Raw genomic sequence first — 62,368 nt, 5'->3', positions numbered from 1 at the left:
GAGTACCTGAGAATTAATTAGAAACATTGTTTGACTTCTTTGGACTAACTTTACCTGTAACTGTTTGGATTCATTTGTATGCATTTTGAACGAGTAGATTACTGAGATAATTGGCACCAACTAAACAGACTTTGGATATAAGGAAGGACTTTATCGAACAAAGCGACCATTCATTGTGTAGCTGGGACCCTTGGGATTACAAACAGATGAAGATCTTCAAATGTAAGGGATGTATTTAGTCGCTATTTGTGATTTTGTGACGCCTGTGCTGGTTGAAAAAGTATTTTGATGTCCTCAGATAATCGCATGGGATGCTTTCGCCGTAACGCCTTTTTGAAATATGACACTGCGGTTGGATTAACAATAAGGTAAGCTTTTAAATGATGTATGACACTTGTATTTTCATTAATGTTTAATATTATGATTTTTGTATTTTGAATTTCGCGCTCTGCAATTTCACAGGATGTTGTCGTAGGTGTCGCGCTAGCAGTTCATGCGCCCAAACCGGTTTAAGGAGCCTTTTGGACCTAGATTTGGCACTCCGGTACCACTTGCCGTGTGGTAGCAGAGAGAACAGTCTTTGACTTGGGTAACTGGTCTCTGACCATGTTTTGGGCCTTCATTTGACACTGCCTAGTATGTAGGTCCTAGAGGTCAGAAAGCTTGTCCCCAGTGATGTACTGGGAAGTCCGCACTACCCTCTCTCGCACCTTATCGTCAGATGCCGAACAGGTGCCATACCAGGAGTAATGCAACCGGTCAGGATGCTCTCGATGGAGTAGCTGTAAAACTTTGAGGATCTGGGGACCCATGCCAAATCTTTTCAGTCTCCTGAGGGGGAAAAATAATTGTCGTCCCCTCTTCACAACTGTCTTGGTGTGTTTGGACAATGATGGTGTGGACAGAAAGGAACTTGAAACTCTCAACCCGCTCCACTACAGCTCCATCAATGTTAATGGGGGCCTGTTCGGGCCTCCTTTTCCTATAGACCACGATGAGCTCCTTTGTGCCCAGTCAAAACTGTTCGCTGCTCTGGCTCCCCAATGGTGGAACAAACTCCCTCACGACGCCAGGACAGCGGAGTCAATCACCACCTTCCGGAGACACCTGAAACCCCACCTCTTTAAGGAATACCTAGGATAGGATAAAGTAATCCTTCTCACCCCCCTTAAAAGATTTAGATGCACTATTGTAAAGTGGCTGTTCCACTGGATGTCATAAGGTGAATGCACCAATTTGTAAGTCGCTCTGGATAAGAGCGTCTGCTAAATGACTTAAATGTAATGTAATGTCTTGCTCACATTGAGGAAGCGGTTGTTGTCCTGGCATCACACTGCCAGGTCTCTGACCTTCTCCCTATAGGCTGTCAGGCCTACCACTGTTGTGTTGTCAGAAAACCTAATGCTGGTGTTGGAGTCGTGCTTGGCCACTTAGTCGTGGGTGAACATGGAGTACAGGACTAAGCACACAACCATAAGGGGCCCCAGTGTTGAGGATCAGTGTGGCAGATGTGTTGTTACCTACCCTTACCACCTGGGGGCTGCCCGTCAGGAAGTCCAGGATCCAGTTGCAGAGGAAGGTGTTTAGTCCCAGGGTCCTTAGCTTAGTGATGAGCTTTGTGGGCACTATGGTGTTGAATGTTGAGCTGTAGTCAATGAACATAATTCCCACACAGGTGTTCCTTTTGTCCAGGTGGGAAAGGGCAGCGTGGAGTGCTATTGATATTGCGTCATCAGTGGATCTGTTGGGGCGATATGCAAATTGGAGTGGGTCTAGTGTTTCCGGGGTGATGGTGTTGATGTGAGTCATGACCAGCCTTTCAAAGCACTTAATGGCTAGCGACGTGAATGCTATGGCGCGGTGGGCATAGGGACTATGGTGGTCTGTTTGAAACATATATTTTAGGTATTACAGACTCAATCAGGGAGAGGTTGAACATGTCAGTGAAGACACTTCCCAGTTGGTCAGCGCATGCTCTGAGTACATGTCCTGGTCATCCATCTGGCCCCACGGCCTTCTGAATGTTGACCTGTTTAAAGGTCTTGCTCACATCGACTACGGATAGCGTGATAACACAGTCCTCCAGAACAGTTGTTGCTCTCATGCATGCTTCAGTGTTGCTTGCCTCGAGGCGAGCATAAAATGCATTTAGCTCGTCTGTTAGGCTCGCATCATTCGGCACCTCGCAGCTGGGTTTCCCTTTGTAGTCCATAATAGTTTGCAATCCCTGCCACATCCGACGAGCATCAGAGCCGGTGTAGTAGGATTCAATCTTTGTCTTGTATTGATGCCTTGCCTGTTTGATTGTTCATCATATTCCAGTCTGTGCTAGCAAAACAGTCCTGTAACATAGCATCCGCGTCATCTGACAATTTCCGTATTGAGCGAGTCACTGGTACTTCCTGCTTTATTTTTTCTTGTAAGAAGGAATCAGGAGGGTAGAATTATGGCCAAATTTTCCAAATAGAGGGCAAGGGAGAGCTTTGTATGCATCTCTGTGTATGGAGGAAAGGTGGTCTAGAGTTTTCTTTCCTCTGTTCCTCTGGTTGCACATGTGACATGCTGGTTGAAATTAGGTAAAACTGATTTAAGTTTGCCTGCATTAAAGTCCCCGGCCACTAGGAGCGCCGCTTCTGGATGAGCATTTTCTTGTTTGCTTCTGGCCTTATACAGCTCGTTGGGTGTGGTCTTAGTGCCAGCATCGGTTTGTAAATAGACAGCTATGAATAATATAGATGAAAACTCTTTTGGTAGATAGTGTGGTCTACAGCATATCATGAGGTACTCTACCTCAGGCGAGATATACCTTGAGACTTTTTAATATTATACATGGCGCACCAGCTTTTAATGACACGTAGACACACACCCGCACCCCCGTCTTACCAGACATAGCTGTCCTGTCCTGCTGATGCACAGAAAACCTAGCCAGCTCTATATTATCCGTGTCGTCGTTCAGCCACGGCTCGGTGAAACATAAGACATTACAGTTTTTGGTGGGATTGAGTTTTGGCCTGCCTGCTGACATCACCAGGCGATAAATTAGTTGATTCGCCAATAAGAAAGAGAATTCCAAACCTCGCTGCTAATAATAGCTAGTTTTCAGTTTTCCCCTCCCCACTCAGACCACTACCAGACAGTTCTAGCTAAATTCTTGCTTGAGAAATTGCTCTTTGCTAAGATATTTTGGTTTATTTTTGACCATCTTAATTGAAAACAATCACAGTAAGGTACTTAATTGTTACCCAGAAATGATTTGATATTGAGGTAAAAATGGCTGCATTGGGCATTTAACCTGTATCATTTATTCTCTAGGGAGAATAATACCTTTTATGTTTGTTCAGATTTCTATTTTATCATTATTTAAGAATATCTTATCAAATATCGAAATTATGAACGCCACTGAAAAAAAACTAAGGACAAGGTGTGTGTGACATGTGTGTGTGACCTATATCACCTATAGGTGGCAGCCTTACCATAAAATAAGTAGAACAAAGGTCAAACTAGAGGTCATACATAAGTGGTCTTGCTGGTACTCTCATGTCTTGGTTTGAGTGAGAAATTGCCACATAATATAAAGACCCACAACCTTTTGGATGGCTTCCAACCGCCACTGGTCAACTGTTAAAACACATTTGAACTGACTCTCCATGTTGTCAGTGTGTAATTACAATGTAATAAATGAAAAAAAAATGTATTTGTCATATACTTCGCAAACAACAGGTGTACACTAACAGTGAAATGCTTACATAAATGCAGAGATAAAGAAAATAGAGAAATAATAGGAACGTAAAACGCGTAATAGATACATAATGAGTAACAATAACTTGGCTTTATACAAGGAGTACCAGTACTGAGTCGATGTACAGGGGTACGAGGTAATAACATGGCTGTATACAAGGGGCACCAGAACTGAGTCGATGTACAGGGGTACGGGGTAATAACTTGGCTATATACAAGGTGTTACAGTACTGAGTCGATGTACAGGGGTACAAGGTAATAACTTGGCTATATATATACAAGGTGTTACAGTACTGAGTCGATATACAGGGGTACGAGGTAATAACTTGGCTATATACAAGGGGAACCAGAACTGAGTCGATGTACAGGGGTACGAGGTAATAACTTGGCTGTATACAAGGGGCACCAGTACTGAGTCGATGTACAGGGGTACGAGGTAATAACTTGGCTGTATACAAGGTGTTACAGTACTGAGTCGATGTACAGGGGTACGAGGTAATAACTTGACTGTATACAAGGTGTTACAGTACTGAGTCGATGTACAGGGGTACGAAGTAATAACTTGGCTATATACAAGGTGTTACAGTACTGAGTCGATGTACAGGGGTACAAGGTAATAACTTGGCTATATACAAGGTGTTACAGTACTGAGTCGATGTGCAGGGGTACGAAGTAATAACTTGACTGTATACAAGGTGTTACAGTACTGAGTCGATGTACAGGGGTACGAGGTAATAACTTGGCTATATACAAGGTGTTACACTACTGAGTCGATGTACAGGGGTACGAGGTAATAACTTGACTATATACAAGGGGCACCAGAACTGAGTCGATGTACAGGGGTACGAGGTAATAACTTGGCTGTATACAAGGGGCACCAGAACTGAGTCGATGTACAGGGGTACGAGGTAATAACTTGGCTGTATACAAGGGGCACCAGTACTGAGTCGATGTACAGGGGAACGAGGTAATAACTTGGCTGTATACAAGGTGTTACAGTACTGAGTCGATGTACAGGGGTACGAGGTAATAACTTGGCTGTATACAAGGTGTTACAGTACTGAGTCGATGTACAGGGGTACGAGGTAATAACTTGGCTGTATACAAGGTGTTACAGTACTGAGTCGATGTACAGGGGTACGAGGTAATAACTTGGCTGTATACAAGGTGTTACAGTACTGAGTCGATGTACAGGGGTACGAGGTAATAACTTGGCTGTATACAAGGTGTTACAGTACTGAGTCGATGTGCAGGGGTACGAGGTAATAACTTGACTGTATACAAGGTGTTACAGTACTGAGTCGATGTACAGGGGTACGAGGTAATAACTTGGCTGTATACAAGGTGTGACAGTACTGAATCGATGTGCAGGGGTACGAGGTAATAACTTGACTGTATACAAGGTGTTACAGTACTGAGTCGATGTACAGGGGTACGAGGTAATAACTTGGCTGTATACAAGATGTAACAGTACTGAGTCGATGTACAGGGGTACGAGGTAATAACTTGGCTGTATACAAGGTGTTACAGTACTGAGTTGATGTACAGGGGTACGAGGTAATAATTTGGCTATATACAAGGTGTTACAGTACTGAGTCGATGTGCAGGGGTACGAGGTAATAACTTGGCTGTATACAAGGTGTTACAATACTGAGTCGATGTGCAGAGGTACGAGGTAATTGAGGTAGATGAGTATATACATATAACTAGGAATAAAGTGACAGATAGTAAACGGTAGCAGCAGTGTTGGTGATGAGTCAAAGTGCAAAAAGGGTCAATGCATATAGTCCGGGTAGCTATTTGGTTAACTATTTAATGAACTATTTAGCAGTCTTATGGCTTGGGAGTAAAAACTGTTCAGTACCTCTTCCCGTGCAGTAGCACAGAGAACAGTCTATGACTTGGGAGTAAAAACTGTTCCGGGTCCTATTGGTTCCAGACTTGGTGCACCAGTACCTCTTCCCGTGCAGTAGCACAGAGAACAGTCTATGACTTGGGTGGCTGGAGTCTTTAGACATTTTTAGGGTCTTCCTCTGACACAACCTAATAGGGCTACCATGTTGACCTGATACTATTGAAAATAATCATATTATCTCTGCTGGTAAACAACATATTAATAATAACATATTACGAATGATGCGCTTGAACCTTATCTGGCTCATTTGAGCTTCCTAATTAGTTAGGGAACCAATAGGATACATTGTCTGGTCTTTTGAGATTCATATAAACTGTCCAGTCTCTACGATGCACTGCAAAATACACTTGTGAGTCTTGTCATTTTTAGAAGTAGAAGGTCTACAAAATATAATCTTTGGAAAATGTAATGTTATTTATTCAATATTATGCTCAGCATACCATTTTAAACAAATGCACAGTGCTTTCTGGAGTACAATACAATTAAAATTAAACTGAATTGTATATTTTTTCATAGGCCCTTTTCATTGTATCCTAAATTGAAGTAATGCAGAAGATAAATTCTACATCGTTCTAATAGCCTGCATGCTGTTTGACCTAACAAGTGTCAGATTCCGCTTGTCACCTCTAAAGCATTCCTAAAGACTTGTACAGCCTTTTGTGTGAGGCGCTGGAAGTTAACATAAGTACTACTTGAGAGGTCAGGCTGGGAAATGAGGTGCAGGCAGTACAGCTTTTCTCAATGGAGGTGGTGGCTGGGATCATAGTCACATCGGTTGGTGTCTGCTGCTGAGATGTAGGTGAGGATCAGGAGGTGTTTGTTGCTATGGTTCACGAGCAGGGCCCCTCGACAGGCTCGTTTGATGTGGTCGGCCTCTGTTGGCGGCTGGCTCTTTGCGCTGGTGACAGTCATTGCCGGGTGAGTGACTGTCAATGCCTGAGCCAACAAAAGGGGAGAAGACAGCCATTCATGGCCCTGATAATAGCCAGGCCAGGACAAGACTGCCATTCTCACACACTTTGATCATAAGGATTCTTTGCACACCTCTGTAGGGGCGCCCTTTTTGTTTTACAGATGGACGCTGTTTTGAAAGTTCACCTGGCCAAGAAAACTTGACGGAGGTGCTTTGTGAAAGACTTGTGTTGGTAAATGCTTTGAGCATATATGTGTGTGCCTCTCACATGGAATATGTGACATTCCCCCTGTGGAAAGAAGCGAGTGTTTTTCGAGACAGCTGCATGCTTACGGCTGTCCAACTGCATGACTTCCTAGAGGAGTCGTTCTTGGACATGTCAGATATTAGTCATGATGTTGAAATGGTCAAGAAAACATATTTAGGAAATTATTGTGTGTGTACTGGACAGTATATGTACAGTATATGCATAGCCACATACAGTAGGAATGATGTTTTTGTCGGTCACATTACATCAGTATTTCTACGTAACCTCTGGTCCTGCATAATTATTTGCCAATACTTCCACAAATAATGTTTTAATGACAGAACTTTATTTAATTCGCTGTTTGCCACACAGATTGAGTGTAACGCTCGTCGTTGGAATGAGGTGAGGACCAAAGCGCAGGGTGGTGAGTGTTCATCATATATTTATTAAACCGAGAACACTAAACAATATTACAAAGGAGAAACAAAACAAAACAGTTCTGAAAGGTGACATACACATAACAGAAAATAATCACCCACGAAACACAAGTGGGAAAAGGCTACCTAAGTATGATTCTCAATCAGAGACAACTAACGACACCTGCCTCTGATTGAGAACCATACCAGACCAAACGCAAAACACAACATAGAAAAAGGAACATAGACAACCCACCCAACTCATGTCCTGACCATACTAAAACAAATACATAACAAAAGAAATAAGGTCAGAACGTGACATTGAGCAAATACTTAAAGTATGAGTGTCAACAGGGAATTAACACAAACATATTGACCATTATGACTGACTCATACCACTCTCACAGGGTTTCTCACACAGGGAGGCAAGGTACATTAAGACGGCTTGAATGATGGAGTCATCTAAGAATATATTGTAATGATTTTTCATGCTGGTATTTACAAGTGCTACTTAATGGAATAATGGCTCTGACTACAGAGCCACATGTACTGTAGCAGTTTTCCTTTGTGATGCTTAGTTATTTCCATCACTGTATTTAATGCTAGACTCAAAAATTCCTTTTGGTTCTTGTCCAAGCCCTCTGAGGGGTTGTAAATGCTGAGCCAGCAGAGATCTTTACAGTAACCACGTCTACATACTGCTATCTCTGTCTCTCACTTTATCAGTGTTCTGATTATCTGCTTTGGAATCACTGACGTGCAAAATCATGGCTACTTAACACCTGGCATGTCTCTTTTTTTTCCCTAAAAAAGCCACAGTTTGTGGTATCGCTCGGGATCTGCTCCCGCCATCTGGATCTCTCAGAACAGTAAAGTCCATCAGATAGGTGCCCCACTTATCACCAGGTCACCGACAATAGGCAATAGTCATGAAACAGGATATGCAAATGAACCGTGCTCTGACTAGGCCAGGGTACAGTGATGGTGGTGGTCTGGTCAGTTCCTGAATGAGTCCCGGATGTTTACACAGTCACCCACGGTGTGCAGCACAGAGAGATCAAGAACACCTGCATTGGTCCAAACTGGCAGGAAGTCGACAAGTGACGAAAGACTAATTGCATAAACATAGAAGTTGTAATAATACATTGGCATGGCATTGTATTTTATCAGTATATCCCTTTTGTGAATTTCGTACATTTCCCTAAATCTGGTAGACCTACCAAAAGATGCTAACGAGAGCAATGTGAAGAGACTTATATACTACAAATGTAAATCTGTATTTTAATATTTGGATAAATAACAAGAGCAGAATGATCATATGCTTAAAAAGCAAGCGGTCAGGGGTGATCAACTGAAAGGAGATCAGAGAGAGAGGTAGAGAGAGAGGGAGAGAGAGAGGGAGAGAGAGAAAGAGTACAGAAACAGGGAGTGAGTCAGTGGAGTTAGCAAGAGAGAGAAAACAATTAATAATAGGATCTATTACTGAGGGATTGTCAGTGCTAAGAGGGAGGTCGAGTTTCAGGCCTTTTTGAAGACTTTGAGGGTACAAACAGGACTCATTACAGAGATATTATCTCCATTCATACACTTACAGAGCCGCTTGGATCCCTGCTGGGAAAGATTAGGTTCCTTTGCTTGCGAACATCCTCCTCTGGTGCCCGGGCTGAAGAGCTTTCTCTGCTCAGGGCGCACCCTGGCCAGGAGACGCAACGTGGGAGCTGACTGAAAGCCTTCTGCAGGGGAGAGGAGAGAGGGGAGGGCTCAAACTACCAAAAAGCCAGCCCTTTCTCATTTGGAGAGAGAGCTGCGTCACACCAGAGGGCCCCCCACCTGTTACTGATCTCTGAGTTTAGCGTTTGCCTTGTATTTTAGGATAGGGAATTAATGTGGTTTGTTCTTAATGATCATCACATTGACTAAAGTCTTGAATGGACTTGGATTGTGTCATGTAGGCATACTGTATTTAATGCTATACTGCATGTGTCATTCTAGTATGTCTTGCACTGGTAACTGAAAATAAAGCACTGTGATAAATATACAGGGTTCTGGTTAAATATGATAAAATAATTGAACAATACAAAAATTATTTCAAGCACCATATCCTCCTGGAAATATCCAGACAGCTCAATTTAGGGTGATTCATATTCTACCTATTCAATAATGTATCCAACTTCAATAGCTAAGCTATAGCTATCAATAGCTAAACTGTAGGTCTATAGTAAAACCACAGACAGCAATACATGAGCGTGTGTCTCGCTTGGACCCAGGACACCACAAAGCAATCTACTGCCACATCTGACATTCAGATGCGGATATAAACTTTGTTCTTGATCTCCGGGGCAGACTAACTTTTAAGTAAGAAGTTATACAGTACATAGCATGATTGTATGATTTTAATTCTGGGTAATTTTCAGAGAGGAAGGGCAACTGGAGTTTCCTGGGGGTGTAGGCCGCATGAAAGAGTTCAATCTCCATGAAGGGAAAATAGGGATGACCAAGCAGCTGGCATACGAATGAAGTGGAAATACAAGAGTTATCATATAAATTAGCATAAAGATGCATTAGAATCAAATAGAATCCAAAGAAAACCCCTTACCCCAGTTATTTTAGCATTTGTTTTATATAAAGGTATGTCGGCCTACACTCCCACAGCATGATGCAAAGTCTACCAGCCACACCTGAAGGTAGATGTATAAGCTTCAATGATTACAATTAGATTTGCATGTCTGTATTTAGATACACACATTTTTGTGCAGGTATAAGCAAAGCCAGCTGTGATAGAAGGTCTTCTAGCACTTCGGAGGACATTGAAGAATATTGTTTTCCATTACAGTGCTGATGGAGAAGGCTGGAGCACCCTATAACAATTACACAGGCAAGTCTACGAACACTCAGCTGTCCTGCTAACTGTTTACATTTTTTTTGAAGATGGGGAAACAGTTTCATACAATGCTGACAAAAAACACATCCTCAATGTTTGCTGTGCTCTCCCAGCCCAGTCTCCTCCAGCCTGGCAACAGCACAGGCAGGCAACAACAAACAGTCACTCCAATTAACTCCACAGGGCGGAAATAAGGAGAGTTTGAAGGAAAGAAGGAATAAACCTACTGGGAGTAAAGAGACACTGCAGAGTGGTTTAATTGGGGGTGAAATGCCTCTTTTCCTGGGGCTCATGCAGATAAATAGAGAGAGAAGTTTTGAGGAGGAACTCCACAGTATCTAATGGCCAGAACAAGCAGGTAGACAGGAATGGCTGCCAGGGGTTAGGGGGGTTGGGAGCTGTGGGGGAGAGAGAGGGCAGCTGGCCTCTGTCTGACTGGACTTTTATGATGGGAGAGGGGGGATAGAGGGACAGCCAAGCTTCTGGGAGCAGTTAACAAGCGAAAGAGTGTGAAGTCACTGTTGTCCTCTCTGTGCACGCACCCCTCAAACACACTTCCACCCATGGACACCGTGCTCGCCTCGGGGCGGTACACATCATTGAAACCGGGACCCTTTTAAAAGGAAGTAAGTGCTGCACTAACTGGATAGACTCACTTTAGAACATGTGCTGTGGAGTGCTGCGGCTGCTCTCACAGCGGATTCTCCTAGCACCCTCGGCTGGTAGAATCAGATGATAGTGAATATTTCATTTGGTTATACTTTTGTGTAAAAAAAGGTCAACACATTACAGTTTTGTCGTCATTTCATTATTAATGATTGGCATGCAGTGAACTTGAGCCACCCTTCAAATACCACCAGGAATACACTGAAGGAGTGAGGACAGGACAGTATATGGACAGTTTTGACAAATATTGAATGGAATACATTAGGTATCAGCAGTGCCGGCCCCAGGTATATAAGCAGTTGCTAAGGGCCCCCGACCCTGTCCTCTTCTTCAGCTACACAGATTGAAGTGGATTTAACAGGTGACATCAGTAAGGGATCATAGCTTTCACCTGGATTCACCTGATCAGTCTGTCATGTAAAGTGTTCCTAATGTTGTGTACAGTCAGGGTACAGTCATTCTCAAAAGTTTTGAGAATGACACAAATATAAATTTTCACAAAGTTTGCTGCTTCAGTGTCTTTAGATATTTTAGTCAGATGTTACTATGGAACACTGAAGTATAATTACAAGCATTTCATAAGTGTCAAAGGCTTTTATTGACAATTACATGAAGTTGATGCATATTTGTAGTGTTGACCCTTCTTTTTCAAAACCTCTGCAATCCACCCTGGCATGCTGTCAATTAACTTCTGGGCCACATCCCAACTGATGGCAGCCCATACTTGCATAATCAATGCTTGGAGTTTGTCAGAATTTGTGGGGTTTTGTTTGTCCCTCCACCTCTTGAGGGTTGACCACAAGTTCTCAATGGGATTAAGGTCTGGGGAGTTTCCTGGCCATGGACCCAAAATATTGATGTTTTGTTCCCCGAGCCACTTGGTTTTCACTTTTGCCTTATGGCAAGGTGCTCCAACATGCTGGAAAAGGCATTGTTCGTCCTGGATGGTTGGGAGAAGTTGCTCTCGGAAGATGTGTTGGTACCATTCTTTATTCATGGCTGTGTTCTTAGGCAAAATTGTGAGTGAGCCCACTCCTTTGGCTGAGAAGCAAACCCACACATGAATGGTCTCAGGATGCTTTACTGTTGGCATGACACAGGACTGATGGTAGCGCTCACCTTGTCTTCTCCAGACAAATGTTTTTCCGGTGCTTCAAACAATCGGAAAGGGGATTCATCAGAGAAAATGACTTTACCCCAGTCCTCAGCAGTCCAATCCCTGTACCTTTTGCAGAATATAAGTATGTCCCTGATGTTTTTCCTGGAGAGAAGTGGATTCTTTGCTACCCTTCTTGACACCAGGCCATCCTCCAAAAGTATTTGCCTCACTGTATATGCAGATGCACTCACACCTGCCTGCTGACATTCCTGAGCAAGCTCTGTACTGGTGGTGCCCCGATCCCGCAGCTGAATCAACTTTAGGAGACGGTCCTGGCGCTTGCTGGACTTTCTTGGGCACCCTGAAGCCTTCTTCACAACAATTGAACCGCTCTCCTTGAAGGTCTTGATGATCCGATAAATGGTTGATTTAGGTGCAGTCTTACTGGCAGCAATATCCTTGCCTGTGAAGGCCTTTTTTGCAAAGCAAAAATGACGACACTCGTTTCCTTGCAGGTAACCATGGATGACAGAGGAAGAACAATGATCCCAAGCACCACCCTCCTTTTGAAGCTTTCAGTCTGTTATTCAAACTCAATCAGCATGACAGAGTGATCTCCAGCCTTGTCCTCGTCAACACTCACACCTGTGTTAACGAGAGAATCAATGACATGATGTCAGCTGGTCCTTTTATGACAGGGCTGAAATGCAGTGTACATTTTTTTGGGGGGATTCAGTTAATATGCATGGCAAACAGGGAGTTTGCAATTAATTGCAATTCATCTGATCACTCTTCATAACATTCTGGAGTATATGCAAATTGCCATCATACAAACTGAGGCAGCAGACTAAGCGAAAATTATTATTTGTGTCATTCTCAAAACTTTTGGCCACGACTGTATTTACAGGTATATTTATATGTTTTAGGAAGTCAACTTACTGTTGACAGTTAGACTAGTAGAATACACAAGGTGCAAGTTCGAAATGTGCTTGTGCATCAGCAGTTTTTCTCTCGTTATGTCAGTCACTGACAGTCAGTCAATTATCCATGTCAGCTAACTATTTTTAGATTGGTAAGTTAGTCTAGCCAGCTATCTAAACTTGTTGTAATCATGGCCGTATACCAACGTGCTCATAGGGCACGGGCCCAGGGACTCTGACCTCAAGGGGGCCCCCATTGATTTCGTTAGTCACTCCCACTCAGTTATCATTACCATGGCATAAGTCATGGCAAAATGTGTAGAATTGCAAGAAATAAGCTGGTAAACTGCAATTTGTATCTCTCTGTCCCATGGCAAAATAAGTAGAATTGCATGAAATGTGTTAAAAAATTGCAAGACAATATTTTCTCTACTTCCCAATGCAAAATGTGTAGAATTGCAGGAAATTAACTTTAAAACCAAAATTGTTTGCCTGCGAGGTGGAGGCTCCCCACAACCAAATCTTGCTTAGGGCCCCCAAAAGGCTAGTCACCCTAAGGTGACATATTCATTTCTTTGAACGCAAAGACTCAGTCCTGATTTACAGCCTAATTGTGACAACAGACAGACAGAGTGTGAAGTTGTTAAAATGGTGTTCACCATTACCACCCTGGTCTCACAAATCAGAGGTGAACATCAGAAACCACCTCAAGGAAATATTAACACAGGTGATCAGAAAGACTCCTCTGTCGTTGTTTCCGACAAACTAAAGCCCTCTTTAATCTGTCCCATGTGTCTAAAAATAGTCCAGTCAAAGGTGTCACATAAGGGCCCCTTCCATGTCAATTTACCTTCTCACTGCTGACCTAGGATAATTCCTCATCATCTTCAAGTGCCGGGACAACAAAGGAGTTTGACTTAACACTTTCCAGTTGACTCTTTCCATGGAGCAATAAAACCTACAGGTAGCCGGCTAATGGCTTTCTAGAAACCACTATTAGGAGACAAAGGCTACATTAAGAAATTATAAAAGAGAGATCGTGCAAAGCCTCTCTCGTTTATTTAAAATAGTTATCAATGATTGTGGCCCCACCCCTCTCCTTTCAACTCCCCAGATACAAGCCCTGCCCAGGATAAAATGCAGGACAAGCCCAAGCCTCCCATTCCACACAGGAGATGGGACGGACTGCACAGGAGAGAGTGGAGACATTCATTTACTGCTTCACTGCTTCATACAGGCAGACAGACCAGACACACTCTCACTCACTTACTCTCTCACTCACTGACTGCCTCTCTCACTGACTGCCTCTCTCACTCACTGACTGCCTCTCTCACTCACCGCCTGCCTCTCTCACTCACCGACTCCCTCTCTCACTCACCGATTGCCTCTCTCACTCACTGACTGCCTCTCTCACTCACTGACTGCCTCTCTCACTCACTGACTGCGTCTCTCACTGACTGCCTCTCTCACTCACTGACTGCCTCTCTCACAGACTGCCTCTCTCACTCACTCACTGACTGCCTCTCTCACTGACTGCCTCTCTCACTCACTGACTGCCTCTTTCACTGACTGCCTCTCTCACACACTGCCAGCCTCTCACACTCAGTAGCTGTTGTCTCTTTCTCTCTTCCTCATACACACACTGTCTCTCTCACTCTCCCTTCCCCTCACTCTCTCTCTCTCACTCTACCTTCCCCTCACTCTGCCTCTCTCACTCACATATACACAGACATACACACACACTCTCTCCCTCTGTCTCCCTCTCTGTTTCTCTCTCTCTCTCCTCTCTCTCTACACACACACACATTCTTTCTGTGACTCGCTCTCCCTATTGCACTTTTACACACACTTACACACAGTCACTCACTCTCCCTCACTCAAATCATTCTCAGCCAGACAAGCACTGTATTCCAGTCCAGCTGGAGAGAGGAGCATCGCAAGGTGCACACATCGCAGGACAGGACACTGATTGACTCTGCAGCTGGAAAGAAGGACACAAGCCAAAAGGAACAGAACAAGGAAAACAACAGAAAATAACAGATTACTTTTGGCAATGGAATTACAAAATAAATCATTTTAAGGGACAGAGTGAGTAAATAGAGGCTGAGAGAGAAATAGGAGTTTATCATCAGACAGACAAGTAAAGAGACAGAGTTATCTGTGACAGAGGGCTGGTTAGAAGCCCAGGTTCCTCTTTGCTCTGCTGACTTGTCCTCACTGACAGGGTCTGCTGCCTGCTTGATCACCACCCCTTTCCACCTTCAGAGAGAGAGAGAGACCACTCGACTGGACCACACAGCCTGGGTCTCCAGCCAGCCAGCATGCCTACTGCCTGTGCAAGGTGCACCTTGGGAGTCTGATCCACCATGTGCAGATGGATGCAACCCGTCGCCGGACTCGGTCCTGACCTCGCTGCCATTGGCACTGCCCACGCCGGGCTTCCGCCCCTGCCCAGCGCTGCCTCCCTCAGTCTGCTGTGCCTCACCCTGCTCCTGGTGGCTGGCACGGCTCTGGGGGGCTGCCCACCTGGGGTAGGGCATGAGCCCCTCCAAGTACTGGCGAGGGGCATTAACTGCTCATGGACACTGGAGCGGCACACACGCAGTTACAATCACCTAGAGGGCGACGTCCGACTACGGCGGCTCTACTCCGCCAACAAGTTATTTCTCCGTATCGACAAAACGGGCAAGGTGGACGGCACCAGACGGAAAAACTACGCTGAAAGTGAGTAAGCTGACACTATCTCCCCTCTCTATCTCTCCTATGTGATGGAGGAGTGGCGGGATGCCTATGACACTATATTATATTTTATGGTGGTGTGAACTCTCTTATCTTGCTACTTTTATAGTGGTTCATAGGGGTTTCACTGGTTTGTATCAGCCTGTCACTCCTATTTATGTTGTGTTTGGAGCGGGAGGCGTTGCTAGGTAAACTGGGAATACCCAGTGTGGAGTAACACACCTCATGGGAACCCCGGCACTGTGTTTACAGCAAGCTAGACTTGAAGAAAGACATTATGCATCAGTTGGTCATGCAAACTGGGCTTGGGAAAAAAGCTTCAATATCACAGGGGATTAACTTGTCAAAACTGTGTTGAAAGTCCTCTGGTTCAAGGGGCAGCAATTTTCTATTTCTCACAGTTTTCTCACCAATTTTGTTGAGCGCTCGTTAGTGGAATTGTCAAGATAATTTGGAGCCTCTGTGATATAAACTGTTAAGTACAGACCCAGAAACAACCGCCAACAAAGATCACGTGTGTGTGAAAACTTCAGACTAGACCAGAGGGCTGGCTTCACTTCCACGTACAACAAGTGCATTGGGCTCACCAGCACTGTATAATTTACTGTAGACACTCAGAGAATGTCTACATACCCATGCAAAGTGTAAAGTCTTCTTACACACACACCTATCAATCAATGATCTTCCAAAAAATGCCATGAACAGATCAGCTCTTTCAACAGCTGCTATTATCTCATCTCAGTATGTTAAGATCCCCCAGATTAGATTGCACTGTATCTGATGTTAGTAGTAAGGACACTTGAGAGGAGAGCAGTGCACTGGGCATAGGTGTCACTCACTCCACAATCTCCATCAATGGTGTCTTTCAGACTGTTGACCAGGACAGACGAGTTGTCTCTGGTCATGAACTGACCTCCCAGTGGCTACTGGACAGCCTTGAGAGGTTTATGCCTTTGGCGGTTATATTTATGTATTTAGTCGTTAATGCCTTTTTACACAAGTGGCTGAATCGGGGGTTTTCCATGCTACCGAGGTAACGGCAAGGACTGCCGAGTCAGTCTGCCACTGTGTACAGCTTTTTAACAGTCGGTGACATTTGTTAACCTGCCGGGGCTAATAGACTTCTCGTCTGGCAGACAGTTTTATACCTCACACACACGACATCAATTCACATTGACTTGAATTATCACAATTCAAAATTGTGCTGGTGTTTGTTTTCCCTCAAATGGGGATTCTAATTTTCATGAAGGTGGTTTAGATGTCAGACATAATCAGAAAACGTTACTCTCTCAGGTCGTGCTTATGTTTGACACTTTAAAATCAGATTGGAGCAGGAGCGGAAATCAGGAATTGGCATCACAATGCAAGTTCTTAAGAGGACTGCAGCTACATGAAGCTTTTTCATGCTGGAAAACAGCAAAAGTGATGCATCTGGATTGGGAGATGTGTGTCTTTCCGTGGTCTTGTCAGAAGTGCTTAGTCAGTTGTAAAGACTGGTTCCCCATGAAAATGCGCAGCCCCCAAATGCAATGCTCTCATACTCTTTAACCACCATCCTCTCATTTCCTGCCCTGGAAAGAATGGTTCTCTATGAACACTACGGCACAGTGAGGGTGTGTACCTGCCTGCACCCCTAAAGCTGCACCCTGCCAAACCAGTGGTCATTCGGCCTTGAAATGAGTGAAATGGACCTTATGGTCGTGATGTGGTCATACCTCACAATGAGACGATATGGCCTGGTCTATTCTGAGGTCCAGTTTGGGTTCTGTGTTACCACAGGTCATTGCACCTAGAGAATTCCTTGATATTGATATGGTCACTATGCTTTAGATTAGAGAGGGAGCTCTGCATTTTTAATGAGCTTCCATTGACACAGACACAAGACTGCAGCCTCAGTACGACTGTCTCTGTGAAAAGAGGGCACATATCTTTAAGTGGCTTGGCTGGTACAGTAGATGTTTGTGTTGAGTTTTAAGTGGCTTGACTTGCACAGGAGATGTTTGTGTTGAGTTTTAAGTGGCTTGGCTGGTACAGTAGATGATTGTGTTGAGTTTTAAGTGGCTTGGCTGGTACAGTAGATGTTTGTGTTGAGTTTTAAGTGGCTTGGCTGGTACAGTAGATGTTTGTGTTGAGTTTTAAGTGGCTTGGCTGGTACAGTAGATGTTTGTGTTGAGTTTTAAGTGGCTTGACTTGCACAGGAGATGTTTGTGTTGAGTTTTAAGTGGCTTGACTTGCATATTAGATGTTTGTGTTGAGTTTTAAGTGGCTTGACTTGCATAGTAGATGTTTGTGTTGAGTTTTAAGTGGCTTGGCTGGTACAGTAGATGTTTGTGTTGAGTTTTAAGTGGCTTGGCTGGCACAGTAGATGATTGTGTTGAGTTTTAAGTGGCTTGACTTGCATATTAGATGTTTGTGTTGAGTTTTAAGTGGCTTGGCTGGCACAGTAGATGATTGTGTTGAGTTTTAAGTGGCTTGGCTTGCACAGGAGATGTTTGTGTTGAGTTTTAAGTGGATTGACTTGCACAGTAGATGTTTGTGTTGAGTTTTAAGTGGCTTGGCTAGATGTTTGTGTTGAGTTTTACTTGCAGTAGATGTTTGTGTTGAGTTTTAAGTGGATTGACTTGCACAGTAGATGTTTGTGTTGAGTTTTAAGTGGATTGACTTGCACAGTAGATGTTTGTGTTGAGTTTTAAGTGGATTGACTTGCACAGTAGATGATTGTGTTGAGTTTTAAGTGGCACAGTAGATGTTTGTGTTGAGTTTTAAGTGGAAGCACAGTGGTTTGTGTTGAGTTTTATTAGATGTTTGTGTTGAGTTTTAAGTGGATTGACTTGCACAGTAGATGTTTGTGTTGAGTTTTAAGTGGATTGACTTGCACAGTAGATGTTTGTGTTGAGTTTTAAGTGGATTGACTTGCACAGTAGATGTTTGTGTTGAGTTTTAAGTGGATTGACTTGCACAGTAGATGTTTGTGTTGAGTTTTAAGTGGATTGGCTTGACAGTAGATGTTTGTGTTGAGTTTTAAGTGGATTGACTTGCACAGTAGATGTTTGTGTTGAGTTTTAAGTGGATTGACTTGCACAGTAGATGTTTGTGTTGAGTTTTAAGTGGATTGACTTGCACAGTAGATGTTTGTTTAGATGTTTGTGTTGAGTTTTAAGTGGAACTTGTGATGTTTGTGTTGAGTTTTAAGTGACTTGCACAGTAGATGTTTGTGTTGAGTTTTAAGTGGATTGACTTGCACAGTAGATGTTTGTGTTGAGTTTTAAGTGGATTGACTTGCACAGTAGATGTTTGTGTTGAGTTTTAAGTGGATTGACTTGCACAGTAGATGTTTGTGTTGAGTTTTAAGTGGATTGACTTGCACAGTAGATGTTTGTGTTGAGTTTTAAGTGGATTGACTGGCACAGTAGATGTTTGTGTTGAGTTTTAAGTGGATTGACTTGCACAGTAGATGTTTGTGTTGAGTTTTAAGTGGATTGACTTGCACAGTAGATGTTTGTGTTGAGTTTTAAGTGGATTGACTTGCACAGTAGATGTTTGTGTTGAGTTTTGTTTGTGTTGAGTTTTAGTGGATTGACTTGCACAGTAGATGTTTGTGTTGAGTTTTAAGTGGATTGACTTGCACAGTAGATGTTTGTGTTGAGTTTTAAGTGGATTGACTTTCACAGTGTTTGTGTTGAGTTTTATGTTGACTGTAGATGTTTGTGTTGAGTTTTAAGTGGCTTGGCTGGCACAGGAGATGTTTGTGTTGAGTTTTAAGTGGATTGACTTGCACAGTAGATGTTTGTGTTGAGTTTTAAGTGGATTGACTTGCACAGTAGATGTTTGTGTTGAGTTTTAAGTGGATTGACTTGCACAGTAGATGTTTGTGTTGAGTTTTAAGTGGATTGACTTGCACAGTAGATGTTTGTGTTGAGTTTTTGAGTGGAGTTTTAAGTGGATTGACTTGCATTTGTGTTGAGTTTTAAGTGGCACAGTAGATGTTTGTGTTGAGTTTTAAGTGGATTGGACTTGCACAGTAGATGTTTGTGTTGAGTTTTAAGTGGATTGACTTGCACAGTAGATGTTTGTGTTGAGTTTTAAGTGGATTGACTTGCACAGTAGATGTTTGTGTTGAGTTTTAATTGTGGATTGACTTGCACAGTAGATGTTTGTGTTGAGTTTTAAGTGGATTGACTTGCACAGTAGATGTTTGTGTTGAGTTTTAAGTGGATTGTAGATGTTTGTGTTGAGTTTTAAGTGGATTGACTTGCACAGTAGATGTTTGTGTTGAGTTTTAAGTGGATTGACTTGCACAGTAGATGTTTGTGTTGAGTTTTAAGTGGATTGACTTGCACAGTAGATGTTTGTGTTGAGTTTTAGTTTTAGTGGATTGACTTGCACAGTAGATGTTTGTGTTGAGTTTTAAGTGGATTGACTTGCACAGTAGATGTTTGTGTTGAGTTTTAAGTGGATTGACTTGCACAGTAGATGTTTGTGTTGAGTTTTAAGTGGCTTGGCTTGCACAGGAGATGTTTGTGTTGAGTTTTAAGTGGATTGACTTGCACAGTAGATGTTTGTGTTGAGTTTTAAGTGGATTGACTTGCACAGTAGATGTTTGTGTTGAGTTTTAAGTGGATTGACTTGCACAGTAGATGTTTGTGTTGAGTTTTAAGTGGATTGACTTGCACAGTAGATGTTTGTGTTGAGTTTTAAGTGGATTGACTTGCACAGTAGATGTTTGTGTTGAGTTTTAAGTGGATTGACTTGCACAGTAGATGTTTGTGTTGAGTTTTAAGTGGATTGACTTGCACAGTAGATGTTTGTGTTGAGTTTTAAGTGGATTGACTTGCACAGTAGATGTTTGTGTTGACAAAAATATGTCAAGTGTCTAACAAAACATAAAGAAACAGCAACTACTTTATTATCCAAACATAGATGTAATGTAACCAAATTCTGTGAACACATCACATATGAGCACACACACACACACACACACACACACACACACACACACACACACACACACACACACACACACACAGTATTGTACAGCTAACCTTGTGGGGACACAATTCAGTCCCATTCAAAATAGTATTTTCCCTAACCCTAACCCATACCCTTACCCGTACCCTAAACCTAGCTCCTAACCCTAACATTTAATGTAATTCTAACCCAAATATGAATTATAACCTTAACCCTAAACCCCCTAGAAATAGTATTTGACCTTGTGGGGACCAACAAAATCTCCCCAGTTGGTGAAATGTTTGTTTGTTTAGTGTTGTTGTGGGGCCTTCTGGTCCCCACAAGAATAGTTAAACATGTCCCCACACACACACACACACACACACACACACACACACACACACACACACACACACACACACACACACACACACACACACACACACACACACACACACACACACACACACACACACACACACACACACACACACACACACACATTCACACCTCTCACCCGCTGCAGACCCCTTGCTCCTTCCCACATGTTTTAATGTTGCTGGTGTGAGTGGGGAAGCACAGCTCAGCAGAGCCCTGAATGCTGTCCAGTGCGAGGACCCTCCTTGTTCTCTGTGTTGCGGTCTGTCAACACGGCTACATTGCCCCGACTGCCCTGCTACACCCTTGCCTCACTCAGTTTTTCCAGCCCCTGCTCCCAACCTCTCAGGTGTAAAAACAGTTGGAATTAGTCAACGGGCCCTCTGCTAATTGAGGTTGGAAAATATTGTATCAATCCCAGTGGACCAGAGTATGGAACAGCTGAAGGAAGTGGCTGGGCCTGAGAGAGAGAGAGAGAGAGAGAGAGAGAGAGAGAGAGAGAGAGAGAGAGAGAGAGAGAGAGAGTATTATCTAGTATTATATTATCTACCGAAAATGCTTTGGCAATGTTAACACGTTTCCCATGCCAATAAAGCCCCTTGAATTGAATTGAGAGAGAGAGATCTCAATCTACTAAGGTAAAGTCTGGTTCTGATTAGGCATTGGTGGAAGGAAAGGCACATCTTTCTCTGTTTAGAAAGAGAGAGACAGAGAAAGTGGGGTTAAAGAGGTCAGGGAGCACAGTCTGAGAGAAAAGTGTGAGCAAGGGAGTGATAGTCCAAAATCAAAATGGTTGGCATATAATTTCCAATAATTCAACTGTGTATTATACCCGGATAGATGCTGTGATTTGTGTTCTCATATTTATGTTGAGATACAATATGATACTACCCCTCTACAGTGAGGTTCTTCCCGCAGTGGAATATTATGCTGAATGACTGAATGATCTGTGGTATATATTGAAATGTAACACTTGTGCTGGCCTGGACATTATTTGTGGGCCAGATATCAATTGCATATTTTTTTTAATCATTTCAAAGGTGCAGTTCTGTCTTATACAGTAGCATCCTGTTCTGTCCTGATGCTTTTGAGCACACAGGTCATGTATCAATTCCTGAAACCTGTTATTGTCACAGCCAGACCTAATCCCCACAGGCCACAGCACAGTATTTATAAAACAAATGATCTAGATACCCATCAGCCATGATAAAGTGCCTGCCAAATCGAGCCAATGGTGGAAAGCTTGCAAAAACCACACTGGTAAAGTAGGCCTTCATATGATTACAAACTACCATGTCACCAAGGCACTAAAGTTGCGTGTTGAAATAATAATAAGAGGAGGGAGATTTATTTTTGACTGATTGGGGTTCAACATGTTTTTCTTTTTAGTAAATGGTGAAGGTACAATGATCGAATGGCCAAACAAATCAAAGTGTTTACAAAAGCTCTAAAAGTCATTACTCATCATATCCTGTCCAAGGTCATGGGTCAAATCTTACTAATTAAGAAGAGCACAACAGCTGTCGAGGCTGGACCATCTTCCACACGATAAACCACAGCAGCCACTGAACTTCTGGAGAGAGTTTGCTGCACTGAAAGTAAAGGGGCTGAATAATTTTGCACGCCCAATTATTCAGTTTTTGATTTGTCAAAAAAGTTTGAAATATCCAATAAATGTCGTTCCACTTCATGATTGTGTCCCACTTGTTGTTGATTCTTCACAAAAAAATACAGTTTTATATCTTTATGTTTGAAGCCTGAAATGTGGCAAAAGGTCGCAAAGTTCAAGGGGGCCGAATACTTTCGCAAGGCACTGTATATGTACACAGTGCATTCAGAGAATGTTTTTCCACATGTTGTTATGTTGCAGCCTTATTCTAAAATGTATTACATTTTAAAAATTGCTCATCAATCTATACACAATACCCCATAATGACAAAGCAAAAACAGGTTTTCAGAAATGTTAGCAAATGTTTTAAACATAAAAAACAGAAATACCTTATTTACATAGGTATTCAGACACTTTGCTATGAGATTCGAAATTTAGCTCAGGTGCATCCTGTTTCCAATGATCATCCTTGAGATGTTTCTAGAACTTGATTGGAGTCCACCTGTGGTAAATTCAATTGATTGGACATGACTTGGAAAGGCACACAACTGTCTTTATAAGGTCCCACAGTTGACAATGACCAAGAACCCAATGGTCACAAGATTCTCAGGTCTGATGAAACCAAGATTGAACTCGTTGGCTTGAATGCCAAGTGTCAAGTCTGAAGGAAACCAGGCACCGCTCATCACCTGGCAAACCATCCCTACGGTGAAGCATGGTGGTAGCAGCATTGTGCTGTGGGGATGTTTTTCAGGGACTGGGAGACTAGTCAGGATTGAGGGAAAGATGAACAGAGCAAAGTACAGAGAGATGCTTGATGAAAACCTGCTCCAGAGCACTCAGGACCTCAGACTGGGGTGAAGACTAACAATCCAACAGGACAACAACCCTAAGCACACAGCCAAGACAACATAGGAGGGGCTTCGGGACAAGTCTCTGCATGCCCTTGAGTGGCCCAGCCAGCCTGGACTTGAACCCGATTGAACATCTCTGGAGAGACCTGAAAATAGATGTGCAGCGACGCTCACCATCCAATCTGACAGGGCTTGAGAGGATCTACAGAGAAGAATGGGAGAAACTCCCCAAATACAGGTGTGCCAAGCTTGTAGCATTATACCCAAGAAGACTCGAGGCTGTTATCGCTGCCAAAGGTGTTTCAACAAAGTACTGATTAAAGGGCCTGAACACTTACGTAGATGTGATATTTCATCGTTTTTTTTCTATGCATTTGCAAAAAAAAAATCTAAAAACCTGTTTTTGCTTTGTCATTATGGGGTATTGTGTGTAACTAGATTAGTTTTAAAATATATATTTTAGAATAAGGCTGTAACATAAGAAAATGTGGAACAGTCAAGGGGTCTTGAGAGAGAGAGGGCAGTAAAACTGACCTATCATTGGTGTAAACATGAAGGTAGTGTGGACACCTGAGTTTTTAATTGTGATTCTTTTTCCTTCTTGACGATGTTCCTCATACTGAACCAAGGCAGGAATCCCAACCATTGACTGAATGACTTGTTCATTTCCCTGTTTCCAAATGTATTGTATAACATGTTTGTATTTCCTTGCTTTGGCCATAAACATTCACTTGTTAGACATTACACTATGCTCTGGGTATTTAGTTAGCCCTTCTGAAGGCGTGAGAAAGTTATATTCTGTCTAAAATATTCTGTCTAACTCCTCCTCATGACTCACCATTAACGCTAAGAGAAGTCAGACGGACTTAGACGTGTGACTGGATCAAAATCATGGAGAAAACGCTAAAGAGGGAAGCACCTGGCTAAAGTAAGGACAGGCTGTTTTGAACAGGGAGTTCACACATGTTAATGAGGGTGTGAGAGGGCCGGGGTGTGCTCTGCTTAGTATTGTGGTGGACATTTAAAAGGTAGGAGAGCTGGAGTCTTTCCCATTGCTCATTAGACGTTGTGCAAGGTTCCCTCCAAAGAGTCTAAGGGGCTTCGTAGAGAATCATGGTGCCAGCAGGAGGGGAAAATCCCACGAATCCTGCCGCTTTAATCCTTCCGAATAAGGACAGCGGCCCTGGTCCGAGTGGGAAACTATAAAAATCGATCTCTTGCCAGCGGTTCCTGGTATTGGGAGGCAAAAAGCAACAACAAAAAAAACTGTACACACACACACACACACACACACACACACACACACACACACACACACACACACACACACACACACACACACACACACACACACACACACACACACACACACACACACCCTGGGAATGTTGCGGGAAACGTGTGGCAGTGGCACTAATTAGTCTAACCTCACTAGCTTCTAACACGGAGTTTGATATCATGAATGGCCAGGCTTTTTGGGCAATTAGCGGCTAACAACCGCAGTCTGGCCTCAGCTCCTTTCTGTTACGTACTGAGTTCATCACTGGGTTTATTGAGTCTGACTTTGGCTCCAAGAGCAAACTCCTTTTTACATCCTACCTTTTGTACATCCTGTGGATTTGAAAGAGTACAAAAAGGAGACGATCTCATTGCCAATAAGGAACCCTCTTCAAAAGACTTGAGTAAATGATGTTAAGAGGGTTTCCATTTGAATGGCTGTTTTAATGACGAGGGGAATAAGAGCTTAACACATTATAGACCTTGGAGAGAGTTCATTGCGGAGAACTGAAACAATTACAGAGTTTGACAGCCTATAAATGAAAGATACAGCAAGACAAGTCATCAAGTGTTCTTGATTCCAGAAAAAACCTGTTCCCCTTGACGCTATTCAGGTCCCCCTGACTTTATTCAGCTCTGTCTGATGTTATTCAGCTCCGTCTGACCTTATTCATCTCCGTCTGACGTTATTCAGCTCCGTCTGATGTTATTCAACTCTGTCTGACTTTATTCAGCTCTGTCCGATGTTATTCTGCTCCGTCTGACCTTATTCAGCTCCGTCTGATGTTATTCAGCTCTGTCTGTTGTTATTCAGCTCCGTCTGACCTTATTCAGCTCCGTCTGACCTTATTCAGCTCCGTCTGACCTTATTCAGCTCCGTCTGACGTTATTCAGCTCCGTCTGACGTTATTCAGCTCCGTCTGACCTTATTCAGCTCCGTCTGATGTTATTCAGCTCTGTCTGATGTTATTCAGCTCCGTCTGACCTTATTCAGCTCCGTCTGACCTTATTCAGCTCCGTCTGACCTTATTCAGCTCCGTCTGACGTTATTCAGCTCCGTCTGACGTTATTCAGCTCCGTCTGACCTTATTCAGCTCCGTCTGACTTTATTCAGCTCTGTCTGACTTTATTCAGCTCCGTCTGACCTTATTCAGCTTTGTCTGATGTTATTCAGCTCCGTCTGACCTTAATCAGCTCCGTCTGACCTTATTCAACTCCGTCTGACTTTATTCAGCTCCGTCTGAACTTATTCAGCTCTGTCTGATGTTATTCAGCTCCGTCTGACGTTATTAATATCGGTCTGATGTTTATTCAGCTCTTGTCTGATGTTATTCAGCTCCGTCTGATGTTATTCAGCTCTGTCTGATGTTATTCAGCTCCGTCTGACCTTATTCAGCTCCGTCTGACCTTATTCAGCTCCGTCTGACCTTATTCAGCTCTGTCTGATGTTATTCAGCTCCGTCTGACCTTATTCAGCTCTGTCTGACCTTATTCAGCTCCGTCTGATGTTATTCAGCTCTGTCTGACTTTATTCAGCTCTGTCTGACCTAAGTCAGCTCCGTCTGACTTTATTCAGCTCCGTCTGACGTTATTCAGCTCCGCCTGACCTTATTCAGCCCCGTCTGATGTTATTCAGCTCTGTCTGATGTTATTCAGCTCCGTCTGACCTTATTCAGCTCCGTCTGACCTTATTCAGCTCCGTCTGACCTTATTCAGCTCCGTCTGATGTTATTCAGCTCCGTCTGACCTTATTCAGCTCCGTCTGACCTTATTCGGCTCCGTCTGACTTTATTCAGCTCTGTCTGATGTTATTCAGCTCCGTCTGACCTTATTCAGCTCCGTCTGACTTTATTCAGCTCTGTCTGACTTTATTCAGCTCCGTCTGACCTTATTCAACTATGTCTGATGTTATTCAGCTCCGTCTGACCTTAATCAGCTCCGTCTGACCTTATTCAACTCCGTCTGACTTTATTCAGTTCCGTCTGACCTTATTCAGCTCCGTCTGACCTTATTCAGCTCCGTCTGACCTTATTCGGCTCCGTCTGACTTTATTCAGCTCTGTCTGATGTTATTCAGCTCCGTCTGATGTTATTCAGCTCCGTCTGACCTTATTCAGCTCCGTCTGACTTTATTCAGCTCTGTCTGACTTTATTCAGCTCCGTCTGACCTTATTCAGCTTTGTCTGATGTTATTCAGCTCCGTCTGACCTTAATCAGCTCCGTCTGACCTTATTCAACTCCGTCTGACTTTATTCAGCTCCGTCTGACCTTATTCAGCTCTGTCTGATGTTATTCAGCTCCGTCTGACGTTATTAATATCGGTCTGATGTTTATTCAGCTCTTGTCTGATGTTATTCAGCTCCGTCTGATGTTATTCAGCTCCGTCTGACCTTATTCAGCTCTGTCTGATGTTATTCAGCTCCGTCTGACCGTATTCAGCTCCGTCTGACCTTATTCAGCTCCGTCTGATGTTATTCAGCTCTGTCTGACTTTATTCAGCTCTGTCTGACCTAAGTCAGCTCCGTCTGACTTTATTCAGCTCTGTCTGATGTTATTTAGCTCTGTCTGACTTTATTCAGCTCCGTCTGACCTTATTCAGCTCTGTCTGATGTTATTCAGCTCCGTCTGACCTTATTCAGCTCCGTCTGACCTTATTCAGCTCTGTCTGACCTTATTCAGCTCTGTCTGATGTTATTCAGCTCCGTCTGACGTTATTCAGCTCCGTCTGACGTTATTAATATCGGTCTGATGTTTATTCAGCTCTTGTCTGATGTTATTCAGCTCTGTCTGCTGGCTACCTTGACTAATATACTCTAGCTAATAGAGTCCAAACCATGCTCCCTAAATGATTTTCCCTGCGTATACATCATTTTAATGACCTACAATACATTACAGTGGGCATTGCAGTGTTTTACACGGACTGTTACTTTTTAGAGGGGAGTAGAGCTCAGCGTTTTCCTCAATGAGAGGTCATTAGCACTGTTATTATTAGAGGGGTTTTTGTGAAAGGCGTAAAGTAAGTATTCATTATATCAGCTGGGAACTGCCAGTCAGCCAGTCTTATTCAGGCAGCAGCACCATACAGTATGTTTTGAATCATCATCTGCCAAAGGAAATATTGTCACCAGCACTCAGTTCTCGGCTTAAATCAGTCCGCTCTATAACACGGAGAGGAAGACATGGACTCAACCCCGGCACTGCGAGGCGCTGCGAGGCGCTGCGAGGCTCTGTGAGGCTCTGCGAGGCTCTGTGAGGCTCTGCGAGGTGGAAGAAGAGGGCAGGCCCTCCCTCAGGCCAACTGAGTTATAATGGATTTATTTTGACCTTTTCAAATAAAGAGTCTCACATCATTGTCTTGGAAAGAGCTGTTGGCCCTGGAAGAGCAGAGGAGATAGCAAAAAAATATTTTAAGGAAAGAATAGGCACAACTTGGCATCATTGAAATCAGGTAATGCCTGAGTGGAGAGTTTAAAGGTGTACAAATTTGACCTGCATTCACAGGGTCCTGGATGTGAGTAAGAAATGGTAAAAGGAAGAAAGCAATATCATTTAAGAATGCGTAGTCGGCACACCTGCAGATTGTTGGCTAGCTTGCCCACCCTTTAGACAGATATTCCTGGATTGCATCATTAAAGGAAGCAACAAGCAACCATAAAATAGGGCAAGGTTTGGATGCCACGCACCCCTACACTCACGTAAATCTGGTCCTTCGCCTCCCCACCCTTTCCTACTTACAGGAGTCTGGTGCCCGACCTGAGAGACCCACCCACCTTGCCTGTCTATGAAGGGAGGAGAGGCGTTGTGTGGAAAGCTCTCTGGACCCAAGTCCCTCACATCAACAACCTGCATGCATGGCTGGGAGTAAATATGAACCTGCTGTCAGGCAACTGAAAGAGAGACTTCATTGACTGCTACTATGTGTGTAATAGAGTGTATATCTGGCTAATTACACCACCTCCACAGGGAAGTCACATTGTGTCACGGTGAAATATACTGGAAATGACACATTTACATGGACATATTGGTCTATTTTTACTACTAGGCCTTATCTTTAACCATGTCGCTATGACTCATTATTATACAGTGGTGCTGGGGTTGTTGGTATGAATCAATGGTAATAATCCCAAACTCCTCCTGTGTGAGACATACTCTGGCACATTTCAAGCAGCGGATGTGATTTCACAGATCACAGGAGTGAACCCCGACCCCTCTGTAATCCTAGGCCACACCCAGAATATTGATACAATATTCAAGATAGGAGGAATACCCCTGACATAGTTTCGTATGCCCACCCAAAGTTGAGCAGGTCTAAAGTCTCTGTCTGATGTACTGTAACCTTCCTAGCCATTTCTGGAAGTGGATAATGAATGCAAACGTAAAAGTGTAAAAACTGCAACTCCCCAGGTTTCGCATACCATCAGGTTTAGACATTGCACCTCACTTTCCTGTAGGAATGCATTACACACGCATCCCCTGTACCTGTTTTTTTTATCTGAGGGAGCATTTAGCTAAGTGAACATGAGCAGGATGTGAGTAGCATGTAAAAGTTCTTTGTGAACTTGCACGTGTGTGTTTTATAGAATGGATGTGCAGTGTTTGTTCTTGTGCCATTGTAGGAGCATGATGTGGACTCTAAACAGAGAAAGATGTGCCTTTCCTTCCACTAATGCCTAATCAGAACCAGACTTTACCTCAGTAAATTCAGACTCCCTCTCTCTCTCGCTCTCTCGCTCTCTCTGTGTATGTAGGAGCTCATGCTCTTCATTAAAGCGGGTGGTAACAAAGCATTGGAGTGTCAGAGGGCTTTCTCCACAGACAGCTGCAGTAAGGAAGTACACTCAATTAGTAGGACTTCAATCAAAACAAGCCAGCACCTCATTGAGCAGTTACAGTAATGATTCCTGCCTAGAGCTTATTCTGACGGAATATTATGAATGAGACAGAGGGAAGTAACATGACTTTCATATGGGACGGTGCATTCATTTATCAGATAACTAAGCATTTATTCAGAAATGACTATGACTCATGAAGACTTGGAGTCAGCTAACAACGTGGCACAGAGAACAGGTGATGAAACCCCCTGAAACCTGCATCCATTCGTAGCAAGGCATCCCCAGAGAGAATATTTAGATGTGTTTAAAATTGCATGCTTTATTCACATCTTTGCCAGTGACAGTTGCAGCGGCTGCAACATGAGCTGGTTGACGTGAATGTGTGTGTGTGTATGTGTGTTTGGTGACTGGGATGAGCCGACAGGGTCTAGATGCCAGCCCCATTCCCCCTCCTCTCTCTCTCCTCCCCTGCAGTGGATAGGATTGGGGTCAGGGCCCTTTGGCCAGTGGAGCTAGTGACAGTTCTGACAGGGCCCTGATTTCCCTCTTGTGCCACCTGTCACCTCCCTGTCTGCCCGTCTCATTTTAATCATGTAAATACTGGGCAAACTGAGGCCAGGGAGACAACTCTGTGTAATATTCATCCAGTGGAACTTTCTACTTCTCTGAACTTAACTTGATGAGCCACCCAACCTCATCCCCTGCCACTCAAAGAGACACACACCTTGTCTCATCCTGGTTGTCATGGCAACACAGTGGCTATTTTGTTCAGAGTCCTGGATAAGTTGGAAACAGGGAGGTTCAGAAGAAACCCAAATAAGCCAGAGGTCATCACTGGACCGGTTAGGGTTAATTAAGGCTAAAGGGAACTAAGTGGAGTTCAAATGAGTTAATGAAATAGCATGTATTCTGATAGCATGATAATTGGGTTTGTAAACACGAGCGTCAAGTTCTCGATGTACCTAAGTTATGAAACCCCACTGTTTAACCTGACATTGTCTGTTTAAGTTTAGATGCGCCTGCTCCTGAATCAGTGTTGCACCATTTTGCAGCCAAAGATGAAGGTAAGAAATGGTAAACAAGCCGTTGTTTTCCTCTGGTTCTGTTTCCAGTCAGAGGCCTGTGCCTGTGTCTGGACAGCAAACCAGCTGCAGATGCAACTCCAACTGTAATTTAGTGGCCCCCTTTTGATAGCAAAGTGCAGGAAACTGCAGAAGCCGTGAGTCACAATGCGCGGGGCGAATCTGCTCGTAACTATCTGTGAAGCCTTTGACAGCCTCTCGCTCGTTACGGATGTGATGCATGATTTGGAGGCATTGCGCTCCTTCTCTCTCCCTGATTAAAGAGAAAACCCCCTCTGTACCACACAGGCGCAGACAGATGACCACACTGTGGCTCAGTTAACCTCTTTCACCCCTCCAATCCCTCAGTCGCCCCACGACCCGCACCGCTGCACCCCGGGGCTGCCCCCCATGCCTCTTGGTTTCATCAGTACAGGGGGATTGTTGTCTGATTGTTCATGCTGGAGGGAGTTAATGGGGTCCCAGCATAGTCTTAGCAGACCTGAGGAACTCACTGTTTATAATACCACTTGTTGCATGTTGGCATTCCAAGCATGAGCATGTCTTCCATATGGCTGTGTTTACAGATTCAATTATTATCTATCTGTGTGGCAGGGCGGGAGGTCTCCCATACAAACCTCTTTTACTGCCTACCTTATTTTGAATGACTCATGTTTGTAATAGTTTACAACAAGTTATTTGATGTTCAGTATCTGCATAGCTAGGGCCCAGTACATCAGCGGCAACCCAATTTAGTGGTAATGTGCACTGTTAGTCTGTTTTCTTCAGTGTTGTTTTTGAGTTTTACTGTTGTAGAATTTTACTATGTGTCTTTGGGTTGGGCCATTCTAGTTGTGGGTCAGGATTCTGAGGGATTTGCCCTGTCTTACTGTGGATGAATCAGACAGAGAGAGAGAGAGAGAGAGAGAGAGAGAGAGAGAGAGAGAGAGAGAGAGAGAGAGAGAGAGAGAGAGAGAGAGAGAGAGATGGCGGTGGACCAGGGACAAACTGCGTACGTGATGTCCAGGGACAAACTGTGTACGTGATGTCCAGGGACAAACTGTGTACGTGATGTCCAGGGACAAACTGTGTACGTGATGTCCAGGGATAAACTGTGTACGTGATGTCCAGGGACAAACTGTGTACGTGATGTCCAGGGACAAACTGTGTACGTGATGTCCAGGGATAAACTGTGTATGTGATGTCCAGGGACAAACTGTGTACGTGATGTCCAGGGACAAACTGTGTACGTGATGTCCAGGGACAAACTGTGTACGTGATGTCCAGGGATAAACTGTGTACGTGATGTCCAGGGATAAACTGTGTACGTGATGTCCAGGGACAAACTGTGTACGTGATGTTCAGGGACAAACTGTGTACGTGATGTCCAGGGACAAACTGTGTACGTGATGTTCAGGGACAAACTGTGTACGTGATGTCCAGGGATAAACTGTGTACGTGATGTCCAGGGATAAACTGTGTACGTGATGTCCAGGGACAAACTGTGTACGTGATGTCCAGGGATAAACTGTGTACGTGATGTCCAGGGACAAACTGTGTACGTGATGTCCAGGGATAAACTGTGTATGTGATGTCCAGGGATAAACTGTGTACGTGATGTCCAGGGATAAACTGTGTACGTGATGTCCAGGGACAAACTGTGTACGTGATGTCCAGGGATAAACTGTGTACGTGATGTCCAGGGACAAACTGTGTACGTGATGTCCAGGGACAAACTGTGTACGTGATGTCCAGGGATAAACTGTGTACGTGATGTCCAGGGACAAACTGTGTACGTGATGTCCAGGGACAAACTGTGTACGTGATGTCCAGGGATAAACTGTGTACGTGATGTCCAGGGACAAACTGTGTACGTGATGTCCAGGGATAAACTGTGTACGTGATGTCCAGGGACAAACTGGGTCCAGGGACAAACTGTGTACGTGATGTCCAGGGATAAACTGTGGATGTCCAGGGATAAACTGTGTACGTGATGTCCAGGGACAAACTGTGTACGTGATGTCCAGGGACAAACTGTGTACGTGATGTCCAGGGATAAACTGTGTACGTGATGTCCAGGGATAAACTGTGTACGTGATGTCCAGGGACAAACTGTGTACGTGATGTCCAGGGACAAACTGTGTACGTGATGTCCAGGGATAAACTGTGTACGTGATGTCCAGGGATAAACTGTGTACGTGATGTCCAGGGACAAACTGTGTACGTGATGTCCAGGGACAAACTGTGTACGTGATGTCCAGGGATAAACTGTGTACGTGATGTCCAGGGATAAACTGTGTACGTGATGTCCAGGGATAAACTGTGTACGTGATGTCCAGGGACAAACTGTGTACGTGATGTCCAGGGATAAACTGTGTACGTGATGTCCAGGGACAAACTGTGTACGTGATGTCCAGGGACAAACTGTGTACGTGATGTCCAGGGATAAACTGTGTACGTGATGTCCAGGGACAAACTGCGTACGTGATGTCCAGGGATAAACTGTGTACGTGATGTCCAGGGATAAACTGTGTACGTCCAGGGATGATGATGTCCAGGGACAAACTGTGTACGTGATGTCCAGGGACAAACTGTGTACGTGATGTCCAGGGATAAACTGTGTACGTGATGTCCAGGGATAAACTGTGTACGTGATGTCCAGGGACAAACTGTGTACGTGATGTCCAGGGACAAACTGTGTACGTGATGTCCAGGGATAAACTGTGTACGTGATGTCCAGGGACAAACTGCGTACGTGATGTCCAGGGATAAACTGTGTACGTGATGTCCAGGGACAAACTGTGTACGTGATGTCCAGGGATAAACTGTGTACGTGATGTTCAGGGACAAACTGTGTACGTGATGTCCAGGGATAAACTGTGTACGTGATGTCCAGGGACAAACTGTGTACGTGATGTCCAGGGACAAACTGTGTACGTGATGTCCAGGGACAAACTGTGTACGTGATGTCCAGGGATAAACTGTGTACGTGATGTCCAGGGATAAACTGTGTACGTGATGTCCAGGGATAAACTGTGTACGTGATGTCCAGGGACAAACTGTGTACGTGATGTCCAGGGATAAACTGTGTACGTGATGTCCAGGGATAAACTGTGTACGTGATGTCCAGGGACAAACTGTGTACGTGATGTCCAGGGACAAACTGTGTACGTGATGTCCAGGGATAAACTGTGTACGTGATGTCCAGGGACAAACTGATGTCCAGTGATGTCCAGTGTGTATGATGTCCAGGGACAAACTGTGTACGTGATGTCCAGGGATAAACTGTGTACGTGATGTTCAGGGACAAACTGTGTACGTGATGTCCAGGGATAAACTGTGTACGTGATGTCCAGGGACAAACTGTGTACGTGATGTCCAGGGACAAACTGTGTACGTGATGTCCAGGGACAAACTGTGTACGTGATGTCCAGGGACAAACTGTGTACGTGATGTCCAGGGATAAACTGTGTACGTGATGTCCAGGGACAAACTGTGTACGTGATGTCCAGGGACAAACTGTGTACGTGATGTCCAGGGACAAACTGCGTACGTGATGTCCAGGGACAATGGCAGGCTATGGAACTCTCTATGGCCATCTATATATATCAGCTGTATCTGTCTCATGTCCAATAGACTGATGTAGAGTGATAAAACAATGGACTGATAAACTTCAATGGTGTGTGGCCGTCCCAAGTATTCAAATGTAGGTCTTTGATGGAAATGCAAAATCTAAGTGCAATTTTAAGAAAATGTTTAGCCGAGGGGAAGGATTGTCTGGTAATGATTCTGTCCAAGTCCATATAGTACAGCACTAGCTGCCAGCTTTCTGCAATTGTAAAACAACTTTGGGATCTTGAAAGTATTACATATGTCCCATGTATTATTATCATTATTATTATGTACCATATCATAACTTGTAACTGGTACGATAGAGTCTGAAATCCCCACATAGAGGGAAACATTAGAATGACTTAACCCAGATCCATTTGTCACCAACAACATTTGTCCTCTAAAATCTTGTTTGAAAAAAAACTTTAATTTCATGCTTAGTCTTTTGTGTTCATTTGTGTTTCTTTACTTTAGAGAAGTGTTGCAATGCAAATTACAATGTGAATGAGCATCGTTGGTAAGTTAAAAACATTGAATTATTGACTAGTCTGATGAGATACGTTTTATTTTCATTCAAATCAATTCTCCATCGGGGAAGTCATGCCCATACGAAAAGAAAAACTCCCCAACCCGAAAACAAAACGCCGGACTGTAAAAAAGCTAAAGTTACCAGAGTGAGACAATGTCTCGGCGGTCCCATCAAGCGGACCATTCATAAACGCAGGGCTCCCAGTTTAGGAGAGCCAGGGAGTGAGCCAGATAGAGTGGGGCCCATACTGGCCTTGTCTTTTTGTCCCCAGCTGACCCTTGCTCTCCTGCTTGGCCTCTGTGCTCCTCACCTGGCCTGTCCCAGCACCGCCGAAACAGGATACCTGTCATTTGCTTTAATGGCCTTTGAAGGACCTGGCTAATCCCCCGAGCACTTCTCCCAGCAGCAGCAGTATAAAGGGGAAACTGGGCAGAGTGCTGTGCTGGCCCTGAAACTGTACCAGAGAGGGATTGTGTGTGAGAGAATGTCACCCCTCACATCTGCGGCCGAGGGAGTGTGAGAGTCAGCTTTCACCTGAGCACTAACCCGTTCTCGCACGCACGCACGCACGCACGCACGCACGCACGCACGCGCGTGCTCCCACACACACACATACACACACACGTTATGTTGTTAAAATTAATTTCCATTCAAAATCCTATTTTCCCTAACCCCTAAACCTAAACATAACCGTAATCCTTACCCTTATTACAACCCTAACCTTAATCCTAACCTTAACCCGTAACCCTAAATCTAACACTTAACCATAATCCTAATCCTAACTCCTAACTTTAAAATAGCCTTTGTCCTCAAAGAACAAACCAACCAACACACACACACAGCAGAAGCCCGTTCTGGTCTGCACTCAGAGGGTTAGAGTAAAATAGAGCCGGAATAGGGATGAATTCATGTTTCCGTACTAGTAGCATGTCATACAAGTAGTATTTCATTTGACATTGAATGCTCATTCGTCAACTGCTGGCATTATATTGCATGATTTGTGCCGTGGGCTTGTAAAACTATATTGGGTATGACATTGTCAAAGGGGTGTTTGTTTATAAGATAAAACAGCTCAACCATACCGTAGAACTGTAAAGCACCCTGCAAAAAGAGTCGGGATCTTAGGTTAGATGCATTCAGATCAGAGAATCACAGTTGCACTTCATTATCATCTGGGGATTTTGTGTGAACTATTTTGAGTAAGCATTGCATTATTTGTTTATCTCGATACTGTCATGTGGAATGTTCTATGATTTGCACATGCCATTGAAATATATAGTTGTGTCTGTGCAAAATGGGAAAAAAAAGTACAATCTTGTCCCGCTGGCCAGCTTTTGAAAACGATTGATATCTGTAGGACCATAAATAGAGAAAAACGTTTCAACAATAAAATGACATAAGTCTACCCACATCCCCATATCACTGCACATTCCCCATCACTTCCCCATACTACTGGTCTATGCGGAGCTGTCCAGTGTGTATGGGACATGTCCGTGCGAGCCTATCCCAACACACACAGATAGCTCGGCAGTGAGTGAGTGTGGACTGATAGATTAAAAGACAGTAGGCAAATAATGTTATCAGGCCCATCGGCGCTCTCATCCCCCAAGAGGGATGTGGGAGCAACAGTGGAGATCTGGGTAGGGAAGGAGCTAGCTCTGCCAGCTCTTTTCTTCTTGTTTTCCTGTTCTCCATTCTGTTAATTGTCCGTTGTTGTTCCGTGTTCTTGGCCATATACGAAGGGAACACACAGACACCATCACACCCAGACAGGCCTTCCTCTCACTCTGTTTCAATTTCCTCCAGGTACCTCCTTGACAACACAACATATTGCATACATCATATAAATACAATGGCTATTTCTATACATGATCTAGTCACATTATTGATCACACATGCATGTCATCAGCAGACAGGGTAGTGTCCACTGTACTGTACACATGAAGTCATCAGCTGGGAGGGTATTGTATAGATCCTCACATTGTACAGAGACACAGTACAAGACACATGTAAGTCCTCAGACAGACACAGGGTTTTGGCATGTGTCTGTAGTAGTGGTGTGTGTGGTAGTGGTTTGTGTGGTAGTGGAGTGTGTGGTAGTGGTATGTGTAGTAGTGGTGTGTGTAGTTGTGGTGTATGTGGTAGCGGTGTGAGGTCGTGGTGGGTGTAGTAGTGGTGTGTGGTAGTAGTGGTGTGTGGTAGTAGTGGTGTGTGGTCGTAGTGGTGCGTGTAGTAGTGGTGTGTGTAGTAGCGGTGTGTGGTAGTAGTGGTGTGTGTAGTAGTGGTGTGTGTGGTAGTGGAGTATGTGTAGTAGTGGTGTATGTGGTAGCGGTGTGAGGTCGTGGTGTGCGTAGTAGTGGTGTGTGGTAGTAGTGGTGTGTGGTTGTAGTGGTGCGTGTAGTAGTGGTGTGTGTAGTAGTGGTGTGTGGTGTGTGGTAGTAGTGGTGCGTGTAGTAGCGGTGTGTGGTAGTAGTGGTGTGTGTAGTAGCGGTGTGTGGTAGTAGTGGTGTGTGTAGTAGTGGTGTGTGGTAGTAGTGTGTGGTAGTAGTGGTGTGTGGTAGTAGCGGTGTGTGTAGTAGTGGTGTGTGGTAGTAGTGGTGTGTGGTGTGTGGTAGTAGTGGTGAATGTAGTAGTGGTGTGTGTAGTAGTGGTGTGTGGTAGTAGTGGTGTGTGTAGTAGTGGTGTGTGGTAGTAGTGGTGCGTGTAGTAGCGGTGTGGGGTAGTAGTGGTGTGTGTAGGAGCGGTGTGTGGTAGTAGTGGTGTGTGTAGTAGTGGTGTGTGATAGTAGTGTGTGGTAGTAGTGGTGTGTGGTAGTAGTGGTGTGTGTAGTAGTGGTGTGTGGTAGTAGTGGTGTGTGTAGTAGTGGTGTGTGGTGTGTGGTAGTAGTGGTGTGTGGTAGTAGTGGTGTGTGGTAGTAGTGGTGAATGTAGTAGTGGTGTGTGTAGTAGTGGTGTGTGGTAGTAGTGGTGTGTGGTAGTAGTGGTGTGTGGTAGTAGTGGTGAATGTAGTAGTGGTGTGTGTAGTAGTGGTGTGTGGTAGTAGTGGTGTGTGTAGTAGTGGTGTGTGGTAGTAGTGGTGTGTGGTAGTAGTGGTGTGTGGTAGTAGTGGTGTGTGTAGTAGTGGCGTGTGGTGTGTGGTAGTAGTGGTGCGTGTAGTAGTGGTGTGTGTAGTAGTGGTGTGTGGTAATAGTGGTGTGTGGTAGTAGTGGTGCGTGTAGTAGTGGTGCGTGTAGTAGTGGTGTGTGTAGTAGTGGTGCGTGTAGTAGTGGTGTGTGGTAGTAGTGGTGTGTGGTAGTAGTGGTGTGTGTAGTAGTGGTGTGTGGTGTGTGGTAGTAGTGGTGCGTGTAGTAGTGGTGTGTGGTAATAGTGGTGTTTTGGCATGTGTCTGTAGTAGTGGTGTGTGTGGTAGTGGTTTGTGTGGTAGTGGAGTGTGTGGTAGTGGTATGTGTAGTAGTGGTGTGTGTAGTTGTGGTGTATGTGGTAGCGGTGTGAGGTCGTGGTGGGTGTAGTAGTGGTGTGTGGTAGTAGTGGTGTGTGGTAGTAGTGGTGTGTGGTCGTAGTGGTGCGTGTAGTAGTGGTGTGTGTAGTAGCGGTGTGTGGTAGTAGTGGTGTGTGTAGTAGTGGTGTGTGTGGTAGTGGAGTATGTGTAGTAGTGGTGTATGTGGTAGCGGTGTGAGGTCGTGGTGTGTGTAGTAGTGGTGTGTGGTAGTAGTGGTGTGTGGTTGTAGTGGTGCGTGTAGTAGTGGTGTGTGTAGTAGTGGTGTGTGGTGTGTGGTAGTAGTGGTGCGTGTAGTAGCGATGTGTGGTAGTAGTGGTGTGTGTAGTAGCGGTGTGTGGTAGTAGTGGTGTGTGTAGTAGTGGTGTGTGGTAGTAGTGTGTGGTAGTAGTGGTGTGTGGTAGTAGCGGTGTGTGTAGTAGTGGTGTGTGGTAGTAGTGGTGTGTGGTGTGTGGTAGTAGTGGTGTGTGGTAGTAGTGGTGTGTGGTAGTAGTGGTGAATGTAGTAGTGGTGTGTGTAGTAGTGGTGTGTGGTAGTAGTGGTGTGTGTAGTAGTGGTGTGTGGTAGTAGTGGTGCGTGTAGTAGCGGTGTGGGGTAGTAGTGGTGTGTGTAGTAGCGGTGTGTGGTAGTAGTGGTGTGTGTAGTAGTGGTGTGTGATAGTAGTGTGTGGTAGTAGTGGTGTGTGGTAGTAGTGGTGTGTGTAGTAGTGGTGTGTGGTAGTAGTGGTGTGTGTAGTAGTGGTGTGTGTGTGTGGTAGTAGTGGTGTGTGGTAGTAGTGGTGTGTGGTAGTAGTGGTGAATGTAGTAGTGGTGTGTGTAGTAGTGGTGTGTGGTAGTAGTGGTGTGTGGTAGTAGTGGTGTGTGGTAGTAGTGGTGAATGTAGTAGTGGTGTGTGTAGTAGTGGTGTGTGGTAGTAGTGGTGTGTGTAGTAGTGGTGTGTGGTAGTAGTGGTGTGTGGTAGTAGTGGTGTGTGGTAGTAGTGGTGTGTGTAGTAGTGGCGTGTGGTGTGTGGTAGTAGTGGTGCGTGTAGTAGTGGTGTGTGTAGTAGTGGTGTGTGGTAATAGTGGTGTGTGGTAGTAGTGGTGCGTGTAGTAGTGGTGTGTGTAGTAGTGGTGTGTGTAGTGGTGCGTGTAGTAGTGGTGTGTGTAGTGGTGTGTAGTAGTGGTGTGTAGTAGTAGTGGTGTGTGGTAGTAGTGGTGCGTGTAGTAGTGGTGTGTGTGTGTGGTCTGTAGTAGTGGTGCGTGTAGTAGTGGTGTGTGGTAGTAGTGGTGTGTGGTAGTGGTGTGTGTAGTAGTGGTGTGTGGTAGTAGTGGTGGGTGTAGTGTGGTGTGTGGTAGTAGTGGTGTGTGTAGTAGTGGTGTGTGTAGTAGTGGTGTGTGTAGTAGCGGTGTAGTGGTGTGTGTAGTGTGGTGTAGTAGTGGTGTGTGTAGTAGTGGTGTGTGTAGTAGTGGTGTGTGGTAGTAGTGGTGTGTGTAGTAGTGGTGTGTGTAGTGGGTGTGTGGTAGTAGTGGTGTGTGTAGTGGTGGTGTAGTAGTGGTGTGTGTAGTAGTGTGTGTGTGTGTAGTAGTGGTGTGGTAGTAGTGTGGTAGTAGTGGTGTGTGTAGTAGTGGTGTGGTGGTAGTAGTGGTGTGTGGTAGTAGTGGTGTGTGTAGTAGTGGTGTGTGGTAGTAGTGGTGTGTGTGTAGTAGTGGTGTGTAGTAGTGGTGGTAGTGGTGTGTGTAGTAGTGGTGTGTGGTAGTAGTGGTGTGTGGTAGTAGTGGTGTGTGGTAGTGGTGTGTGTAGTAGTGGTGTGTGGTAGTGGGTGTAGTGGTGTAGTAGTGGTGTGTGTAGTGGTGTTGTGTGGTGTTGTAGTGGTGTTGGTGTGTAGTAGTGGTGTGTGGTAGTAGTGGTGTGTGTAGTAGTGGTGTGTAGTGGTGTGTAGTAGTGGTGTGTGGTAGTAGTGGTGTGTGGTAGTAGTGTGTGTGGTGTGTGGTAGTAGTGGTGTGTGGTTGTGTGTGGTAGTGTGTTTGTAGTAGTGGTGTGTGGTGTGTAGTGTGTGTAGTAGTGGTGTGTGGTAATAGTGGTGTGTGTAGTAGTGGTGTGTGTAGTAGTGTGTGTGTAGTAGTGGTGTGTGTAGTAGTGGTGTGTGGTAGTAGTGGTGTGTGGTAGTAGTGTGTGGTGTAGTGGTGTGTGTAGTAGTGGTGTGTGTAGTAGTGGTGTGTGGTAGTAGTGGTGTGTGTAGTGGTGTGTGTAGTAGTGGTGTGTGTAGTAGTGGTGTGTGTAGTAGTGGTGTGTGGTGTGTGTAGTGGTGTGTGTAGTAGTGGTGTGTGTAGTAGTGGTGTGTGTAGTAGTGGTGTGTGGTAGTAGTGGTGTGTGGTGTGTGTAGTGGTGTGTGTAGTAGTGGTGTGTGGTAGTAGTGGTGTGTGGTAGTGGTGTGTGTAGTAGTGGTGTGTGGTAGTAGTGTAGTGTGTGTGTGGTGGTTGTAGTAGTGGTGTGTGTAGTAGTGGTGTGTGGTAGTAGTGTGTGTAGTAGTGGTGTGTGTAGTAGTGGTGTAGTGGTGGTGTGGTGTGTGTAGTAGTGGTGTGTGTAGTAGTGGTGTGTGGTTGTAGTGTGTGTGTTAGTGGTGTGTGGTAGTGTGTGTGTGTAGTGTGGTGTGTGTAGTAGTGTAGTAGTGGTGTGTGTGTTTAGTAGTAGTGGTGTGTGGTAGTAGTGGTGTGTGTGTAGTGTGTGTGTGGTTGTAGTAGTGGTGTGTGGTTGTAGTAGTGGTGTGTGGTTGTGGTGTGTAGTAGTGGTGTGTGTAGTAGTGGTGTGTGGTAGTAGTGGTGTGTGGTAGTAGTGGTGTGTGGTGTGTGGTTGTGGTGTGTGTAGTAGTGGTGTGTGTAGTAGTGGTGTGGGTAGTAGTGGTGCGTGTAGTAGTGGTGTGTGTAGTAGTGGTGTGTGGTAGTAGTGGTGCGTGTAGTAGTGGTGTGTGTAGTAGTGGTGTGTGGTAGTAGTGGTGTGTGGTAGTAGTGGTGAATGTAGTAGTGGTGTGTGTAGTAGTGGTGTGTGGTAGTAGTGGTGTGTGTAGTAGTGTTGTGTGGTTGTAGTGTGTTTAGTAGTGGTGTGTGGTTGTGGTGTGTGTAGAAGTGGTGTGTGTAGTAGTGGTGTGGGTAGTAGTGGTGTGTGTAGTAGTGGTGTGGGTAGTAGTGGTGTGTGGTTGTAGTGTGTGTAGTAGGACATGCACCAGACTGTACAAACTTCAAACTGTATTGTCTTATCCTCGCTTCATTAGCCGTGTCATGGTGACTGGTTATTAAAAGTACATCTGTATAATAAAAACAACATCCATTACTATGAGCAATGATCACAACCACCCAAAAATGAGAGTAAAAATAGCCATCTTTATTACTTGTTAGAACCTCTGGTAGCCAAGAGTCCAAGACAGTCTTCATGTATTTCAAGAGAGAGGCTATAAGGCTGGATACTTTTCACTTCGGCTACTTTGGATGCATTTAATGTCTCCAACATGCTGTAGACCTGAGAGAGGTGTTCAGGTAATGTTATTGTGGAGACTCAGATTTCATCAAGTTGGTGTGGGGTTTACATTTTTTTCTGTTTCAGTAGCTTTCATCTCATCTAAGTCTGAGTCTCACGTATGTCTGGAAATGAATGATTTAAAATGACATTTGTTAAATCTATTTATTTAGACAAGCAGTCAGCGATTAGAGGCTACACATTATTGAACGTGTATACTGCATTACAGTATATGTACTATATCATCACAGACCGCAACACAGAGAACAAGGAGGGTCCTCGCACTGGACAGCATTCAGGGCTCTGCTGAGCTGTGCTTCCCCACTCACACCAGCAACATTAAAACATGTGGGAAGGAGCAAGGGGTCTGCAGCGGGTGAGAGGTGTGTGTGTGTGTGTGTGTGTGTGTGTGTGTGTGTGTGTGTGTGTGTGTGTGTGTGTGTGTGTGTGTGTGTGTGTGTGTGTGTGTGTGTGTGTGTGTGTGTGTGTGTGTGTGGGGACATGTTTAACTATTCTTGTGGGGACCAGAAGGCCTCACAACAACACTAAACAAACAAACATTTCACCAACTGGGGACATTTTGTTGGTCCCCACAAGGTCAAATACTATTTCTAGGGGGTTTAGGCTTAAGGTTATAATTCGTATTTGGGTTACACTTACATTAAGTGTTAGGGTTAGGAGCTAGGTTTAGGGTACGGGTAAGAGTAAGGGTTAGGGAAAATAGGATTTTGAATGGGACTGAATTGTGTCCCCACAAGGTTCGCTGTACAAGACTGTGTGTGTGTGTGTGTGTGTGTGTGTGTGTGTGTGTGTGTGTGTGTGTGTGTGTGTGTGTGTGTGTGTGTGTGTGTGTGTGTGTGTGTGTGTGTGTGTGTGTGTGTGTGTGTGTGTGTGTGTGTGTGTGTGTGTGTGTGTGTGTGTGTGTGTGTGCCTCTGTGTGTGTCTGTGTAAGGGAGCCACTTAGCTGCACTCTGCCCCGAGGAGACATGTCTCATAGCCATTTGGGTGGGATGAATAAATCATCTTTGCCTTGTGAGACTTAATTAGGCATGATGCATGTCCAGAGACACAGGCTGCTGCCCTGATGCTGAGCCTTGAGCTCCACAGCGGCAGCTCAACAGTTCTGGGGCACTGCTCTGAGGTGGCAGAGATTGAACATTTTATTCTGCTTTCCAACCCCAGTCAGTCCTTTAAACTAGTGAGGGCATCACACCATATGTTCAGTATATCAGCACAAACTGGCATAACCTTTTGACAGCCACATTAGTTATGAAGCGTGCCGTTCTAAAAAGAAAACATGTAAAAACCAAAGGTCACAAATCCCTCATCCAATCTGGCTCGCTTTCCATTTGACGCAAGTTTGACTACAGTGTGTCTTTAAATGAAACTGTATGTAGAACATATTCTAGCATCCTAACCAACATCCCTGAAGATAAATTACATGAATAAACCATTCAATGAAAAGTGAATGTGATGTGAAGATAGTCAAAAACATGCATGTTTCACCTCTAAGGGTTAAACATGTTTTTTAGTTTCTCCTAGAATTGGATTTAGTTATGGTGCATTGATTTGCATGTACATCTACAGGGCTAGATATCCAATTCTCCCTTCTCTCTTCCTTCTGATGAACAAACCATTTGAGCCCTCCAGGATTAGAAATAGTGCTTAGGGAATTCTCCTCCAATTGGCTAATCAAGGCCTCTCTCTCATGTCTCTAAATTTGTTTCAATTCTCCTCCAATTGGCTAATCAAGGCCTCTCTCTCATGTCTCTACATTTGTTTCAATTCTCCCCCAATTGGCTAATCAAGGCCTCTCTCTCATGTCTCTAAATTTGTTTCAATTCTCCCCCAATTGGCTAATCAAGGCCTCTCTCTCATGTCTCTAAATTTGTTTCAAAGGGTGCGATATTTCAGCAGGGGTAATCTCTTTTCCAGCTGTACTTCTTAATCACCCAACCAGCCGCTCGGTCAGTCATGATATGGGGCTTTATGGAGCTCTATGGGGCTCTCTCTGCCTGCCCTTCCCTGTACCTCTTCCCTGTCTGGGCTTTGTCATCTGGTTTCAGCAGGTAGATGCTGAGATTGAACCTGATCAATGTTGCTTCCTGTCTATCACTGACCTCCTCCTCAGACACGGATTAATGGGAAGGACATGTGGCACAGGCACCATGCAGCACCATGACCCAAACAAGCCCTGCTGCCTGCTCCCTCCCTGCACTAACATAAACCTGCCCATCTTTGCTTTCATGACATCATGTAACAGTGCCAATCACGCACACGGACCACATACAACCTACCTAAATCCACCCCTCTTTGTTTTTCCAGAGTTAAAAGCTGTTTGAAAGATGAAGTGGTTAATGGTTCAGTTTGGATGTCACAGTCAAAGTGCACCGTTATACTATGGAAATATATGATTGCGACAAGTGCAACTTGGCTTCACCAAATGTACCAAGTGCTGTGTAGTAATATACAGTAATATTGAAAGCTGATCGATAATATATTTCTGCTGTCTTTTCCCTTAGAGGATGTGAGTTCATGTACCCTGACTGAATTACAAGCTCCTATGTAAAGGTTAGCAAGTCTCCCTCCTCGCCTCCCAGCAGACGTCTGTGTGTCCTGTAAGAGATCCTTTTCCGTCCCAACACTGTCAGACTCGAAGTTAATGGAAGATTTGGTTTCATACAGCCACTCATAAAAAAAAACTGCCATCAATGAGGCAGTATCACATGCCATGATAGAATTATCAGGCTTCCAGTAAATTCTGCTATTATAATCCAAATGTACTGGGTCCCTGACAAGATATTCACCATCTATTATTCAGCTATTAGTAAAATGAATGGGCCACCCAATGTAGTGGTAAAACTGTCAAGACTGTGGCCATCCAATAGTATTCTCCATACTATACATGCCATTTCTAAAATGCCCGCTATATTAAGCACTTCTCTGTTACCAATGCAATTCTATTATATAGAAGTCATATTGCCAAATCCTAGCCAAGCTTCTCTTTCAGTCGGAATGGAATTAATGAAATTAAACACAATCCTTGACATTATGTGGGGGGGGGGGATCTATTCAGTGGTATTTCAACCAGGCGATAAATTCTACAATGTATGATATAACACACATGTTTATGATCCACTCTTTTTCAAATATATTTTGCGGATCTTACATTACAGATCCCTGTCCATGGAGCTTGGAAGCCCACCGTTTGGCTAACCTCTGTTACCTCTGTTACCTCTATGCCCTCAGAGCTGTGTTGAGAGAGAGCGATGAACCTGCCAATGGCATGCGTCTGTCCTTGGACTTGATCTGTCACCACAACCTCAGGCTGCCCATAACCACATGGCTATGTGGTTCAGCATTATCATATCAGGTTGTCAGCTTGGACAGGGACTGAAACCAATTAGATGATGATGTTTGTATTTTTAATGGCCCACTAACTGATGGCCAGGTCAGCTGTTTTTGTCAGGGTTGTAGGAGGGGAGGGGGGGGGGGTATTTTCTTCGCTCATGAAACAAAAAGGTGATAAAAGCCTGTACATTTTGTTGAGAGACGTCCTTATCAAGTGTTTGTCATGAAACTAATACTGCTCCTCTGGTGCCCTACAGTATCTTATCTACACGGTCAAGGAGAAGGTTGTGTGTAAACTGTTCTAGATGAGACTATCCATTAAACATGCAGGTGAAAGTAGTCCTTTATGAGAGGCTGAGCAGACTGAGAAAAGTCTGTCCCATCCCCAGCCTTTCAAACACAGACAAGTGACACGGTAGAAGCCAGTGGTGTGAAGTTAAGCTCCCCTTTCTCTTCCTCTGTTCACCCCATTGCCTTTCGAGCTCCACACAAAAGAAGGGGGTCTCAAGATGTTTAAAAAGCACTATATACTCATAAAAAGCGACGGAAAAAGGCCAAGAGGGGTCGATTGTCCTTTTCTCCTTTCTACCCGGCAGAGTTTGGCTGTATGATAAGACTGATATGGCTCACATAAGACTGATAAGACTGATATGGCTCACATAAGACTGATAAGACTGATATGGCTCACATAGCTTCAACAAGACACGTATAGCTGAAGTTAACATGAATGATTTTCCTTATCCTCCTTTTGATGTGATAATTGTTCATAATGTAAAAATAGTATATCTGTAGTATATATCTACAGATTCCCATATTCTGTGAATTCATTCAAAACCTGTGACCTACATTGAGATTAGAGTAAAAACAATATGCTTAACAACAGAGTGATGCTACATAAAAAGTTCATTGCCAGGGTTCATTTGAAACGATTTTGATCCAATCACCTATCAAGTTCTTGTTCCCATGATACTTTTTCAAGGTGTTTAAAGTAGTATTGAGTGATGCTGGCTTTGTCCCCTCCTTCCTTAACCATGCGCACACACACACACACACACACACACACACACACACACACACACACACACACACACACACACACACACACACACACACACACACACACACACACACACACACACACACACACACACACACACACACACACACACACACACACACACACACACACACACACACACACACACACACACACACACACACACACACACACACACACACACACACACACCGGCATTTGCTTGGACCCAGTCCTCAGCCCTCTGAGGGGGTCAGCTCAGATCAAAGGTGCTGGTCACAGCCATTAGGCCCAGCAGTGAAGACCCAGCATGAAAAGCTTGTTTTGAAAAGGAGGGCAGAGAAAAAAAACAACAGGGACCTCTCCATTTTAAAGGCAAACTGTGAAATAATTGAAAAGGTATGTCAATCAAGAGCAGGCACCCAGCGTGAGCGCCCCGATTCCCAGGCTCTCTCCTGGTCGAGCACCGGGCCATGGAGGGCTGCTGAAGGGGGCAATCCAAGAAATCTTTCACTCGATTCTCCTCCTCCCTTATCCCCTGCTTTATAATTGTGTATTGGGACGCCCCCCCCCCCAAGTCCAACAAAAAGCTCAGTCATTAATAAGATCTTGTCTTTCCTCCACCTCTCAGGTAAGTAACAAAGAGTTATTGGGGGACGGAGGGGCAAGTTGGAGTCCACATAGTTTTATGACCCCCCTCCCCTTTTTTATTACCAGCCCCTACACCCAGTACCCACTCCCTCCTCCTCCCATAGCATGAGTCTGACAAAAGGAACCCCGTGAGAGTCTCTCGCTTTCCTTTCTGCGTTTTTATTTCAAGGTCAGAAAAGGCTGAATGATCTGACGAGGGGCTCACTTCCAAAAAAGGGGGAACGAAAGAAAAGAGAAAGAGTAAAAGACGACTGGGCTTTGAAAATCCCATAGAAGATAGAAAACGGTCAGTCCACACTTGACTAGTCCTGTATAGGGATTTGTTTGTAACAGCAGCTTCAGCTTATTAACAGCTCTGGCCAAATATGTCAACAGATCCTGCCAAGGGTAAGAAAGAAGCTAAAGCTACCTAAAGCTACCTAAAGCTACCTAAAGCTACCTAAAGCTAACTAAAGCTACCTAAAGCTACCTAAAGCTACCTGTCTTGTCAACAGAGCAGATGAAACATGCACAGCAGAGAGTGGATTATAATAAACAGCATGATTACAAATAGCTACCCTTTCTTTCATCATTAGTGCCTTTATTGCATGTGCACATGCAATAATGGGTTAATACTGCATTGAAAAGGCAGAAACACATAAATATGACACAACATGTTGTCAACATGATACGTGGGTCTAATGAGGTGGTCATTAGCCTTAACATAATGAGGACTTTGGAGGTCTATTTGAGGACTGATATCCAAAAGATCTTCGGTACAAAACTATTCTCACACGTAAGAGATCCACGTTCCTGCACCACGCCATCCACTCCTTGCTTTTAGTACATAGTGCAATCTACGTATCAGAGTGAGGATCATGGCAGCACCTACCGTGCCTGGAGCTCAGAGCAACAAATAATGGCAATTAGAGGCAGCAGCACTTTCAGGCATCAGCGCTTTTCATTGGACTAGACAAGTCCCCATAAACCCACAGTGAGCTCCAATCACCAGCCTGCCTGGGCCTAATTGCTTATGAGTCGCTTGCACGCTCCCTACCACCATAACGCCCAGTGTTTGTAAACACAGCTCAAAAGGGGACATTGCCATCAATGTGCTAACATGCCTTTGAAGGATCAGAGGGATGGGGGTGCAGCTGGATGGATTGGTACCTGGCTGGCTGACTGGCCCTGGGCTGGCTGGCTGACTGGCCCTGGCCTGGCCTGGCTGGCTGACTGGCCCTGGGCTGGCTGCCCCACTGCAGCTGTGTGGAGAAAGGGGCTCCATGTACACACACATATCAGAGAAGAAAGACACTCAACAGGTCCTCTATGTATTTACCCTCTCTGTCTCTCTGTGTGTCTGATGTGGATGACCTCACCTGGTAAGCATGGATAGTGGTGGTAGCAGCTGTGAGTCTGTGTATCGCTACATGTTTCAGGAAGGAAGGAAAGAGAAACGAACAATGTCTTTGGCTGTCTTATCTAGTAGTTGGTTTCACAATGTCAATTGTTGATAAGGATTTCACCTGTATAAAAACTTCCCTGATCTTAAGTGTCTCTAAGACCATTACCCTTCTCTGTTATTTAAGTGAGAATGCCTGAGAGGCCGGTGTTTGGAGGATAAATTGACACGGGTGTTTCAAACCGTGCCAATATATCCTCCAAACACCTGCTTCTACAGCATTATCATTTTCAAACAATAGGTTACCAACATATTCAAATAATGATTGACATATAATTTAGCAATAAGGCTCGAGGGGGTGTGGTATATGGCTAATACACCACAGCTAAGGGCTGTTATTATGCGGAGTGCCTGGATACAGCCCTTAGCCGTGGTATATTGGCAATATACTGCAAACACCCCAGGTGTGTTATAGTATTATAAACTGATTACCAATGTAATTAGAGCAATAAAAATACATTTTTGTCATAACCGTGGTAAACGGTCTGATATACCACAGCTTTTAGCCAATCAGCATTCAGGGCTCAAACCACCCAGTTTATAATACTGTTTTTTAAATCCCCAAACATATTAAGCCAACCCTTGCTCCCAATTACAGCTTTTTCCTAATTTCTTTCCAAACAAAGTCAGGATTGACATAAATAAATAGGGGAAAGATGGCAGCGGAGGGAGAGTAACACCTGCTCGGACCCTGGTGAGCGCGTTTATTTTTCATCGCTGGATGGGTTTAACCAGTGTCCCTGCTCGGAAACCCACTAGCAGCCCCCTTCAGCACATGTGGTTCTGCATGAGCAGCGCTGCACCGCTGGTCTGGGTCGTGAGTTTACTGCTCCTACTTCATTTCCTACTGGTGTGAGGTCCACATCTCCTTCAGCACCTTGATGTTACTGTGTTTACAGGCCCTGTCCAAATGCAACAGCCTATTTGTTAGCCTCGTTTCCCGTTTCAGCAACATTCAGAGGTGCCCATTAGAGGAGAAAAAACAGCATGTTTCTCAAGATGTTTTCTCCTCCAAAAACAGGTTTCCATAGCGATGTCTGTTGGGAGGGATGTGTGCTTAGATCTGATAGCAGGCCACATCAGGGTGCCTTTGAAGGTGAGACAGGAGGAGTTCTCCAAGGAAGCTGCGTATCCAGCAATTAGGTCCTTTCAGGCCCCCGTGGTAAGACCCACAGGTCATCTCCAAAACATTTCCGTCTATCACCATGACAATGGCTAAGGGCTATTTGTGTAGACTAAAACCAGATCATAACCAAGCCACATGGGATTTGTTTGCAATCAGTGCCCAGAAGAAACAATTAGCCTGCAGCACTGCCAGGTCTTTTATGGAGAAAGTGGGTAAGAGGTTGGTGTAAGTGGCCATCAGACGCTGCTTTGTGTCTCCCTGGTAAACTTCACCGGGCATCATCTGGGTGGAGTGTCAGTGTCTGGTCTGGGATGATGGCACTCCCTCCCTGTGCAGACAGGACCCAGCCCGTAATGCTCTTTGTGCTGAATGCTATAGTCAGTCTACTGAGATGGTGTAGATACAGTGAGCTCTGGAAAATTTTGTCTGGCTCAGAATGGATTAAAAGACTGGGTGTTCTCATTTCATTGCATAAATCATATCGTACTTCCAGACACAGAATAATAAATGATTATTTTTTTACTTGAAAACAGTGTTATCTTACAAGTAAATAGATTTTTCCTCTTGAATATTGTTTTTGATATGTTTTTGAAATGGCTGATTTGAATCATATTGCATTTCTGAAGGATGACACAGCCTATTTTCTAATGTATTTATGTCTCTGTAGTCTGGTAGTTCTCAGTGAGACGATTGTTAATAAGAAACTGAGTTGTAGATGTCTCTTCACAAAGGGAAACATTTAAATGGGCCATTATGCATATCCAGTTTTTTTCTCTTTTGTCTTGGGAAAACCCTCTCCCCAGAGCATATGGCCGTCTGGTTTCCTAATCGATAACGATAGAGCAGCTTATGATGGAAAAATCCCCTGTTCTAACAGAGACTTCTGTTCCTTCTTTTTCAGGTCTAATGGAAATCCGATCTGTCAGTGTGGGAGTCGTCGCCATCAAATCGGTCAGCACCGGGCTGTACTTAGCAATGTCCAAAAAAGGCACACTGTTTGGATCGGTAGGTACACCTTGCAACATTGTTACATGAGACACCATGGGCAGCCAGGTTCCAGCTAGGGGACATTGATGTTTCCTCCAAGCACAGGTCATTCCATTCAAATGAGGCTTTGAGGTCTACACTAGGAAAATCAACAGCAGGCCAAAGTTTCAAGTATGAAGTTCTAATAGTGGCAATATCAATCATGACTATATACCTGGGCCCAGCTTGATAATAGTGTAACGGTTTTCTAGGTGTGAAGGAGAGTCGGACCAAAACGCAGCGTGTAAGATTGCGATCCATGTTTAATAATTAACAAACATAAACACGAATTAACACAAACACTACAAAACAATAAACGTAACGAAAACCGAAACAGCCTATACTTGTCAACTAACACAGCGACAGGAACAAAGATACTAAGGACAATCACCCACGACAAACTCAAAGAATATGGCTGCCTAAATATGGTTCCCAATCAGAGACAACGATAAACACCTGCCTCTGATTGAGAACCACTCCAGACAGCCATAGACTTTGCTAGATACCCCACTAAGCTACAATCCCAATACAAACACCAAAACCCCAAGACAAAACACACCACAATACAAAAACCCCATGCCACACCCTGGCCTGACCCAATACATAAAGATAAACACAAAATACTTTGACCAGGGCGTGACAGAACCCCCTAAGGTGCGGACTCCCGAACGCACCTCAAAACAATAGGGAGGGTCCGGGTGGGCGTCTGTCCATGGTGGCGGCTCCGGCGCGGGACGTGGACCCCACTCAGTCAATGTCTTAGTCCCCTCCTCGCGTCCCTGGATAGACCACCCTCGCCGCCGACCATGGCCTAGTAGTCCTCACCCAGAACCCCACTGGACTGAGGAGCAGATCGGGACTGAAGGACAGCTCGGGACTGAGGCAGCTCGGGACTGAGGGGAAGCTCGGGAGTGAGAGAAAGCTTGGGAGTGAGAGAAAGCTCGGGAGTGAGAGAAAGCTCGGGAGTGAGAGGAAGCTCGGGAGTGAGAGGAAGCTCGGGAGTGAGAGGAAGCTCGGGAGTGAGAGGAAGCTCGGGAGTGAGAGGAAGCTCGGGAGTGAGAGGAAGCTCGGGAGTGAGAGGAAGCTCAGGAGTGAGAGGAAGCTCAGGAGTGAGAGGAAGCTCAGGAGTGAGAGGAAGCTCAGGCAGGTAGATAGATCTACCAGATCCTGGCTGGCTGGTGGTCTCAGCAGATCCTGGCTGACTGGCAGATCCTGGCTGACTGGCAGATCCTGGCTGACTGGCAGATCCTGGCGGACTGGCCGACTGGCAGATCCTGGCCGACTGGCAGATCCTGGCCGACTGGCAGTTCTGGCAGATCTGGAAGAGTCTGGTTGACTGGCAGATCTGGAAGAGTCTGGTTGACTGGCAGATCTGGAAGAGTCTGGGTGACTGGCAGATCTGGAAGAGTCTGGTTGACTGGCAGATCTGGAAGAGTCTGGCTGACTGGCGGATCTGGAAGAGTCTGGCTGACTGGCAGATCTGGAAGAGTCTGGCTGACTGGCGGATCCTGGCAGACTGAAAGATCTGGCTGCTCCATGCTGACTGGCGGTCCTGGCTGCTCCACGCTGACTGGCGGCTCTGGCTGCTCCATGTAGGCTGACAGCTCTGGCGGCTTCTTACAGATTGGCAGCTCTGGCGGCTCCGTGCAGACTGGCAGCTCCTTGCAGACTGGCAGCTCCTTGCAGACTGGCAGCTCCTTGTAGACTGGCAGCTCCTTGCAGACTGGCAGCTCCTTGCAGACTGACAGCTCCGTGCAGACTGGCAGCTCCGTGCAGACTGGCAGCTCCGTGCAGACTGGCAGCTCCTTGCAGACTGGCAGCTCCTTGCAGACTGGCAGCTCTGGCTGCTTCATGCAGACTGACATCTCTGGCTGCTCCATGCAGACTGACAGCTCTGGCTGCTCCATGCAGACTGACATCTCTGGCAGCTCCGTGCAGACTGGCAGCTCCTTGCAGACTGGCAGCTCCTTGCAGACTGACAGCTCTGGCTGCTCCATGTAGACCGACAGCTCTGGCTGCTCCATGCAGACCGACAGCTCTGGCTGCGCTGAACAGGCAGGAGACTCCAGCAGCGCAGTAGAGGAGGAAGGCTCTGGCTGCGCTGAACAGGCAGGAGACTCCAGCAGCGCAGGAGAGGAGAACGGCTCCGACAGCCCTGGGGAGGCGAGGTGCACTTTAGGCCTGATGCGTGGTGCTGGTACTGGTAGTACTAGACTGAGGACACGCACAGGAAGCCTGGTGCGGGGAGCTGCTACCGGAGGGCTGGGGTGTGGAGGTGGTACTGGATAGACCGGACCGTGCAGGCACACTGGAGCTCTTGAGCACTGAGCCTGCCCAACCTTACCTGGCTCGATGCCCACTCTAGCCCGGCCGATACGAGGAGCTGGAATATACCGCACCGGGCTATGCACCCGCACTGGGGACACCGTGCGCACCACTGCATAACATGGTGCCTGCCCGGTCTCTCTAGCCCCCCGGTAAGCACAGGGAGTTTGCGCAGGTCTCCTACCTGGCGTAGCCCTACTCCCTGTGAGCCCCTCCCAATAATTTTTTGGGGCTGACTCTCGGGCTTCCTTGCCAACCGTGTTCCCTCATATCGCCGGCTCCTCTCTCCGGCTGCCTCTGCTCTCCTCGCTGCCTTCACCTGTTCCCATGGAAGGCGATCCCTTCCCGCCAGGATCTCCTCCCATGTGTAGCAACCCTTGCCATCCAATATATCGTCCCATGTCCAATCCTCATTGCGCCACTGTTGCTGCCTTTGTTGCTTCTCCTGTGGCTCCTGCCTGTTGACACGCTGCTTGGTCTGTTTGTGGTGGGTGATTCTGTAACGGTTTTCTAGGTGTGAAGGAGAGTCGGACCAAAACGCAGCATGTAAGATTGCGATCCATGTTTAATCAACAAACGTAAACACGAATTAACACAAACACTACAAAACAATAAACGTAACGAAAACCGAAACAGCCTATACTTGTCAACTAACACAGCGACAGGAACAAAGACACTAAGGACAATCACCCACGACAAACTCAAAGAATATGGCTGCCTAAATATGGTTCCCAATCAGAGACAACGATAAACACCTGCCTCTGATTGAGAACCACTCCAGACAGCCATAGACTTTGCTAGATACCCCACTAAGCTACAATCCCAATACCAACACCAAAACCCCAAGACAAAACACACCACAATACAAAAACCCCATGCCACACCCTGGCCTGACCCAATACATAAAGATAAACACAAAATACTTTGACCAGGGCGTGACAAATAGCTGCAGGTGATGCTCGTATGCGGGTCTTGAAGAGAGGCTTGTTCCACTGTCAAAATACTGCAGAGAGCCAAGAAAAGTCCAAATACTGCAGATAGCCAAGAAAAGTCCAAATACTGCAGATGGCCAAGAAAAGTCAGAATACTGCAGATAGCCAATAAAAGTCAGAATACTGCAGATAGCCAAGAAAAGTCAGAATACTGCAGATAGCCAAGAAAAGTCAAAATACTGCAGATAGCCAAGAAAAGTCTAAATACTGCAGATAGCCAAGAAAAGTCAGAATACTGCAGATAGCCAAGAAAAGTCAAACAATGCAGATAGCCAAGACAAGTCAGAATACTGCAGAGAGCCAAGAAAAGTCAGAATACTGCAGATAGCCAAGAAAAGTCAAAATACTGCAGATAGCCAAGAAAAGTCTAAATACTGCAGATAGCCAAGAAAAGTCAGAATACTGCAGATAGCCAAGAAAAGTCAAACAATGCAGATAGCCAAGACAAGTCAGAATACTGCAGAGAGCCAAGAAAAGTCAGAATACTGCAGATAGCCAAGAAAAGTCAAAATACTGCAGATAGCCAAGAAAAGTCTAAATACTGCAGATAGCCAAGAAAAGTCAGAATACTGCAGATAGCCAAGAAAAGTCAAACAATGCAGATAGCCAAGAAAAGTCAGAATACTGCAGAGAGCCAAGAAAAGTCAGAATACTGCAGATAGCCAAGAAAAGTCAGAATACTGCAGATAGCCAAGAAAAGTCAGAATACTGCAGATAGCCAAGAAAAGTCAAACACTGCAGATAGCCAAGAAAAGTCAGAATACTGCAGAGAGCCAAGAAAAGTCAAACACTGCAGATAGCCAAGAAAAGTCAGAATACTGCAGATAGCCAAGAAAAGTCAGAATACTGCAGATAGCCAAGAAAAGTCAGAATACTGCAGATAGCCAAGAAAAGTCAAACACTGCAGATTGCCAAGAAAAGTCAGAATACTGCAGATAGCCAAGAAAAGTCAGAATACTGCAGAGAGCCAAGAAAAGTCAGAATACTGCAGAGAGCCAAGAAAAGTCAAAATACTGCAGATAGCCAAGAAAAGTCAGAATACTGCAGAGAGCCAAGAAAAGTCAAAATACTGCAGATAGCCAAGAAAAGTCAAACACTGCAGAGAGCCAAGAAAAGTCAGAATACTGCAGAGAGCCTAGAAAAGTCAAAATACTGCAGATAGCCAAGAAAAGTCAAACACTGCAGAGAGCCAAGAAAAGTCAGAATACTGCAGAGAGCCTAGAAAAGTCAAAATACTGCAGATAGCCAAGAAAAGTCAGCAGAATCAGAATACTGCAGAGAGCCAAGAAAAGTCAAAATACTGCAGATAGCCAAGAAAAGTCAGAATACTGCAGAGAGCCAAGAAAAGTCAAAATACTGCAGATAGCCAAGAAAAGTCAGAATACTGCAGAGAGCCAAGAAAAGTCAAAATACTGCAGATAGCCAAGAAAAGTCAAACACTGCAGAGAGCCAAGAAAAGTCAGAATACTGCAGAGAGCCTAGAAAAGTCAAAATACTGCAGATAGCCAAGAAAAGTCAGAATACTGCAGAGAGCCAAGAAAAGTCAGAATACTGCAGAGAGCCAAGAAAAGGAGGCTAAACTAATGTCAGAAGAGGCAGATGTGAAGGTCTTGCGTGCCATCTGCCACTTGTTGTGCTCATACACAGCTCTCTCGTTCTTTCTCTTCCTCTTTTTCTCTCTCTCTTTCTCTCTCTCTCTGTCATGTAATGCGGCTGCCTATGGCGTGGTATCTAAGTGTTTTACAGCTCAGAGAGAGAGAGAGAGAAAATCTGGAGCTGGCAATCAGTCAGCAATGTGAAGCTGTGATGAGTTGCAGACCATTATTTCACCCTGCCACCAGCATAAACAGGACATCGATGAACTCACTCAGTTTCCTAGAACCTCCCACTGAAACCTCCCTTGATGACCATTAAGCAGGAGAATCAAGCTAGCCTGATGCTATCTCCATAAGGGCCCTGTGATCTCAGCCTGATAGTGGCATGTAGATGGGATTGCTCCAGAATCTGTTTTGATGGTCATATCTTTAGGTCATACCTACGTACAGATAAGAAGTTCCAACCACCCATGGCAATGAGGAGAGGGCTTTGTTGGCTGGCCTGTGCCTGTATATTGACACAAATCCCTGTTTCTGTTCATAGCCTCAGAAATGGATCAAGGAAGTGATAACAATCTGATAGATGACTGTCAAAACATTTTACATTGCAGATGAACAATTCTTCATGTAGGTTAGTTACAGTATCAAAAAGACATGTTTTTATATTGTTATATCTTCTTGGCCGTGATCCGACCATAACGAACACCTAATTATAAAATGCTTTGCCATTCAATGTGGATGGTTATTGTTTTGTTATGGAACAACATAGAAACAACACACAACAAATAACTCCATAACAACACAGAAATAAATGGAAAACATGAATGCAATAACAGACATGGACCTTTGTCCCTATCTCAGAGGTGTGTCCACGCTACTGCTGTTAGTTACTCCTGGTCATAATAAACACGTTTTACTCTCCCTCTCTCCCTCACTCTCCCCCTCTCTCCCTCGCTCCCTCGCTCCCTCTCTCCCTCACTCCCTCTCTCCCTCGCTCCCTCTCTCCCTCGCTCCCTCTCTCCCTCTCTCCCTCTCTCCCTCTCTCCCTCTCTCCCTCGCTCCCTCTCTCTCTCTCTCCCTCTCTCTCCCTCTCTCCCTCTCTCTCCCTCTCTCCCTCTCTCCTGCTCTCCCTCTCTCTCCCTCTCTCCCTCGCTCCCTCTCTCTCTCTCTCTCCCTCTCTCTCTCTCTCTCTCTCCCTCTCTCCCTCACTCTCCCTCGCTCCCTCTCCCTCTCTCTCCCTCTCTCCCTCTCGCTCCCTCTCTCCCTCTCTCCCTCTCTCCCTCTCTCACTCTCCCTCTATCCCTCACTCTCCCTCACTCTCCCTAACTCTCCCTCACTCCCTCTCTCCCTCTCTCCCTCCCCTGCAGGTGAAGTACAACCCTAACTGTAAGTTCAAGGAGCGCATCGAGGAGAACGGCTACAACACGTACGCCTCCCTGCGCTGGAAACATGGCGGCAGGCAGATGTTCGTATCTCTGAACGGCAGGGGGAAGCCCCGGCGAGGTCACAAAGCCCGGAGGAGACACCCCTCCACCCACTTCCTCCCCATGCTGCCCTCATAGAGGAACAACTGGACTCATGTTCTGCTCTGCAGCCAGTCCCTCCTACTAGTGTTGTGGTTACCAAGATAATTAGGAATAATATGATTATTTGATTCTCATTGTTATATCCATCCCTTCTCCCATATATGTACATTTGTTGGGGTCTTATAAACTATTTTGTTGTGGAGATCGAAGTGGGGGGCATAATACAGTATGTTTAAGTTATTCATCACCCCCCCACAAGCGTAAGGTCCAGAAGTAAAGCTGCTAATATTGTGTAAATACAGTATGTCTACTATTATTATGATTGATTATCAAGCTGAGAGGACAATATTGATGACACTCTTCTGTGTCAAGGAGTCATTTTGACACCATCGTCCGCTGAGAAAGTGTTGAAACATATGCTCCCTCTAAAGGGTACGAGTATTGTCTATATATTGCCCCCATCTCTTATTTTCTGCCACTCTACAGGAGACAATGCTTTCCCTTGAGTGACCTTACGATATGCTGTTAAACCAATGGACTGCCGATGTAAAAGAGCTGACAAACAGTGAACAGGGCTTTGATTTAGGTTGTCAAAAATATCCATCTGAGCGAGAGAGATGATTCTCTAAAGATACTGAAAGGCCTTTACAATCAACGCTGCAAGGACTGAGTGGACTTCAGGCAGAGGGGACAGAATTCCATGTTTACGGAAACGTTTGGACTGATGTACATTGATACCCATGGATATCTGCTGTAAGACATCGGGTAGTCGTATGTACGGGAGACGCATGGTGTACATCGTCCAGTGGAATGCTGACTTGCAGCTTCCTTCTGGACAGTGAATCAACAATAAGACATAGTAAAAAAAATAAGAATAGGAACGTAAAGTAAATGGCTCAGTAGAATAGAATAAACATAGACTAGAAGGCTATCGGGTCTTCTGGGTTTCTGAAATGAACTTGTGAACAGAAGTGTGCTTTAGCCTCCTTCTTTCATCCTAGACCACTAGCTCAGGGGTCAATCTTTCAAAGTGGAAGTCACGACGTTGTCTCTGATATGTTAGTTACAGAATTCAGTAGTTAATTGCAAACACGTAGTGCATTTGAGGTTGTATCACAGGAGGTTGGTGGCACCTTAATTGGGGAGGATGGGGGCACGTGGTAATGACTGGAGTGGAATAGGTGGGTTCCATGTGTTTGATACCATTCCATTTCTCCGCTCCAGACATTTTTAATGAGCTGTCCTCCCCTCAGCAACCTCCACTGGGTTGTATGTACACTTTTTGACAGTGACAGGACTTAACCCATTAATTGTGTATGTATGATAGCTGCATTATCTTGTCATGTCTTGCTAACATTTTCAAAAACCTGTTGCAAATAGAACTTTTAATATATTTAAACCTTTTTGTACCGTATAACATTTGAAGTTGATGTTATTGTCTCCATTTTGTGTCTAGTCTCTGCTCTATGTTACTGCAATATGGCACCTCCTCCCAACATCTGAATGGTCAGCAATGAAGATCTACAAGAACACATGTTTCAACTATTAGTCAGTTATTAGCTAGTCTGTTAATTGAATACTGTCATCAAAACAACATTAGTGAGTGTCTTGGTTCGTGTTCAGCTTGAACGTCAATAAAATACACATAAATTACCCAATGTTCAAGGAGTCACTTATGCTAACACGCACCACATCTCTTCAGTTAGCTCCATTCTAAAAGAGTGACCCTTTTGCCTCTTATGTAATGTACTGTACTTGCCTTGATTGTTTTGGGTTGTCAACATCTCCATCAGAGTTACATAATCATCATCATCATCTCCACATGAACATTCACAGCAGGAGTGGATTTGATGTAGTGGACCTGCCCTGATGAGCTCTTCAATGGGCTATCACGTGTCTTCAATGGGCTATCACGGGTCTTCAATGGGCTATCACGGGTCTTCAATGGGCTATCACGGGTCTTCAATAGGCTATCACGGGTCTTCAATGGGCTATCACGGGTCTTCAATGGGCTATCACGGGTCTTCAATAGGCTATCACGGGTCTTCAATGGGCTATCACGGGTCTTCAATAGGCTATCACGGGTCTTCAATGGGCTATCACGTGTCTTCAATGGGCTATCACGGGTCTTCAATGGGCTATCACGGGTCTTCAATGGGCTATCACGGGTCTTCAATAGGCTATCACGGGGCTATCACGGGTCTTCAATGGGCTATCACGGGTCTTCAATGGGTCTTCAATGGGCTATCACGGGTCTTCAATAGGCTATCACGGGTCTTCAATGGGCTATCACGGGTCTTCAATGGGCTATCACGGGTCTTCAATAGGCTATCACGGGTCTTCAATGGGCTATCACGGGTCTTCAATGGGCTATCACGGGTCTTCAATAGGCTATCACGGGTCTTCAATGGGCTATCACGGGTCTTCAATAGGCTATCACGGGTCTTCAATGGGCTATCACGGGTCTTCAATGGGCTATCACGGTCTTCAATGGGCTCTTCAATGGGCTATCACGGGTCTTCAATAGGCTATCACGGGTCTTCAATGGGCTATCACGGGTCTTCAATGGGCTATCACGTGTCTTCAATGGGCTATCACAGGTCTTCAATGGGCTATCACGGGTCTTCAATAGGCTATCACGTCTTGGGCTATCACGGTCTTCAATAGGCTATCACGGGTCTTCAATGGGCTATCACGGGTCTTCAATGGGCTATCACGGGTCTTCAATGGGCTATCACGGGTCTTCAATGGGCTATCACGGGTCTTCAATGGGCTATCACGGGTCTTCAATGGGCTATCACGGGTCTTCAATGGGCTATCACGGGTCTTCAATGGGCTATCACAGGTCTTCAATGGGCTATCACGGGTCTTCAATGGGCTATCACGGGTCTTCAATGGGCTATCACGGGTCTTCAATGGGCTATCACGGGTCTTCAATGGGCTATCACGTGTCTTCAATGGGCTATCATGGGTCTTCAATGGGCTATCACAGGTCTTCAATGGGCTATCACGGGTCTTCAATGGGCTATCACAGGTCTTCAATGGGCTATCACGGGTCTTCAATGGGCTATTACGGATCTTCAATGGGCTATCACGGGTCTTCAATGGGCCATCACAGGTCTTCAATGGGCCATCATGGGTCTTCAATCACATTGAAGGCCTGGTAGAATGGGAGGCTATAGAATCGTTTTACCCTGCAGACTGCAAAGATGGAGATGAATGGCCTCTATTGGTGGGAGAAAGGCAAACGTTTCAGCCTGTCATAATGTGAAATAGTTTTGATGGGAAACATGTCTATTCAAAACAACGTTGTGTCACGCTGCCGTTCGATCCAAAGGTCTGCCAAACAATTGGATGTGGGTGTGAGGGTCTAGTGTGTTAGTTTTTAATTCTATTTTTTTTATACCCTTATAGTTTTACATCTTTAGAGCCGAAGACGTGGCCAAGGGTTACTTGTATCTTAGTGGGGGAAGTTTCAGCTGCGACACCATCTGAACCTTTAAAGTGCCACATGCCCAATCTATAGGGTCTCACAAGAAACAGCTGCAAGTAGTGAAACCTTCACTTAGTTCTGTATTTTACTGACAGTTAAGTGGGGAAATAAGGTTTAGTAGACAATAGACAGATGTTATATACTGTAATTGCAGAAATCTAGTTTTGCAGGTGTTTCTCGTCCAATGCGTCCTTGTTAATCCTTCAGCAGGCACAGCATCTCTTTGAAACATGCAAGCCCACAAAGTAAAGTAATCCCATTTTATGCCTGTTCTGTTGAATGGCCCACCTCATCGTCAAAGTGTCTTCACCTCTCCACTCGTCTAACAGTACAAGAATGTACCCAGCTCAGAGCACAGGGACACTAAATGGGAGTCTGTAATTATCATTGTTCCTCTGCTGTCCTGTCAGTGTGCTCGCCAGAAAAACAAGAGGGATCCCTAGGCAGCAGTCATCAAAGCAATCGACTTTGATCAAAAAAGCCATGAAAAAAAATCAAGGTGGAATGTTCCAAACATAATACAAGTGAATGGTAATGGATATGATCCGAAGGACACCACCCACTCCCACTCTACCATGGCCTGTTAATGCCCTATGCACAGGTGCTTGTTACTAAATATAGGGTTTCATCAGTTGCTATGTGTCACTACGCAATGTGTTGATGCACTCGTATAGGGTGGTTCCAAGGTTTGGCAAAGGGCATAGAAAATATAAGCAATATCATTTAGTGGAGAAGAACTATATTTGAAATCGACCCCATAGCAATGCATAGCTGCTCAGTGTTCTAATGATTTGTCCTGATTCATTACAGCAGAGCTCTGTACTGACCTCACAATGTTAGGGCAGTACTGTGGGAATTATTCTAACCTCAAACAGTGAATTTAGTATACATTTTTCTGCCTAATACCCTTTTTTACAGACACATACTGTATGTAGATTATTGAACTAAGCAGGTTTTTTTTGTATCTATACATGCCTTGTCATCTGTAAAAGAGTCATAAAAATGATTTCTTCCAGACAAAACAAGCAATAATATGATGGGGGCACAAGTCATGCTGCTTTAGCTACAACGTCCTAAAGCTTCAGGGACCTTTGAAACCCTGTGTGGTCAATTTCTCTCAGAGGAGTGAAAAGAACTGTGGTGGGTGGGAGAAGAAAAAAAAACCTTGCCACTCACAATACCGATCTGATGTATGTAGACTAAAAAGGTGGGGGGAAGGGGCAGAATTTTAAAGCGCTTATTGAATTGCTATTACAGCTCCTGAGACTAATTGCGGCTGTTGTGTGTCTCTCAGTTGCCGAGGGGGCTCTGGAGTGGCCCTGCATGCTCTTACCCAGTGGGGTTTTTAAACAGAAAGGCCCAGAGAGAGCCCAGGACCACCGAAGATCAATAGCAAACCCTTCAGTCTTTCACAGGCCTACTCTAATCCTTCTCATTTGTCTGCCATTTTGTTCAGAGCCATTCACAGCTCCCTACATTTGGGATTAGGGTCATGTTTTGTTACAAAAACAGCCCAAGTTATTACGGTGAATAGACCAAAGGGCAGACGATGAGTGTGTGAGTGCACATGCACATGTGTGTACCTGTGTGTGTGTGTGTGTGTGTGTGTGTGTGTGTATGTGTGTGTGTGTGTGTGTGTGTGTGTGTGTGTGTGTGTGTGTGTGTGTGTGTGTGTGTGTGTGTGTGTGTGTGTGTGTGTGTGTGTGTGCGTGCGTGCGTGCGTGCGTGCGTGCGTGTGTGCGTGCGTGCGTGCGTGTGTGTGTTTGTGTGTGTGTACCTGTGTATGTTAGAAGAGTATGAGAATACTGTATGTCCAATGTCTCAGACAAAGCAGACTGTTTATTTTCTTCCAATGTCAGTTAGAATGAGTTAAGTTTCATAACTTTCAGAAATTCCTTTACCTTTTTGTTCTTTCTGTGGCTGCCTGGCCGAACTGTCTGCTGGAGTCTTGGCATCAGGCATCAGGTCCATCAGAAAGGCCAGGCTGGGCCTTCTCATCACTGAGGGGATTAGTCTGTGCGTCTGCAGCCACATGAGACAGGGCCTCTTAGGGCCACACGCACCAGCCACATTACCCCCAAAGCCCTACCATGCCACTTCGCAGGTATGTGGTGCCACGGAGGCCTCCGTCCACACTCACCCCATATGGCATTCCCCAGATGCCTGCGGGCATGTCAGACACCACAG

The 62,368-nt window shown here is 44.9% G+C and overlaps 1 protein-coding gene across 1 annotated transcript; it reads left to right on the top strand.

Annotated features, from left to right (window-relative positions):
• The first annotated feature begins 13,978 nt into the window (after nucleotides 1-13,978).
• LOC118358680 (fibroblast growth factor 10-like) lies at nucleotides 13,979-56,936 on the top strand. Its single transcript, XM_052480555.1, has 3 exons — nucleotides 13,979-15,519; nucleotides 50,126-50,229; nucleotides 56,530-56,936. The coding sequence occupies exons 1-3, from the start codon at nucleotides 15,162-15,164 to the stop codon at nucleotides 56,722-56,724; spliced, it is 657 nt and encodes a 218-aa protein (XP_052336515.1). The 5' UTR covers nucleotides 13,979-15,161; the 3' UTR covers nucleotides 56,725-56,936.
• Nucleotides 56,937-62,368: the final 5,432 nt, after the last annotated feature.

Source organism: Oncorhynchus keta, chromosome 26 (genome assembly GCF_023373465.1).
Source record: "Oncorhynchus keta strain PuntledgeMale-10-30-2019 chromosome 26, Oket_V2, whole genome shotgun sequence".
Lineage (NCBI taxonomy): Eukaryota > Metazoa > Chordata > Actinopteri > Salmoniformes > Salmonidae > Oncorhynchus > Oncorhynchus keta.
Note: the sequence above shows the minus strand (reverse complement) of the source record. Positions and strands in the feature narration are given on the sequence as shown.

What these genes read in the sequence shown, in the direction of transcription:
- LOC118358680 (XM_052480555.1), top strand. Translation starts at nt 15,162, where the DNA reads ATGTGCAGATGGATGCAACCCGTCGCCGGACTCGGTCCTGACCTCGCT. An exon ending in ACGGAAAAACTACGCTGAAA is followed by an intron (nt 15,520 to 50,125) that starts GTGAGTAAGCTG and finishes CTTCTTTTTCAG; the next exon opens with GTCTAATGGAAATCCGATCT. An exon ending in AAGGCACACTGTTTGGATCG is followed by an intron (nt 50,230 to 56,529) that starts GTAGGTACACCT and finishes CCTCCCCTGCAG; the next exon opens with GTGAAGTACAACCCTAACTG.